Source organism: Rhinolophus sinicus, chromosome 8 (assembly GCF_057876585.1).
Source record: "Rhinolophus sinicus isolate RSI-liver-muscle chromosome 8, RSI-T2T, whole genome shotgun sequence".
In the NCBI taxonomy this organism is placed as follows: Eukaryota; Metazoa; Chordata; class Mammalia; order Chiroptera; family Rhinolophidae; genus Rhinolophus; species Rhinolophus sinicus.
This window is the reverse complement of record NC_142508.1, coordinates 37,591,398-37,655,354: the sequence shown is the minus strand read 5'-3', so window position 1 is coordinate 37,655,354 and position 63,957 is coordinate 37,591,398. Positions and strand designations below refer to the sequence as shown.

General features: G+C 47.6%; 3 protein-coding genes across 21 annotated transcripts in view; 2 read left to right on the top strand and 1 right to left on the bottom strand.

The window, feature by feature from the left end:
• The window catches only part of SIGLEC11 (sialic acid binding Ig like lectin 11), a 10,511-nt gene extending 4,906 nt beyond the window's left edge, over window positions 1-5,605 (top strand). For 4 of the 5 annotated variants that reach the window (XM_074316066.2, XM_074316065.2, XM_074316064.2 and 1 more), the window contains 2 exons: window positions 105-156; window positions 1,666-5,605. In XM_074316066.2, the coding sequence (XP_074172167.1) occupies window positions 105-156; window positions 1,666-1,833 (220 nt within the window). In that variant the 3' untranslated portion in view covers window positions 1,834-5,605. Of the gene's footprint in view, window positions 1-104; window positions 1,411-1,665 lie in introns of those variants that run through there. The other variant, XM_088800518.1, reaches the window with a different exon arrangement.
• A 7,590-nt stretch (window positions 5,606-13,195) lies between these two features.
• VRK3 (VRK serine/threonine kinase 3) lies at window positions 13,196-48,973 on the bottom strand. Of its 13 annotated transcripts, none has more exons than XM_074315552.2 (15): window positions 48,821-48,973; window positions 47,797-47,860; window positions 43,566-43,742; window positions 39,895-40,035; window positions 38,406-38,489; window positions 34,519-34,577; window positions 32,159-32,225; window positions 31,110-31,194; window positions 30,728-30,833; window positions 29,123-29,215; window positions 26,358-26,490; window positions 25,063-25,183; window positions 19,209-19,267; window positions 15,944-16,092; window positions 13,196-13,557 (listed from the first exon to the last, which is right to left on the bottom strand). In XM_074315552.2, the coding sequence occupies exons 3-14, from the start codon at window positions 43,702-43,704 to the stop codon at window positions 15,944-15,946; spliced, it is 1,236 nt and encodes a 411-aa protein (XP_074171653.1). In that variant the 5' UTR covers window positions 43,705-43,742; window positions 47,797-47,860; window positions 48,821-48,973; the 3' UTR covers window positions 13,196-13,557. The 13 variants fall into 13 exon arrangements, with proteins under 13 accessions (XP_074171653.1, XP_019597095.3, XP_019597094.3 ...); XM_019741536.3 differs by having other exon boundaries at window positions 38,406-38,600; window positions 43,566-43,754; window positions 48,821-48,971; XM_019741535.3 differs by having other exon boundaries at window positions 38,406-38,600; window positions 48,821-48,971.
• Window positions 48,974-49,140: 167 nt separating this feature from the next.
• Window positions 49,141-63,737, top strand: ZNF473 (zinc finger protein 473). 3 transcript variants are annotated; one of them, XM_088800477.1, is made up of 6 exons: window positions 49,141-49,604; window positions 51,703-51,872; window positions 53,204-53,408; window positions 55,510-55,627; window positions 58,100-58,189; window positions 59,473-63,737. In XM_088800477.1, exons 3-6 carry the CDS (start codon window positions 53,400-53,402, stop codon window positions 61,869-61,871), a joined length of 2,616 nt encoding a protein of 871 aa, XP_088656603.1. In that variant the 5' UTR covers window positions 49,141-49,604; window positions 51,703-51,872; window positions 53,204-53,399; the 3' UTR covers window positions 61,872-63,737. The 3 variants fall into 3 exon arrangements, with proteins under 3 accessions (XP_088656603.1, XP_019597089.3, XP_019597090.3); XM_019741530.3 differs by lacking the exon at window positions 51,703-51,872; XM_019741531.3 differs by lacking the exon at window positions 51,703-51,872 and having other exon boundaries at window positions 49,141-49,700.
• Window positions 63,738-63,957: the final 220 nt, after the last annotated feature.

Here is a 63,957-nt window from a genome sequence, read left to right as displayed (position 1 = left end):
CCTGGCCTTGGCCAGCCCTTCTAGCCTCTTTAGTAGGGGGACAGTAGTCACACTCCAAGCTCTGAGCCAGGCAGGCTGCTGAAAGGTCCTGGCCTCCGCTTCAGGGTGAAGACCTGCAGGAAGAAGGCACCCGCCACGCCAGGTCCCAGCTCCTGGGTGAGTGACGGGCCCTCTGTCCATTGGAGGTCCTGTTTGGGCACCTCCCCGGATGGCCACCGCCACATCCCTCTTGATGACTTAAGATGATCATTATGCCCCAAACAGGCTTCTGCTCTTGGGTTACCATCAACTCAGTCACCTAGGCCAGCGACCGGGAGTCACCCTCCCCTCTGCTCTCCGTCTCCTCTTGCAGAGCCAAGGCCACCATAGCCTGGCCATCTTACTGAATGTGCTCAGGTCCAACTGGACCCTCCCCACCCCCACCTCATCACTTCCTCCCCAACACAGGATGCCAGAAAGATATCCCCCAAATAATTGTCTGCTACACGTTCAGGTGTCCCCAAGACACACTTAGGTTCAGTAACTCCCCAGAAGGACTCACAGAACTCAGAGAAGGTGCTCTACTCATGGTTATAATTCATTACAGCAAAAGGACACGGATTAAAATCAGCCAAGGGAAGAGGCAAATGGTGCAGGGTCCAGGAGAGGCCAGGCACCAGCTTCCATGGTCTTTCCTGGTAGAGTCACCTACACAGGGCTTACTTGCCCCAGCAATGATGCGTGACAACATACCTGGGGGTATTACACACCAGGGAAGCTCACCCAAGCCTTGGTGTGTAGAATTTTGGTTGGGGGATCAGTCATGTAGACATGGCTGGCAGCCCATGCAGCTGAATTCAGTCTCCATCCCCTGCAGAGGTCAAGCTGATACCATGTAGCCCAAGTCCCCTACCATCGATCACAGACTACCTGGTGTGGCCCAAGGTCCCAGGTGAACAAAGACACTCTTGTCAGGATATTCCAAGGATTTACAGGTTCCATCCCAGGTGCTGGGGGCAAAGGGTCAAAGTTGTCTTTGGGCAAGGTTAAACCTTTACTGTAAAATATTCTTTGATTGTAGGGTTTGTAACATAATTTCACAATTGTATTTTCCTGAACCTATGAAATACTCAGTGGCCCCTGAGGGCAGTTCAGTTCTGAGCAAATTCCTGTCCTTCTCATACCATTCCTGTGCATCCTATTACAGTTTGCAATTAGATAGTAATATAATTGACTACTGCCTTAATTTCTGCTTCCCCTAACTGCAAGCTGGCGGGAGGTGAGGGACAGTGTCTGCTTTGTTCCCCAATGACCATCCAGGGCCTGGCACAGGTGAGCTGCTCCATAAGGCAGCAGAGACATGGGCATGAATCTTGGCCCTAACAGCAACTAATGTGTGATTTGGGAATATTTATTTAGCCTCAGTTTCTCCGCCTGACACATGAGGACAATAGTGTCTGCCTAGATTACTGTGACAGACCTGGGAGACTGGCAATTGATTACCAAGGGCCAGGCATTATTACTCTCAAATATTTTTTGAATGAATGAATGGGGGCTCAGCCAACGTTTGTGAAAGGAATAGATGAAAAAATAAGAGCTCAGTTGCCAGGTTTGTTTGTGGGCCCTTCTTGCTGTCTTCCAGCCTCCATTATCCTAACTTGAGTCCCTTCTTTCCCCTCCACTCAGGGTTACCAACATGAGTGTCCACGGAACAGCCCCCTCCCCCCTCCTCCCCCACCTGTGGCAGCCCCCACCTCCGGGGAGGAGCATGAGCTCCATTACGCCTTCCTCAGATTCCAGCCCCCCAGCACCACCAGCACCACCGAGTATGCAGAAATCAAGCTCTGCAAATGACGAAACCAACTCCGCTGACCCAGGGTTTCTCAGAAAAGGGAGACATCAGGGACATGTATACAGGAGTTCCACTGGTGTGGTGATGGGCAGAACGGGGCTCAAATTTCAGTCCTGTCACCAATTATCAGCATGAGTTTGAGCAAGTCACTTTACTTCTCAGTCTCCTCTCTGTCACATGGACACAATCAACTGAACTTACAGGACTGTTGTGGGGCGTCAAGGCGGCACTTAATGGAAAGCATCTAATGGGCTCATGCACAGAGCACCGCGCACGAGGTCATGTATCTTCCCAGGGCAGGCCACCTAGAATAAGGGCCTGGCCACCCTGGCCCAAATGGGGACCACTCTGCAGGGCTGTTCTAGCTCCGGCGCTTCCTGAAGGCCTGGATGAGGCTGTCACCGGGTGGCACTGCGGTTCAGTTCTCCCTCTGCCCCACCTGTCCCCTTCCCCTCCCCTCCATAGGGACCATCCGTGGGGCACGTACCTCTGCACACTGGTCTCTCTCAGGGCCTGCCTCCTGGAAACCCCATTGTATATTCTACCACACACACAAAATCCTTCACCAATTAGCTGAAATAAATGATAGCTTATCTAAATGATGTACCTCTTTCTTTAATTATATGTCCCTGATGCTTTGGTTCTCCTTAATGGTTTCTTCTTTTTGCAGAATTTGATTATAAAATTCCTTGCAGTTACAGTCTATGTTCCATTTACTTTGTAATATAGTTTTACAGTGGTCACTTCCAACTGATTTTGTTCTCTTTTCCATTGATTGCCCATTGAATATTTTCCATTAATGAGAAAACACACTCAGCATTTTCACAGTGAGCCAACAGAGTGAGCACGTATTGGTATAAAGTTATCAACTTTGTGCTGGTAACTGCTCTTCAAATTTGATGTGTGGAAGCACAGAACTCCATCCTTCACAGCACAATTTGCTTTGCCATTCTTCAGGACTGCATTGCGACTTTTGAAAATGGTGTCCACTGAACAAAATGAGAGCCTCATTGTCATTTTTTTTTTTTTATGGATATTTAATTTTTAAAATCATGATCTGATCCTTAGTATGACCCCAATTTTAGACAGTATACATTTCTGAGTAATGGAGGGAAGTATAAACACACACACTCTGGAGACAAAAATATTCATAGTGCTTATCTTTTTGCCATTGGACAGTGGTAATCTAAATTTTGTTTTTTGTTTTCCAAGTAAATTTTGGAATATTTATAATCAGAAACTATTCCTTTAAAACCACTGGCCTTCTCTTTTGCAGTCTTCATCAAAGATGGGAAGTTTCAGATCAGTGGTGTCTGAGCCCTAATTAAAATTAGGGCCCAGGGGTTGGACCTTTGGGTCCACATAGGATACTGTAACTTAAAAACAAACATTTAAAAATTGTCCTTGGGGGTGGCCGGTTAGCTCAGTTGGTTAGAGCGTGATGCTCCTAACACCAGGGTTGCCGGTTCGATCCCCACATAGGCCACTGTGAGCTGTGCCCTCCACAACTAGATTGAAACAACTACTTGACTTGGAGCTGATGGGTCCTGGAAAAACTCACTTAAAATAAATAAAATTTAAAAATATTGTCCTTAAACTACAATGTAAACTTGGTTGTATAAGACAGAAAAATTCAATGCTAATTTTAAATTTTTGTTAAATCACAATTCCTGGAGTTGGACAGAGAAAGGAAAGCTCCCCAGTGCTATGATTTTCTATGTTCTCATTAATCACATCTACTTTTCCAGAGATGAGATCACATCATAGGGTTCTGATGGATTTCTAAAGGATTTACTCCCCCCCACCCCCAATGTTTCATAGGAATATGTTCCCTTATTTAATAACACTTGCTAGCGGGAAATTCTTTGGGTCTAATCTTTCTTAAATGTGTTTTCTCATGACCTGTCCTCAGTAGTGATTAAAAGCTTTCCTCCCCTTTCATTCTGTGCTTCAAAATACAGCATCTAATACTTTCTATTCAAAAAGTAATCAGGTTCCAGAAAAATGTTTAATTCTGAGTTTTGCTTTCCTATGCTTTTAGGCTTTGGCTTTGTCTGTTGACAGAAGCCGTCTTTCCCCTGAAGGAGGCTACTGTGGGTTTCTATTTAATTGCATTTTTGTAGCACCAATCACAACACTGAAACGATGTTGTCGGGCATGAGACAATAGGACTAATAATAAGAGAAAGGAAAGGATTTGCAAGAGGATAATGGCATCCTCCTCAGCAAATTCTCTCTTTGTCCAGGGTTTTTGTTTTTCAGTTTCAGGTGTGCAAAACAATGTAATAGTTAGACATTTACACCCCTCACAAAGTGATAACCCTTTCCCCCAATCTACTACCCCTCTGACATCGTACATAACTGTTACAATTCCATTGACTCTATTCCCTATGCTGTATTCCACCTCCTGTGAAAATATATATATTGTAGTTGACATTCATTGCTATTCAGCCTCAGCCTCAGGTGTACAGTGCAGTGATCAGGCATCTACACCATCCCTGAGGTGGTCTCCCTAATAAGACAAGTTCCCATCTGACACCCTCCTCATTTTCATTTTTCATTCCCTTCTCCAACACAATACAAAATGATTGCACTTGCTCCCGTGCTGGTAGAGTATTTAGAAACATCTATGTAAAAGAATCATATTCTTAAAGGGATAAAATCTTTCTGAAAAGATCAGCATGGAAATGCTACAGAAATTACCCACCTCAAGTGAGAATCTCTCTTCCTGGTCTAAGTAACGTCTTTTTTTTTTTTTTTTTTTTTTTTTAAGATTTTTTTATTGGGGAAGAGGAACAGGACTTTATTGGGGGAACAGTGTGTACTTCCAGGCCTTTTTTCCAAGTTAAATTGTTGTCCTTTCAATCTTAGTTGTGGAGGGTGCTGTTCAGCTTCAAGTTGTCCTTTCAGTCTTAGTTGTGGAGGGCGCAGCTCAGCTCCAGGATCTGTTGCCGTTGTTAGTTGTAGGGGGCACAGCCCACCATCCCTTGTGGGACTCGAGGAATTGAACTGACAATCTTGTGGTTGAGAGCCCACTGGCCCATGTGGGAATCGAACCAGCAGCCTTCGGAGTTAGGAGCACGGAGCTCTAACCACCTGAGCCACCGGGCCAGCCCAGAAGTAATGTCTTTTTAAAGAATAACTTTGGGGGAGACAACCAAGATGGCACAGTAGGTAAACACTGTGTTTACCTTCTCTCACAACCACATCAAAATTACAACTAATCTACAAAACAACCATTATCGAGAATCACCTAAAATCAAGCTGAACTGAAGCCCTTTAACTAGGGACGTGCAGAAGAAGCCACCTCCAGACTGTAGGAGTGGCAGAGACGTGGAACAGGCTGATCCCACACCTGCATGTGACCATTAAAGATTGGGAGGGCTATTTCGGCTGTGGAGGTCAACCCGATCCCCCAGAGGAGTGAGAGATCCCAGCCTCACCTCAGCCCAGGGTTCCAGTGCTGGGGAGAGAAGTCCTCATAATTTTTGGTTGTGAAAAACAGCAGATTGTGACTGAGTGAGACTGAGGGCAGCTGCGCTTCCAGGAGCTCCTCTTAAAGGGACTGTGCGCGGACTTACCCACCAACGGAATTACTCGCTCTGAGCTCCAGTGCTGGGGCAGTGGCTGGAGAGGTGGCAGGGACATATGGTGGGGAACTGAGCTGTCTGGCTTGGGATGGGGCTGGAGAGTCGGCCTTCCCCTTGACGGGGGAGCTGGTGGAGGTTTCTTTCTTTTCTTTCTTTTCTTTCTCTCTCTCTCTCTCTCTCTCTCTCTCTCTCTCTCTCTCTCTCTCTCTCCCTCCCTCCCTCCCTCCCTCCCTTCCTTCCTCCTTTCCTTTACTTCTTTCTTCCTCGTTCTCTCTCTCCCGCTCTCTCCCTCTCTCTGTCTTTCTTTCTTCCCTTCCTCCTTTTCCTTCCTTCCTTCCTTCTTTCCTCCCTTCCTCCTTCCCCCACCCCCCTCTCTCTCTCAGAAATTTATTCTCTCACAGTTCTGAAGTCCAGAAGAAGTTTCACTGAGCTGAAGTCCAGGTACGGGCAGGGCCGTGCTCCCTTTGGAGGCTCCATGGAGGAATCTGTTTCTTGCCTCTTCCAACACCTTAGGGTATGGCTGCATCACTCCAAAGCCTGTCTGTCTTCACATTGCCTTCTCGGAGTGTGTGAGGCCATTGTTTCTTTGCTGAGCCTTCCTCCTTCCCTGCTTGCCAACGCAAGCGGCCACCATATCTGAGTCTCTGCCATTTGTTCACCATGCCCTGGTGATTCGAGACCCCCGCCCCGCCCAACTCTCAGGCACACCCAGGCTGCTACCAGTGGCTTTCTTGTACAGACCACCTGCCTTGGCTCAAGCTGCACTTTCCTAGGGTCTCTCAAAGGTTTGCGGAACCCAGACAAGCAGCATCTGATTTGAGCATGTCCCATACCTCATGCTGAGCAGCCCTAAGCGAGGCACAAATGGCAGCCCAGCCTTGGTTCATGGCTTGGCCTCTCTAGGTGCTTCCAAGCACAGCACAGGCGGCAGCCATCTGCGGATTTCTTTGTGGCTCCTGCCAGGTGGCCCCGGGTGGGGCACAGACTGTGGCTGAACTTGACCTACAGTGGATCCCCTCCAAGGTGGTCCTGGGCTGGCTTCCCCCAGTGGGCAGCTTCAAAACGAGCAAGAGCGTTACCTAGCCGCCTTCAAGTACGACACACCCAAGGGGCAGGGCAGACATCAGAGTCCTGTTGAGGCAAATCCTGCTCTGTAGGGTCAGCCCCTGCACAGCAACTCTTCCACTGTAGTCAAGGCCAGTCCTCACAACCAGTGAGCCCAAGGGTCAGTCCCTCCCACTGATATGCAATTATCAACCAAGGCTCAACTACAAGAGGAGGGCACACACAACCCACACAAGGGACACACCTGGAGTGTGTGGCTCAGGTGACCAGAAAGACTGCGCCACTGAAACCCACAGCACACCTACTACATAAGGCCACTCTACTAGGACCAGAAGACATAGCAGCCCTACCTAATACATAGAAACAAACAAACATAGGCAGCAAAATAGAGAGACTAAGAAACATGTCCCAAATAAAAGAACAGAACAAAGCTCCAGAAAAAGAACTAAGCAAAATGGAGCTAAGCAATCTATCAGATGCAGAGTTTCAAACACTGGTTATAAGGATGTTCACTGATCTCAGGGAGAACTTCAACAGAGAGATAGGAAGCATAAAAATGGAGATGGAAACCATGAAAAAGAACCAGTCAGAAATAAAGGATACAACAATGGAAATGAAGAATATATTACAGGGAGTCAACAGTGGATTAGATGAAGCAGAGGATCCAACCAGTGATGTAGAAGGTAGCAGAAAACCAGAACAGCAAAAAGAAAAAAGAATTTAAAAAATTGAGGAGAGTTTGAGGGGTCTTCAGGACAATATGAAGCATACCAACATTTGCATTATAGAGGTACTAGAAGGAGAACAGCGAAAGCAAAGAATTGAAAACCTATTTGAAGAAATAATGACAGACAACTTCCCTAACCCGGTGAAGGAAATGGACATACAAGCCCAGGAAGCACAGAGAGTCTCCAACAAAATAAATTCAAAGAGGTCAACACCAAGACACACATAATTAAAATGCCAAAGGTTAAAGACAAAGACATAATCTTAAAAGCAGCAAGAGAAAAGCAGTTAGTTACCTACAAGGGAGTCCTCATAAGACTGGCAGCTGATTTCTCAACAGAAACTTTGCAGGCCAGTAGGGAGTGGCAGGAAATATTCCAAGTGATGAAAAGCAACGACATACAACCAAGATTACTCTACCTAGCAAAGCTATCACTTGGAATTGAAGGAGAGATATGGAGCTTCCCAGACAACAAAGAGCTGAAGGAGTTCATCACCATCAAACCAGTATTTCTTTTCCTTTTCCTTTTTTTTATTGGGGAATACTGGGGAACAGTATGTTTTTCCAGGATGTCAAGTTGTTGTTTTTTCCATCTAGTTGTGGGGGGCACAGTTCAGCTCCAAGTCAAGTCATTGTTTTGAATCTAGTATGGAGGTTGCAGCTCACTGGCCCATGTGGGACTCAAATCAGCAACCTTGGTGTTATGAGCACTGCAATCTAACCACTGAACAAACCGGCCGCCCACCAGCAGCTCAGCTCCAAGCTCAAGCTGTTGCTTTCACTGGACCATGTGGGAATCGAACCGATGACCTTGGTGTTATGAGCACCACACTCCAACCACTGAGAAAACTGGCAGTTCACCGACTGCTCAGCTCCAAGCTCAAGCCATTGTTTTCAATCTAGTGGTGGAGGGCGCAGTTCACTGGCCCATGTGGGAATCAAATTGGCAACCTTGTTAAGAGCTCACACTCTAACCAACCAAGCCATCCAGCCACCCGTCTTTTCTTTTTAATTTAAAAATTTCTTTATTGTTAAATGAAGTTTAAAAGTAACATTGAGTAGTGTAAAATATTCAAATACAGAAATGTATCAAGTTGAAAGTCTCATGTAATCTACACTGTTCAAAGAAAGCCATTAATAGACTTTCTATGCATTATAAACACACACAAATCTTAAAATGTGTTCATACTACACAATTTTCTATCAATAGTTTGTCAAACCAGTATTTGAAGGAACCTTAGACTGACTTCTTTAAGATGGGAGGGGGGTTAAGGATGGGTGAAAGGGGAAGGGATTAAGAAGTACAAATGGGTTGTTGCACAGTAGTCATGGGGATGTAGGGTATAGCATAAGGAATATAGTCAATAATATTGTAATAACTAGATAAGGTGCCAGACAGGTACTAGATCTATCAGGGTGATAGATGGGAACGGGGTTGGGAGAAGGGTGAAAAAGGTGAAGGTATTAAGAAATGTAAATTTGTAGTTAATACAGTATGAGGAATATAATCAACAATGTTGTAAGGATCATGTAAGTGCCAGATGGGCACTGGACTTATCAGGGAGATCACTTCATACACTGTGTCCAATGCACTATACACATGAAGTTGAAGTAGAATAATATTGAACGTCAACTATAATGAAATATATAGGTTATATATTCATGGGATGTGGAGTACAACGTAGGGAAGATAGTCAATGGTATTGTATCAGCTATGTAAGTTGTCAGAAGGGTATTAGGTTGGGGGGTGGGTTATCACTTTATGAGAGGTTTAAATGTCTAACTATTACGTTGCTTTGTACACCTGAAACTAATAAAAAATAAATTTAAAAAAAGAATAGCTTGACACTTAAAGAGGTAAATTTTTCAATTCTTTAAAAGGTTCAAGAAATTTTTGTAAACAACAGAGCACTTAGTACTAATTTTTGTTCTTTAATTTTGCATAATCCTACTGCGAGACAGATATTGGAAATTGTAAGTAAGAAATAAAAAATAAGCTTCCCTCTGGATAATTTCAAAAGTCAAGAATTTTGGGGACATCTTCAGAACTAAAGTATAATTTCCATGCTTCAAACAAGTAAACAGGATTTTCTCAACTTCACTTGTTAAAAAGCCATTGGAGTTTTGAATGACAGAGAACTGAACAATACTGAATGGCAGCAAATCATAAAAATCCTTTAATCGCTCAGTTCAAACAGTGTGAAGGCTAAGTATGAAAACAATTTCCTTCAATGTCAATAGAAAAGACATGCTGTTTGAGCAGCATTATGGAGAAGACGGGCATGGCAGCTGACACCTTCCATAGAATCAGTCATGCTGTGTTTCCATTTTTGAATAAACACTGTCTACCCTTTTCGCAAACATCCATCATCATTTGTCTTTGTAGTAGCTCCATCGAAGCCAGTAAAAATTTTCCCCTTAACTTCCAAATCAGTGTTAAAAATAAGACAACATGGGCCAGCCCGGTGGCTCAGGTGGTTGGAGTGCCATGCTCCTAACACTGAGGTCACCGGTTCGGTTCCCACATGGGCCAGTGAGCTGCGCCCTCTACAGCTAAGATTGTGAACAATGGCTCTCCTTAGAGCTGGGCTGCCATGAACAGCTGGAGGACGGAGTGAGCTACCATTAACTGCTGCGGGCTGCCGTGGGCTACCATGAGCAGCAGGTGGCCAGCGTGACGACAGACAGCTAGCAAGAGCTGCCATGAGCTGGTGTGAGTGGCCCACTGACGACTGAGGGCCTCAGCTGGGGGAAGCGCAAGGCTCATATCACCAGCATGGGCCAGGGAGCTGTGTCCTACACAACTAGACTGAGCAACAACGGCTTGAACCAGAGTGGGGGGGGGGAGGTGGAAAAAGGGTGGGGGGAAGACAATAGGCCCCAAATGGAGTCGCTTATGCTAAGCCCCATGTCACCAAACTGATACTTAATGACAATCTCGGCTCTGTCAGAAATGGAATCTTGAACCAGTCAATCAGGAATCACTGCACCAGCACCAGTGAGGTCACCTGCCTGATAGCCCCCTGCCGTCTCCTAAAGGAAGATGACTTTGAGATAACCCAGCCACTTTGTTGCCTAGTACAACTTCCGTTTGGGTCCGCCCTTCTGCCTGTAAAAGTCTTTCATTATGCAAAACTCCTCAGAGCTCCTCTCTATCTGCTCAGTGGGATGCTGCCTGACTCATGATATGCTGAATAAAGCCAGTAAGATTTTTAAATTTATTTTCTTAACACCAGTAAGAGAGTCTCTGCAAACATGTGCTATTGTTTCTGAGGTCTCATTTGGTGGGGATTTACTTGCTATAACCTTAGAAGCAAGACTTTTTCACAAGAAACAAATATTCCACAAGCAAACGGAACGACTTGTCCTTCCCAGCTGCCTGCAGAGCCCCTCTGGGAGACGCACCACAACTGCATTCACTGAAGGCTCAGAGGGTCCTGCAGTAAAAATTATTTCACAAATCCACCACCAGCACCAGCACCACAAAGGTCTGCTTAACTTTGAGCCAGAGCTTCACTTTGCGGCAGAAGTGCCATGTAGGGAACAGAGACGGGCTCCAGCCACTGTCAGCCTCACATGGCATGTGAGTCATTCCCACCCTCTGGCTATGTTTGTCCATCAGCCTCCTCTGTGCATCATGATGCCTGCCGTGTTGCACATACTTGAGAAATGCCTGCTGAATATCTGTTGGATCAAAAGAAGGATGAATGTATGGAAAGGGTAAGTGATGGGAGAGTGAGTGGTAAATGAATGGATGAATGAATGGAAGGAGGGATGGACTGATGGATGAAAGGGTGGGTGGGAAGGTGGGTGGATGGGCAAATATAGGTGGTCCCCAACCTACGATCGTTCAACTTACAATTTTTTGACTCTATGATGGTGCAAAAGCAATACTTATTCACTAGAAACTGTACTTTGAATTTTAATCTTTTCCTGGGCTAGCGGTATATATATGATTCTCCTTACGATGCTGGGCAGCAGCTGTGAGTGCAGCCCCCAGCCAGCCACGTGGTCACAAGGGTAAACAACCAACACTTTACACTGTAGTATTAAATGCAGTTTTCTTTTTCTCTCTTTCTCTTTCTCTCTCTCTCCCCCCCTTCCTCTCTCTTTTCTTTCTCCTTCCTTCCTTCCTTCCTTCCTTCCTTCCTTCCTTCCTTCCTTCCTTCCCTCCTTCCTAAGTTCCTTCCCTCCCTCCCTCCCTCCCTCCCTCCCTCCCTCCCTCCCTGCTTCCTTCCTTCTTTCCTAAACCCAGAATCATAGACTTTCTTCTATGTTTTCTTCTAGAAGTTTCATAGTTTTGTATTTGAGTTAATTTTTGGTGTATCTGGCTGCATTTTTGGCTTACCATGGGTTGATTGGGATGTAACCCTTGGTAAGTCAAGGAGCATCTGTATGAGGTGTGATGAAAAAATATGGCGAATTTTTTTGGTTTGTTTTAAAGATTTGATTGGGGAAGGGGAACACTGTGTTATTCCAGGACTTTATTGGAGAACAGTGGGTTTTTCCCAGGACCCATCAGCTCCAAGTCAAATTGTTGTCCTTCAACCTTAGTTATGGAGGGTGCAGCTCAGCTCCACGTCCAGTTGCCATTTTCAATCTAGTTGCAGGGGGGCAGCCCACCATCCCATGTGGGAGTCAAACCGGCAACCCTGTTGCTCAGAGCTCTCGCTTTAACCAACTGAGCCATCCGGCTGCCCTTATGGTGAATTTTTTAATTAAAAAAATGTTATTACAGTAAAAGACACATTGCCATTAATCCCGCTCAAAATACTCCCCTTTGCTTTGAACACACATGTCCTATCATTCTTGCCACTTTCTGAAGCAGTTCTAGAAGTCCTCTTTCGTGAGTGTCTTTAGTTGTGCTGTCGTGGCTGCCTCGATGTCCTGAATCGATTCAAAACGTTTATCTTTCATGGTCATTTTTGACTTTGGGGAAAAGCCAGAAGTTGCACGGTGCCAGATCCAGTGAATAAGGTGGATGAGGACACACTGTAATGTTTTTATTTGACAGAAATTGCTGTACCAAAAGCAATGTGTGACACAGAGCTTTTCTGTCATGATCACAAAATATGGTGAATGTTGCTGCTATGTACCGTGTTTCCCCGAAAATAAGACCTAGCGGACAATCAGCTCTAATGTGTCTTTTGGCGCAAAAATTAATATAAGACCCAGTATTATATTAATTATATTATAAGACCCGGTCTTATATTACAGTAAAATAAGACCGGGTCTTATATTAATTTTTGCTCCAAAAGACGCATTAGAACTGACTGTCCAGCTAGGTCTTATTTTCGGGGAAACAGGGTACCTTCCAAAGGAAAGCAGGGATCTTCAATAGGGGAAGTGGTGTGTCAAACCCTAGTAAGAGTGTGTGACAAGTTTCAAGTTGTTTGGTGCAATCAGTCAGGTGTGAGCTACAGTTGAGAGAAGGTATATTTTAAAGTGTGCCATAAATCATCCTCCATCATGACAACGCTCCATGTCACACATCGCTTCTGGTACACGGCAATTTCTGTCAAATAAAAACATTACAGTGTGTCCTCATCCACCTTATTCACCGGATCTGGCACTGTGCAGCTTCCCCAAAGTCAAATGATTCAGGACATCGAGGCAGCCACGACAGCGCAACTAAAGACACTCACGAAAGAGGACTTCCAGAACTGCTTCAGAAAGTGGCAAGAATGATGGGATAAGTGTGTTTAAAATGAGGGGAAATATTTTGAGGGGGATTAATGGCAACGTGTCTTTTATTGTAATAATTTATTTTTTAATTTAAACATTCACCATATTGTTTGATCACATCTCATATATGGAAGGATGGATGGGTGGATAAATGGAAGAATAGGTGGGTGGTGTCTACATGAAAGTGTGAACAAATGAATGACAGAGTGAATGGTTAGATGGAAGATTGAAGGGATGAGTGGGTGGGGCAAAAAAGGGAGCTAAACTTTTCCAAAAAGAACTTTTGCAGACACTTGACTCTCCAAACACCAGTGAAACAATTTATTACCAAAGCATAGTGGTGCCAGTGGTAGGAAGGGTCCTCGCTGAGGGGCCAGCTCAACCCTGAGTCGGGGATCTTCTGTTCACAACCCCAGAGGCTGGTGGGAGACGATGGCTGAAAGGAAGTGACAGCAGAAAGGCGGTCATTACCTGGAGCCTAACTGCCCGGTTCCCTAGACGCTAATTGAGATTCTTGAGTAGTGTTGTGTAAAAGCAGCAGCAGGAATGCACATTTGAGGGATCCTTCCAGAAGTTTATCTGTGATTCTACAGCACGTCTGGAGTCACATTACTTCATTTTTTTTTTTTTTCCTCTATCTCGAACTGCACATTGAAAGTTCTGGAAGACAATAAAAATGGCTGTTGGTGTCTTTTTCAATCGGGGAGCTGCCTTTAGGCCTCTACTGTGTGACAGGCACTTTCTAGGATCTGGGAATACCACCATGAACAAAGGGAACAAGAAACCTTCGCTGGGCTTACAATTTTGAGGAGGAAGGTGGAGGCACTACAGATTAAACACATACTTCCCTCCAGTGGGGGACAGGGGCTGTAACAAGAGAGGTGCTAAGAGGAGGTGGGGCGGTGTCTCACAGTGGGGGAGGGGTGATCAGGGAAGGCCTTGTGATCTGAGAGCCAGTAGTCAGAAGGAGCCAGCCACACAAAAAGCGAAGGGGAAAAGCATTCCGAACCATGGGAATGGCAAGTGCAAGGGTCCTGAGGTGGGATCAAGCTTGGCAGTGTGGCTGGCACAGAGGGATTGAGGGGTGAGGGGCACAGGGGAGGTAAGCTAGGCAGGCCAAGGTGAGGAGTTGCCATAAAGCAAAGGACGAGATGATCTTCAGGTTACTCCAAGGTCACCCACTCCTTAGGTGGCATCTCCTTAAGTTCCCAACCAAGGGACAAACCCGCTGCTGAGTAAGTGGCCCCCAGAGAGTAAGCAGATCTGAAACTATAATGATCCTGACAGGGAGGTTAGGTTTTGAGTTTTAAAATTTCCAATGTACTGGGCAGACAGGAAGGTGCTGTAAGACAGGCCAGCACAGATGGGAAGACTGGTCGCCCACCTGATACGTTCGATGGAGTCTCCGAGTGCTAGGCCAGAGACGTGCAGGAAGACAGATGCCAGAGAAAGACATGACCCCACCCTCATGGAGATTACCACCAGCAACTACGACAAGTGACTGCATGGTTCCCCTCTTCTGGGGGATCCCAGGGAGAGCGCGGAGGCCGACACCTGGAGGAGGGGGACTAGAAGGGACATGGCCACTGCCTGGAGGGGCAGTGTGACGGAGGGCCTGGAGGTCTCGTGCATAGCTGGGCGACAGAGGAGCCATGTGCCGAGCTGCAGAGACTGGGGCAGGGGCAAGCTGGGGGGAGAAGTCACGCCTTCACTTTTGGAGAGTCCCACTGGTTACGGCCGAGAGCCCACTACCCTGAGGAAAGCACCAAACTCACACCCGGGCGGTTTTGGAGTGGTGTGTGGCCGGGCCTGAGCGCAGCGCTTACCCACGTTATGTTATGCTGGCAGCCCTGGATGGGAGTGAGGGGTGCAGGGCTGAAGCAGCACTATCATCAAGGTGCCACCCGGAAGAGGCCGCCGCAGAAGACAGGCGGGTGCTGCTCACGGTGCAGCTGGCCCTGGCCCCTTCAGCCTTGGAGTGACAGGCCCTGGGCCGATGATTCCGGGTGGGGCCGGCTTGTGTGCTGTCCCAAGCGGAGCAGCGTCGCTGTCCTCTACTCACCAGATGCCAGGGGCACCCTCTCCCCAGGCGTGCCAACCAAGCATGTGTGCCGACAGTGACAAGTGCCCCCTGGAGGCAACGTTGCCTCCATTCAAGAACCCCTGAGTTAGACAACACTGTGCTCTGATTCCAGCCAGCCCCATGAGAGAAATTACACCTTTGTGGACAGAGGAGCGCCTTGGGGAAGCCCCTCTTCAGAACACCCACCCGGCCTTGTCAAAACTGACTACCAAACGAATTTTGTTTAGTGAATTCCAAAAATTCCTCTCTGTTCTCACACAGTGCTAACGGGAGCATGAACAGGTACGGTCTAGTCGTCTCTTCCAGGATGATAACTCCATCCCCAGACACAGGCACACAGCAGATGCCTGGGCACGCAGGTGTGCAAGGCAACGTGGTTCGTAAAACAAAAACCCGGGAACCCCAGCAAATACCAGTCACTGGTTAAGAAGAGTCTCTTTCATTCAAGGGAATATGGCGCTGCTGCCATAAACAAGGCCGTTCGTGATGACCGGGAAGGGCTGCAAGATAAACCCCGACAGAGCAGGTGTGGCCGGGGGCACAGAGCCAGAGAGCTTTTATCTGTGGGGCTGGGGGAACCAACCCAAAGGACAGCGGAGACTACAGAGGGATGGGTGGAGGGACAGAGGGACGAAAGAAGGGACAGAGAAAGGCAGAGACAAATAACCTCTCACTGCTATTTTCCAGGCCCTGAATCCAGTCATGCCTAGTTTCCTCCTTGGAATTTTCTAGCTACAAGAGCCAATCAATCTCCCTCTTTCTAAAAGCCAATTTGAGTCAGGTTTCTGCTACGGGCGATTCCTGGGGGGTTGGAAAGTTCCAGAACCAGTGGGAAAATCCAGCATGTAACTGGGACGTTGGCCCCTGGAATAAACATCAAGTGGCATCTGGAAAGCAGGGCGGGGGGTGGGTGAGTGGTAAGGGAGGGGGCTAAGACTCACAGACTCTGCCCATGGAACGCACCTATGGTACCATCCGGAGGTCCATGGGGTCGTAGGCTGACACCCGCAGATCCTGCAACACGGCTTCCAGATCATTCCTCAGAAGGGCGTAGGGTGGCTTCTCATCGTACTTGAGGGCCATCACAACCTTCAGGTACTTCTGTAAGGTCTCTGTGGTCAAGACACCCCCAGCGTGGGGAAGGCCTGAGAGGGGCCCCGACCCAGAGCCTGGGGGGCTGTGCCCAGAGGTTCTCAACCATGGTGCCCATCTGCTCAGCGCTTCCTCTGTGCCTGGCAGTGCCACAGCACTTAGACTTTTTTTTTTTAATGTCACACATGCAACAGAACAGTATCTTGAACACCAGCAAACCCATCACCCAGTGTCAACAACTGTTAACGCAGCCAATTTTTCATCCAAACCTCTACCACTGTCCCCTTCTGTATTGTTTTAAAGCAAATTCCAGCTAATTATGTCATCTGACCTGTAAATATTTAGTGTTTATCTCTAAAATGGGGACCAGTAAACTTTTACTATAAAGTCCAAAGAGGAAATATTTTTGGCTTTGCGCGTCATGCCATTCGGTCTGTGTTACAAGGACAACTCAGCTGTTTTTGCACACAAGCCGTCACAGATGACAGGTAAGCGAATGGGCGTGGGCGTGTGCCCAGACAACTTTCCTTATGGACGCTGCACCTTGAACGTCAGGTAAATTTCACATGTCATGAAGTGTTCTTGTTTCGATTTTTTCCAAGCCATTTCAAAACGTAAAACAAGTCTTAGTTCACTGGTTTACAGACACAGGCCCCAGGGACAGTTTAACAGATAAAGGCTACTTTACAAGATAAAGGCTCTTTGTTTTTTTTCTCCGTAAATGAGCACAATACCATTATTACACTTTTAAAAAGTGCCAATTATGATACCAGTAGGAACAGTCAAACAGCCCCCACTTAGTGAATGTCTATGACAGGCCAGGGTCTGAGCTGAAAAGCTCATTTAATTAGGGCTGCAGCAGAAGCTGAGGCAGCGCCCCTGGGCCCAGCTGTGTGGAGGGTTCTGCATTGAATTCTTGGGGGCAACCCCGCAGGTGGGGGCTATTATTGGCTCCATTCTCTACAAGCTGAGGCTCAGGGGCCTCACTGGAGGCCCCCGGCTGGTACCTGCAGGTCAGACTGGAACTGGAGGCTGGGACGCCCACCCCACCCCCACGCCCCGCCCCCACCTAGCTCCACCATCACGAGCAGCGGAGCTCTTTCTTTAAGCGAGAACCCAAGGCTGGATGGGAGTGTGACCTGAGCAGCAGAGCCATGATTTGAAGCCAGCGGTCTCAGGTAACTAAAAAAAGTTTTGCCTCCTTCATAATTCCTCGGGGCACACCAATAAATAATGTTTATCCCTTGGGAAAAAAAGAGCCTTACAGAGCTGAAGGGGACAAACTATCCATTTCTGTCTCATCCTGCCTCCTACTTAGAGAGCAATGTAGAAACTCTACAGAAAGAACACTGAGAAAGACAAACAAAACAAACCAAAAACAGCCTAAATCTCCAATAACAGTGATTGGCTTTAAAAATGATGGCTTAGCCAAACCATGATACCGTGCGGCTGGTAAGAAAAACTGTGGTCGATGTATAAGAACAGAGAACAGCCCCAATAGTAATTAATGAAAAATGCGAGATGTCGACCCAAATGTATGTATGGTGAGCTATTTTCGTTTTTATTAATTAAAACAAAAATACTTTTATTAATAAAAACAAAAATAATTTTGTAAATAAAAAGCAATGGTTTTGTAAAACAAAACCTCGTGTGCATACAGGTATTTACCAATGACTGCTGTATATATAGAGGGAGCAGCGGATAGCAGAGACTATTTAGACTGCTTACAGCTCCTGCCATCCCTGCATGCGTGTCCCTTTGCAATGTCACTGTGTAAGCTGGCCTTGTGACTTGCTTAAATGTGGCAGAAGTGGTGTTCTGGGTCCTATGCTCGGCTACGTCCACACTTGCCCTCTTAGGAGGCTGCCACGTGAAGGAAATTGGTCTAGCCTGGTGGAAGATGCGTGACCTTGAAAAACAGAAATGAGCCATCCCAGCTGACGCCTCTGAGACCTTCCAGTGACAAGCCAGTGCCATTGCCAGATGAGAGGGACGAGAGCCACTTGAACCAGCCTCCCCAGTCGAGCTGCCAGATGCCAGCACTGGCATGAATGTACCCCGTAAGACCAGTCGATGAACCGCCTGCATGAACCCCGCCCGTATCGTTATCACAAAGAATCGCAAAGAAATAAAATGGCTGTTGTTTTAGGTCACTGTGTTTTGCAGGGGCTTGTTACAGGGCAATAGATAACTGATATGTACTCACCATACTATTAACAGCAATTACTTTGGAAGTATGACTGGGGAAGGGACAAGAAAGGAACAGGAACTTTCACTTTTTATGTTACACGTTTCAGTTCAGTTTAAATTATTTTATAAGCAAATATTCAAATCCCAGATAAAAAAAAGAGTAAAGAGTTTATAATATCAGAAAGTTGGCGATAAGCTAAATGTTTGTCAATGAAGAATTGGTGAAATAAATTAAGACATTCATATGATGGATTGTTGTATCTAGATAGACCAGCGTTTTTAAAACATTTAAAAAGATGGCCATAATTAGAAACACACCTTACCTTATAACCGGTTACCCATATATGTATATGTATGAGCATAAATATGTATCACTGCAACTAACCTCAGATTTCCTTAACTCCTGCAAGGCACTCATACTTTTTGTGTTCTTTTAAATTTTTAAGAATCCTGTTCTTAAATTGACTTCATGACTGACTAATGAATCACAACTGCAGTTTTAAAATACTGACATTATGTGTATTTTACCACAATTAAAAAAAAATACTAACAAAATTCTACAAACACCAACACAAAACATCTCCAAGATATACTCTTCTTCAATGAAAAAACTCAAGTTGGAGACCAATACACATAAGACTCCACTGAAAAAACCACTATGTGTATGTGGTTGTAGTTGTGTGTGTGTGCGTGCATGTGTGTGTACTGTTATTATTGTTCTGTGTGTGTGTGTGTGTGTGTGTGTGTGTGTACTGTTATTATTGTTCAGGAACACTGCTGAATTTGGGGGGAAGATTTTTGTTTTTCTACAATGAGCACATATACACGTGCAATTCGGAAAACTCAAGGAAAGAAAACAGAAGGATGTAAAGAGAAGCAACCCCACGTGGGCCCAAAACCACTGGTCCTGCTACAGCCCCCCCTACCCTTCCCCTTCAGGACATACCTGAGGGACTCATCCAGCGACTGCACTTTCCCACGAGAGTCTCCGGGTTGTCAAGAAACCTGACAGGACAGAGGTATATGAGAAAGGTCTTTTTGGGAAGGGAGAGCAACCTTTAAACAGGATGTCTCACAGCTGCATAGTAGATCCTTGTTATTTACGGTGGTTACTATGCCCTATAGAGTCACCTCGACACTGAATCAGCCAATTCTGAACCTGTTTTTAGGGGAAGCATAGCGTTAGGTTCGTGTAAGCCTCTGGTCACATTTTGTCAATTAATCTGTACATCATCTTGTTTTATGTATGTTTAGGTTTAAAGACACCATATTTAATATAATGTGGATTTATTCACATTGAACTCAAGGCCAACAGGACTCTAGCTCATGCCTGAAGGAAGCTCATCTAACACACATATTTTCTCCATAAGCCACAGCACAGCCTCCTTGCACTTAGGGACACTACAGCACTTCAGCACTATGTTTGGGGCCACTTTAAACAGCAAAATCAACAATGGAAAGCACAAAAATGTGGGAAATGTGGCATTAGGTAGACCGCAAAAAGGACCCTGGTTTACAGTGTGAGAGCTGAACCAAGAAGGCAGAGGGTTGCCTCGTTTAGCCTCCGCTGGGATCGCGGGCACCAGGCAACTCAAAATGTATTCCACTCTGCATGTCTGAGAATGACCACAAAAGCACTGTGGATATTGATTTTTGGGTTACAAATACATTTTATGAGTGGGCGAATTCACAAATAGGAAATCTGTGAGTAAAGCTATGTTATCCACACACATATTTGTACACACACACACACACACACACACACACCCCTCTTGGACTACTCAAGAAAAATGGAAATCTGTCCACTTCCTTTGCTCCATCCTTAGAGTCCCGCCCACTGCACCTTCACTGGCCTGGGCCACTGGGCTGGCTCCTCACTGTCCACCCAGTCATTGGGCACTGCTCTTTCCTTCCCCCACAGCCCAGAAGTCCCCAAGCCCCACCCTCCTGATCCCCAACCCTCTCTGCCCCATCTTCCCTCTGTCCATAGCTCTGGGCCCAGCTCAGGACTCATCCTCCCTCCTTGGACCCCAGCCTCCTGTGCATCCCCCTTATGGCCCCAGAGTCTTTCTACACCCAGAGCTGCCCCTGCCCCTCTCTGCTCACAGCCCTCCTGGGGCCCCCCACACCCTGGGGGAAAGCCCCTGGTACGCAAGGCTGCGGGTCCCTCTGGCCTTATCTCCCTGACTTCCTCTCTCGCATCTAATGCTCCAGCCACACCAGACTTTTTCTAGTCCCCCAACCCAGTCACGCATCCACCTGCATCGCCCAGCCTCTGCATATCCTGTCACCTCTGTCCTGGATGGCTTTTCCCAACCTTGATACCTGCCAGGTGGCTGCTCTCCCTTCTGGACACAGCTCGTGGGCTGGTCTCCTGGAAGCTTCCCCTCTGGCCAAAGAGAATCGATCTCTCCTGAGTACCTGTGCACCCCTGCAGAGGTCCACGAAGCCCTACACCACTGGCAAGATACGCGTCCGGAAGGGCTGGGTCCAATCCCTTTCTAGCGGCAGCCTCAGGACATGTATGGTGCATGAATGAGTGAGAGTGGGAGTAAGGCCCTAAAGGGCTATGCCATCCTCAGGACGCTGTAAACTTCGCAAGCAATTCTTCGCCCACAGGCTGTCGCTGTGGTGTCTGTGGGATCTCCCTGCCTCTGGCAGCCTTAAGAGCAGAGACTGAATGCAATTTCTCTCTCTGCTTTCCCAGCTGGGGGCCTTGCACACCTGAAAGCCTTGGGGCATCACACCGTGTTTCTTTTAGTCATTCCATTTTGTCATGAATTAGTGAGTCAATATTTGTTGAATGAATGTAAAAAGGCCATGCACACCAGTGAGACATCTAAACAGATTAGAGCTCCAGAAAACCTGCATGTGCCAACATCGCCCCCTCATGGTCCTTTTGGTTACTGCCTTGAGTCACCGGACAAGTCTGGGCAGGTCCCCCCCCCCCCCCTCGGAATAACAGCAATAGCACCACTCAACATCTCTCCCTGGGGCATCTTCACGTGCCGGCCCTTCCTCTGTGGCCCTGGTTGGGATCTGGGGTTCTGGAATGAACTATTACTCATACTGAAGTCATCAATATTAAAATGATTGCAGCACCTATTTTATTTACTCTGTACCAACTTGGTGACTGGAGTCTCTTAAAGAAGCAGCTCACGTTCATCAATTATCTCGTTAAGTGGACCGTGGGAGAGATGTGAAAAGGGAGATATGACTGTTCTTAGGAGTCAGGGTAAGCAGGAGGAGGGAGGATTCAGTCCAGCGGAGCCGCAGCAGGCGCTTTCACCAATGACAAGAGGTGCCTTCAGCTGACTCACATCTGTGTCCTCGGCATTTTCCAGCACAGGCCCTGGCACGTAGATGCCCTCGGAAAACAGGTTCTAAGTGAATAAGTGAATGAAGGGCTCACATATGTGCTATCCTGTTTGCCTAAAATCTTGCCTGCCATGGAAATGACTCTGCTCTCTACACATCAGGTAGATGCCTGCTCTCTACAGGCATCTCTTGAGTAAAGGCTCACAAGAGGCCAGGTCCCGTGCCTCCCCTCTGCTCCCACAATGCCCCAGGCACTGCCTCCACCCTTACATGCAGTGCCTGCTTCCTGCCTGTGTTTCCTCCCAACCTGGTAACCCCACCAAGGCTGGGGCACGTCTGCATGACCTGTGTGTCCAAACAGAAGCCCAGGCCTGACAATGAAGGCTCACACATTCATTCCTTATTCATTCATTCCACAACTATTTCCTAAGCACCCACAATGCACCAAGCACTGTGCTGTGAACATGGTGAAGAGCTGACACGGCTCCTGCCCTCAGAGAAGCGTGGCTCCAGGTGGCACTGTGGAAGATCTGCTACCTGCTATCCAGTGTCACTTCTCCCCTTCAGTGGCAGAATCCCCAGAGTCAGCAGCCACAGGCTGGAGACACTTCCCAGTCCCACTGCAGCTCGGGGTGGCCACATAACCAAAAGACACACATCATTTGCAGTCCTGCCCTTTAAAAGCAATGGGCAACAGTGGCAACAGAGCGTGCACCCAGAGGGCACATGCATGTGGAAGGGGGCTGAGGCACCCACCACCCTTGGTCTCCTACCTTGTGGGAAATAAACCTCTACCTCATTTGAGCCAGTGTTTTGGGGTCTCCTTGTAAGAGCAGCTCAGACTTGTCCCTAACACAACAGAAGCGAGTCTAGGTCACAAACTTCAGTCACACTCAACACTTTAGCTACTGGACTGTATGCTCTTACTGCCTGTGTCACTAATTCTGTGAGTTGCTGTTTTCACTTGGCTTCATTTCAAAGGTGGAAACTAGACAATAAATGCAAAAATAAATTCCAACGAAACAGGGCTCATGTTCTGGTGGGTTTTGAGGCTGGCTTCTGACACGGAGGCTGCCAAAGGCCTCCCTCTCTGTCTCTCCCTTCTTCTGCAGCGATGTTAGTGACGTATCGGCACCAAAGTGAGACCTCCTCCTTGCCTCAATGCCACTCTGGAGGCAATTTACCTGTCACCTCTGCCAGGAGACCTGCCCTGGCCATTAAATCTAAAAGAGCAGTGCAATCTCACACCCTCACGGTTGGTTGGTTGGTTGCACTGGCAGATCCCTAGAGCTCTGACCCAACAGCCCCCACCAGTTTGCCCTCTGGCATGCTGTGTTGCACTCTTTCTCTCTTTACTGTCTCCCCTACTAGGTGTGAGTTCCCTGAGGGCAAGGATATGTCTTAGTTATTCCTGTATCCCAGGGCCTAGAAAGAAGCCTGGAGCACAGTAGGTGGTCCATACATATTTGTCGAGTGGAGGAAGGCTGTATCCAAGTGCCAGCAATCCATCCATGATAAGCCTCCCACACTTGGGAGACACTGGCTTTCAGGTGAAAGGGCCCCTCTGCAGTTGAATGCCTGAGTATTGAGTGGAAGCGCCCTTACTTAGTAGCTGTGTGACCTGGGCTGATTACATAAGCAATCTGTGCCTTAGATGGCAAGAGCATTTATTCCAGAATTGTTCTGAGGATGACACAGGGAAGCACTGGATGCAATGCTCAGCACAGACAAGCATATGACAAACATTAGCCTTGAAAATGTCATCATAAGCAGGCCAATGTGACAGGAGCAAATCTCTTCCTCTGAGCATGAACAAGCAGGAGACCTAACGCAGTGAGGGCGAGGGAAGAGGTTCCAGGGGAGTGATGATTAAGCTGGAACCTGGAGATTCAGGACATGGTACCACTTATGCCACTCAAACAGATACCCAACAACACGACATATATTTCAAGGGCACAGATACATCTAAACATATTGAGGAGAATTATTCAGAGGTAGTGAATTAGCAATGTAGCTAAAAGTTCAAAACTATAGCATTGAGTGAAAGAAAGCAAGAAACAATGAAATTTAGAGCAGAGTCCATTTATGCAAATTAAATACACTCATCATATATAGTTCAAGGACACAGACATAGCTGTACAAACTTATTTAAAAGCAGCATTCAGAAGCAGCAAACTCGATGCACATGTAACGATGCGGTTACAGTTGAAGAACAGTGTTGAGCGAGAAAAGACAGACACAGATGAGACGTAGAAAATACAATTTAAGCAAGTCAAATACACACAGTCCTACTACCAGTATTCAAATGTAAGGATACACACACATTTAAGCAAACATATCAGTATAACATATATTAAGTATGTTTGAGTGGGTGCCCACGGTTGAGAGAAGGAAAATGGGGGATATAAAAAGGGGCAAAATAAGAGAGAGGCTCAAGATGAACCAGTGACACAACATGTTAAGGAGTACAATGGACCCAGTGCTGGTCACTGCAGTTTTCCTTTTTTCCACTCTGTACACTTTCCCTGGAAAATCTCATCCTTTCCCAGGGCTTCTGCTGACAACTCCTGAGATACTGCTGAGGTTTGAATCTCTGTTTAGATTTCATTCCTGCCCCTCAGACATAGATAGACACCCATCTCCTGGACAGCCGCTCCTGGGTGACACGTAGGCAACTCTCGTCTGTCCAAGTCTATCTCCGATCTTGAGCCCCAACCTCTAGACCTGCAGGGCTTCCTGGCGTCCTGATGCGCACTGTCCTTGGTACTGAAATGCAAACGCCTACGCTCACCTCTCTTTGTCCCAGGTTGTCCTCTGTCCGTGGTGCTGAACACACTCGCAGCGCTTCCCTTTGCGCTGTTATCCTCTGTCCTTGGTGCTGAACTTTCCGCCCCAGCACTTCCCTTTGCATAGTCTCCTCCCCCGCTGTCCTTGGTGCTGAACGTCTAAACCAGAACTAGCAGGATCTGGTGATTTTACACACAGAGGTGGGGGAGGGGAATAACACCCGTGGCTGGTGTTGCCCTATGCTGAGGCAGGGCCCAGACCTACCTGATTAGGTTGCCCACATGCCTGTGAAGGAATGAACAAGTCATGGTGTCCTGTGCACAGTGAGCATTTTCTATAGGCCAGGCTCTGTGCTGAGTGCTGTGTGCTTGACTCCCTTGAATCTTTCCACTCTCCCTGCAGTGGGTGCTAATAAAATCCCATCTCATTGAGGACACTGAGGCTTACAAAAGTGAAACTGCATCCCCAACAACCTCCAGTGGTAGGGCCGGAGTCTGACCCCAGGCAGCATGGCTCCAGAGCCCACGCTCCTGTTTACTGGAATGGATGGGAGAACACACATCTGAGAACTGCAGAAGCCTTGGCTCTGCCAGACGCTGCCTCCCCCTCTTTTCTGTCCCGTTGGGTCCTGAGATTCTGCCCCACCTGCAGGGGCACTGGGGCCAGGGCTGGGCTCTGCTGACCCTCACACTCACTTCTGTTTCAGCTTCATGATATCCTCGGTGTTAGGAAGACAGTTTGTCCACGGCAGCGTCCCATAAAGCCACTTCAGCAAACAGTAGCCTAGGGTCTGGAGGTCACTGCGACGGGAGGGCCCTGGGGAAGGAGGGAAATAGTGGCAACTCAGTCTGGATGCTCCACTCACTGAAACGTCCACCCCCTTCCTTTCTCTCTCTTACTGACTCAACCATGCACTCACACGCTCAGCCACCCAAACGTATGAGCTCTCGTCCATTCATTCACTCATCCACCTTTGCACTCTGCCATGACTCTCTCAACTACTTTCATTCATTCTCTTAGGCATCCTTTCATCCCCACATTCACTAGCTTACTCCCTCATCTACCTGTCTTTCATTCATGCACTCATTCATTCAATGAGCCCTCAGAGCCTGTACAGCAGGCCCCATCCCATTCTCAAATTCTAGAGAAGAGTTTGGCTGCGTCCCAGCCCTTCACAGTCTAGTGAAGAGATGGTTATATTGTGGGATTACCTGAGCTACAGAGGACACAGAACAGGGCACGAGGGAGCCCTGAAGGGTGGGCACTGAATACAGCCTTGGTAAGGGAGCAAAGGAGTCCATTGGGTTTTATTTTTCTTGTGCTTCCTAAATGCCATAATTTAGACAACAATTTGTAGAAATATTCAACAAACACTAAGAGTTGACTGTGTCAGACCTTCTGCCACCTGACCTGGAGGCACAGGCACCATCCATTCCCTGGGTGAGCTCAGCCTGGTGGGAGGATGCAGGCAGGCACATGGGTGGCCATAGCAAGAGATCTGGGAAAGAAGGGGGTGAGACCTCCTCAAGGAATCTTCTGGGCTCTCCTCACTCCGTACACTTTCCTTGGATAATCTCATTCCTCTCCCAGGCTTCAGCTGACAACTCCTGATACCCTGCCGACATCTGAGTCTCCATCTGGACTTCACTCCTGTGTTCCCAATGTGGATGGCCAACTGCTTCCTCGACAGTGTCTCCTAGATGACTCTTGGGCAACTCTCATGTTCCCAGTATACACCAGATTTTGAATCTGAACCTCTGGACCTGCAGAGCTTCCTTGTATCCGACTGCCTTCTGTCCTTGGTGCTGAACCACTACCTACAATTCTCGAGTGCTTGGGGGCGCTATCCAAGGTTCTGAACCCATGTCATGGGTCCCTCAGCGTGACTCCAGTGTCTGGCCATCTCTGTCTGTGGCTGTGAAAACCTAGAGCTGACCTAAGTATGAGAAGCGTGTCTCCATGGTCCCGAACCCTTTCTGTGGCTTCTTACCGCATCCCTTGTGCACATCCAGGCTAATGAACTCGAGGTCTCCCTCATGTGGGCTCTTGCTACCTTCCACGTAGGCCACATGTCTGCCACCTGGGGAATAGCGGAAGGCGAAGCCATAGCCTGCCAGGGTCACCTGTGTGTACATTGAGAGAAGTCGTACAGTTTGGATGTTAGGAGCTCGGGCCCTGGAATCAGAAATTTCTTTTTATTGCCCCCCCTTCATCCCCCTGCCCCATTCTGGTTCAAGCTGTTGTTTCTCAGTCTGGTTGTGTAGGACACAGCTCCCTGGCCCATGCTGGTATTATGAGCCTTGCGCTCCCCCCGGCTGAGGCAGTCGGTCGCTAGTCATTGGTCGGCTGCTCACAGCACCTCACGGCAGCTCTCACCGGCTGCCGGCCGCTCACGCTGGCCATCAGCCACTCAGCAGCACACGGTAGCCCATGGCAGCTCGCAGCAGCCCACGCCAACCTCTGGCTACTCACAGCAGCCCAGCTCCAGGGAGAGCTGTTGTTCATAATCTTAGCTGTAGAGGGCACAGCTCACTAGCCCATGTGGGAATCGAACCAGCGACCTTGGCATTAGGAGCAGGGCGCTCCAACCACCTGAGCCACCGGGCTGGCTCCCAGAGATTTCAATTGTGGGTGAAATATGAAACAACCAAATGCCAAACAGTACAGAAGGGTATGAAGTGAAAAGCACCGCAACCAACCATCCCTATTGCTACCCAACTCCATAAATTCACTGCCCAGAAATAACCTAATAAGAGTAGTAAATAATAATACACTAACAATAAATCAAACAATAGTTTCTTATACATTGTTTCAAATCATTTTCTTTAAATAATTAGTAAACACATGTGGACGAGGGGGCTCTAGTTTCCACAGAGGGATCACAGTATACTTCCTGTTGGGCACCCAGCTTTTTGCACTTTAATAGTGGTTCAAGGCATGAACTCTAGAGTTAGACAGACCAGGTTCAAATGCCAGTTTGGCTGTACAACCTTGGGTAAGTTATGAAACTTTTCGTGCTTTCATTTCTCCATTTGTAAAAACAAATACAATGATAGTCCCCACATTGCAGGGTTGTGATGAGGCTTAACTGAGTTGAAAACAAAAGTAAAGTACTTATCCACCAGACACACACAGTGAGCCACATCTGCTTTTTAATGGCTGTATCGTATTCTGCCATCTGCTTTTGTCTATGTGAGACCTACATCCTTTTCTTCTGGTCACAATTTGTGATATTTAATTTTATGAGTCAACTTCACTGGGCCACAGGGTGCCCAGACATTTGGCCAAACATTATTTTGGGTGTGTCTGTGAGCATGTTACTGGATAAGATTAACATTTAGAAATAAATCATATTCTAAGTGAAGCAGACTGCCCTCCCTCATGTGGGAGGGCCTCATCCGATCAGTTAAAGGCCTGAACAGAGTAAAAAGGCCGAGTGAGAGGGAACACCTTCTGCGTGAATGCAAGTGCTGGAACATTGGTCTTTTCCTGCCTTGGGTTTGAACTGAAACATTGGCTCTTCCTGGGTCTCAAGCCTGCCAGCTTTCAGACTGGAACTCACAGTCAACTTTCCTGGTTCTTAGGATTCTGACTAGAGGAACTACACCACCAACTTTCCTGGGTCTCCAGCTTGCGAACTGCGGAGCCTGAGACTCTCAGCTTCCAATTCCTTCTAATAAATCTTTCTGTATAAACACACACACACACACACACACACACACACACACACACACACACTGTTGGTTCTGTTTTTCTAGAGATCTCTGACTAATACAGTGCTAGGATTTTTCTGTGGGATCACCCCTCTCCAACGCTCAGTCCACATGACTGAAGTGGGGCTCACCTGATCCATTTCCACTGCGTTGCTGAGGGGATTTAAGCTTGATTTGCCGGTGGTGATTTTGTCACAATGAGGGAAGAGAGTCTGCCTGACAATGAGCAATGTACAAACAAGAGCCCAGACATGGAAGAGCCAGTTTCCGAATGACAGGAGTTCCTAGATTCAGCCATATCTAAACTCAGTTAAGTTTTTTCTACTCCATAGACCAATAAACTGAATCCCTTCCTTTTTTAAACTTTTTTTTTTTTTCTTAAGGCATGTTAAATTGGATTTCTGTCACTTTCAACTGAAAGAGTAATTAAAAATTACTTTACAACACTATTTAATTATACCCTACTGGGAATATATACTTGAGGTCTTCCTAATTTATTATTACAATCAGTGTTGTCAGGAACATTTTGTACATATATCTTTGAACAGTCCTATGAATATAAGGGTCGGATATATTCCTAAGGAACTGATGGATCAAAAAAACATGCATTTAAAATTTGACTGCTGTATCCAAGTTACCTTCTAAAAAGGCTACCCAATTCACACTTCCAACAGAATATAAAGAACTCCTATTTCCTAACATCCTTATCACCAATATATATTATCATTCTTTTTAATTTTGTCCACCCACAGGGTGAAAAATAGTATGTTTTAATTTTCATTTTTGTGATTATTAGGGAGGTTGATCATCTTTTCATGTATTTAACTAACCTGTGGATTTCTTTTTCTATGAACTGCTTTTCCTATCCTTTGTCCATTTTTCTACTAATTCCTTACTCTCTTATTTATTCAGAGGAGCTCTTTATATATGATGGATAGCAATTCTTTGTCTGTAATAAGCATTGTAAAATAAATGGAAGTTTTGAGACAGATGAGGTCCTGAGCCCAGAAAACCCCGAGGCTGGGGAGGACCTGGCTATTACCTGGCTCAGGTCCTCTGGATTCACAAAGATATTCTCAGCTGTCACATTTCCATGAACATACTCATTCTCGTGAAGGAACTCCAGGGCATCCAGCTGGGGGAAGACATAAGCATCTCCATGAGTGGCACACCTAACACGAAAAGGCACCGAGGCAAAGCCTGGCAAATGAATCCCCGTTGTCAGGCCTGGGGTCCTAGGTACTGCTTGTGACTGAGGGCAGGGGATGGGTGGGGTGGTTTAAACCTGACTAATTCTGGGTGGAACGTTAGGAAACCCTAAGCATGTCTTCTAATTAGGCTTTACAAAATTCAGCATTAAAGCTAATAGTTGTTTTTCTATCTATCTCATATCTATTTCTTAGTTGATTGCAAACTCAGGAGGAGAAGAAGTTGAGTACTTACTGTCTCCTGAAAAAACAACAAAAAACCCAACACTCATGTACATCAAAGAATTCTTATTTCTCCTAGAGAGCAGAAATAAATTTGGTTAAGCCATTTGTATTTTTATCTCTAGCTCTGACTTTTCCACTGAGCTCCAAGCTCAGATATTGAACTGCCCAGGAGTTAGTTAAATCCTGATGACACCCCGAAGCCCCCTGGGAGCCCAAGGCTTAACTGTCCACCAAGTTCTGCTTGTCCCACAGCCTGGCCCCTCCTCAGACCTTGTCCTCTCATGCTGACCTCACCTGGCCTTCATCTCACCGCCTCCAGCCCCTCCCCACACGGTCCTTCTGCATCTAGAGCTGACCCTGTGCCTCCCCTGCTCCCAATCTTCCCATGGCTCCCCAGTGCCCTCAGCACAGAGTCCCAGCTCCCCAGCTTGGTGTTCAAGACTCTGTGTGACCTGGTCACCGCTGACATCTATACCAACCTCATCTCTTACCCTTTCCTCCTTTATAAGTCACACTGCAGACACTGAGTATAAAGATCTTTGGGATTTAACTAATATGGCAGGCCCTTGCCACTTTCATAGCCTCTGCAATTTAAATTGGGTCCTTTATTCTCCATCATACAGGGGATATTTCCATTCAGAGCAGTTTTCACAATTTGTGCAACTGTTGAATACCATCGTCTCCCACTAGGCGTCAAAACCATGTCCGTGCTGCTCCCCACTGCACTCCCAGCCCCTGGGACAGGGTCTGACACCCAGCAGGGGCCTGATAAATAGTATTGAAAGGATGGATGAAGGAATGAACGAAGGAACCAATGCCTTATGCTCTCTCACCGATACAAGCCTTTGCCCAAGCTATATCCTTGACCTGGAATGTTTTCCCCACATATCCCCATTCTCACACCACTCAGCACCTTGCTATTTCCTATTCTTGGCTTAGAAAACATTTCCACTGGGAAGTCTAATCAAACCCCTCAGTTTGAGGCTGGGGCCCCTCCCTGGAACGTCCATGGCTTCCTGAACAGCCCTCATGGTAATGCTTATTGCTTTGGTTCTAACGGGTTCACCTGTGTGAGTGTGTTAGCCCCTCTCACCCGCCCCCCACTGTCCAGCAGAGGGAGGCGTGGGCCGCGTATGGCAATGAACAAACACTGATAAACCAGAACCCGGGGCGCCATCCCCTGGACAGGAGCCAGTAGTGCCCAGGTAACGTACCAGCCGGCAGGCCATCTGGAACACTGACTGCATGGACATTTTATGCTTCGGGTGGTCATCCAGGGTGGACTGAAGGCTCCTCCCCAGCATGGGGAGCACCAAGAACCTGGAAGACATGAGTATCCCAGGAGGTAGGAGAGATGACTATGGGAGGGGGCGAAATACAGGCCACCAAGGACGGACTGTGGCTGGATGGCTACGAGGTCCTGGGCCTGGGCAAGATGAAGGGTTCTGATTGGTGGGGAATCAACCTGATGCCAAGCAATGGAAAGGAGGAAGCAACTAACTGGCCAATGGCTCCAGGGTCCAAGCCAGGCCCAGGCACATGACAGGGAGAGAGAGAAAGGGGCCAGCGACGTGGGAGGCAAGTGAGGCGACTCACCTATACCTGTCCTGGTGAACACCAAAACCGACGCAGGTGGGGATGGCCAGTAGGGGGCTTGCGTGCAGCCTCTTCCACTTGTTCACTGTGGGAAGCAGGAGCCGAGAGGTTAGAGCCCTCCTGGTCCCAGGCCCCCGGGGACAACAGCCTGTTCTCAGACCAGAAGCAGAGTGTGCCTAAGCCCAGACCAGACCGTGAGTCTCCTGGGCGGAGACACCACTTCTGTGGGTGGGTGACAATGAGGGTGGCAACAGGTAGGCCTGGTTGACCCCTGAATATCTCATCTCTGTCTGCAGGTGACAAGGGGTGAACATGGGAGAAAGAATATAGAAATCTAGAGTGAGTGGAAGGCATAAGAACAACAGAATAACTTCTGAATTCACACATACAGCTAATAGGATCAGGAAATGTCTAAACTGGTCATGATGTCACTTGATATCTACCCATCTTCCAGGATCTCAGTTGGATGGTACAGATCCAATGTTGTGTGATAAAGATTTAACAACTGACTGTTCAGGGGAAAAGAGCGCTGATGTGCAGTGTTTGCAAACTTCTGTGGTGTGAATACTTCCCACCATGGCCAAGTTCAAGCTACTGATGTATCACGGAACGCGGTGAAGAAGAGAGTGCAGCAGCATGCCATTACGTACTGCTTTTCACCATCCGGATACAGGGGAGGTAATAGCCTCAAGAATATAGATAATAGAAATGCAGGCAAATAATTAGGAAGCGATAAATTTCGAATATTTATTACCCACGTTCTTAATATAATTTGTTTGATAGCAAGTTAATGTAATTAATTTTAATAATAGCTATGTTTAACAACTGACTTGCAGTATTTCTGAAAATTTAATACTTGGCTCTCAAGAGCTGGTAAGAGCTGGCCTCAGCCCACATGTCATCTGCCCTTTGAGGCTCAAGGAGTGACCTGAGCAAATCTGGGCCTTTAATTTACTCCCCACCCTTCCCACACCGTCAGGGAGAAGCTAGCTGTTTTGAGCAGGCTGGTACCCGAGTCTCTCTCCCTTAACCACGTCCCTGCAGAATACCTTGCAAAGGTTTGGCAGCCCGCTGGAAGAAGTTCTGCTCATTGAACAAGCGCCCATCCTTGGCATCCTAGTGGGGGACGCAGGGAGAGAAGTCTGTCACACGGGAATCTCTTAGACAAGGGCTCCCAGGTCATCAGTGGCCACGTGTTACCCCAGGGCAATGCCAGCCATAACCCAGGTTCCCCATCAGATCCTGCACATCAGAACCAAATTCCCCAGGATGCTGCACGTATCAGAGACTTTGAGCTATCCCTCATTGCCCAGGTTCCTTTCCTTTTTTTGTGATAGGATCCACAAGTTTTCCCTAGACATGTGGCCTTCAGCTAAAAACTACATTTCTCACTCTCCCTTGCAGTGAGGAATGACCACATGACAAGTTCTGGCCAATGGGGATGTGAGCAGAAGAGATGTGGGCAACTTCCGGGTTATGTCCTTAAAAGGCTGGAGCAAGCTTTCCCCTTCCTTTTCTCCTATTCCTGTTGGCGGGAATAAAGATGTGATGGTGGGAGCTCAAGCAGCCATCTCAGCACATGAGATGAAGGTTATGGGCTGAGGATTTTGGTGCAATAAGAGAGAAAGAGGGGCCAGCCCAGTGGCTCAGGCGGTTAGAGCTCCATGCTCCTAACGCCGAAGGCTGCTGGTTCAATTCCCACATGGGCCAGTGGGCTCTCAACCACAAGGTTGCCAGTTCAATTCCTGGAGTCCCGCAAGGGATGGTGGGCAGCGCCCCCTGCAACTAAGATTGAACACAGCACCTTGAGCTGAGCTGCCGCTGAGCTCCCAAATGGCTCGGTTGGTTGGAGCGTGGGCTCTCAACCACAAGGTTGCCAGTTCGATTCCTCAAGTCCTGCAAGGGATGGTGGGCAGTGCCCCCTGCAACTAAGGTTGAACACGGCACCTTGAGCTGAGCTCCCAGATGGCTCAGTTGGTTGGAGCGCATCCTCTCAACCACAAGGTTGCCGGTTGGACTCCCGCAAGGGATAATGGGCTGTGCCCCCTGCAACTAGCAACGGCAACTGGACCTGGAGCTGGGCTGCGCCCTCCACAACTAAGACTGAAAGGACAACAACTTGAAGCTGAACGGCACCCTCCACAACTAAGATTGAAACGACAACAACTTGACCTGGAAAACTTGGAAAAAAGGCCTGGAAGTACACACTGTTCCCCAATAAAGTCCTGTTCCCCTTCCCCAATAAAATCTTGGGGGGAAAAAAAAAGAGAGAGAAAGAAAGTGGGCTCCTTGGTAATGAAACCATCATATCAGCCCCAGACCAATGTCCCAAACTTTCAAGTGAAAAAACAATAAAATATTATTTTTGCTTAGGCCACAGTTAATTTGGGGTCATTTATTTTTTCTAGCAGTAAAGCCAAATATTTTAAGTAAACACAACTAGTACAGCTGGGTTAAGAGCACAGGGTCAAAGAGAAGTAGGTTCAAATCCTAGCTCTGCCATTCATTCATTCTTTCTACAAAGCTATTTTGTGCCGAGTATTGTTCTGGGCGCTGGAGATACAGCAGTGAACAAAGCAACTTACATGCTGGGTGCCCCTCAGCAAGTGACAAGTCCCTATTTCCTCATCTGTTACATGGGAAACAAAACTACCCCACAGGCTTGTTAGTGAACCTCTCAGCTCAGGGTCAGTTAGAGAGCAGGCTCTCCACAAGTAGGTGCTGTTACTACTCATTTGTGAGCCTGGCTTCGCAGTCCTGGCTCTGAACCACTCACATAGCCTCCACCTAGGACCAGGGAGGCTCATAATCCCCAGCAGTCAGGGATGAGGTGAGGCCACCAACCGTGACGATGCCCTTTAATTAGGCACTTCCTCTGTGCTGAAGGACGCAACTCACCTGCCTGGTTGCCCTCACTTTCTCGGTTTACTTTTTCCCTTTGGCCCCCTTCATGTGCATGCTTCTGTGTTCTAAAGTTGGGCACAATTTCACTGACTCCTCAGCATAGGAACCTAGCAGTGATATATTACAGTAGGTGCTCAATAAATACATGCTATGAGTCAGGCAGGTAGTGGGCAAGTGGGCCACCGGACGTGGGTATTATTGGCTCCATCTCACAGATGAGGAATGTCCGCCCTGACAGGGGAGGCGCTTGCACAGATAGCACAGCCAGGAAGCATCAGAGCCAGGGCTTAGTGCGGACCTACCTGCAGCTTCTGAGGGACCCTGTGTGATGAAGAACCTGAGGCCCAGAGGGAGACATGCCCCACCCAAGGTCCCACTGCTCCTTGCAGGCCCAGGCCGTGTTCTCCCACCGTCCCAGCCCACAGAGGGGTTTGGAGGAAGATGGGTATTTGCCAAAGCCCCAGGCCCTCTCCTTAGTGCTTCCGCCCAACCCAGGGCCACTCACTAGTTTAAGTGAGAATCTTTGTTTCCGGGAACTTGCTGCGCAGGCAGAGACAGGCTCAGCTGTGGACAAACAAAATCAGCGAGTTTATAAATCTACAGGGGAAGTGAGAGTCATTATCCTCAAACTTTTCAGTAAATTCTTGGCTTTCAAGACCTGCTCCTATTCTCAAATAGGTTCCTTTTTTCTCCCTCTTTCTCTCTCTGTTAATATCCAGTTATGCAAAAAGAGTTATTAAACACAGAGACCTGAGACGCTCTCCTTGGAAAGGCCTCCTTGCAAGGCTAGCCCTTGGCTGGCATCTGTGAACCTGAATTTCAGGAGGGTTCCAGCATTCCTTAACCAGTAAGAGGGGCTCCCTGTGCCCAAACTGTTATGCTGAACACCTGCTTTCCTTCTCGGAGTCTGGAACATTGGTATGTTCCAAAGAGAGGGTGCCCACGTGACCAGCCCCAGTAAAAACCCTGGGTGTGGATCTCTAACAAGCATCCCATGTGTTGTCACACCTCCTTGAGCATCCTGCGTGACCCCATGGGGAGAGGACTCTGGAAGCGGCGCTGACGTCCCCCACCCTACGTGCCATGCACCTTTGCTGACTGCGCTGTGTCCTTTCGCTGTGATGTCATGGCGTGAGTACAGCTATGTGCTGAGGCCCTCCTAGTACATCACTAAGCCTGGGGGTGCTTCTGGGACCCCAACACCCCCTATCTGCATCTGTCTACATATATGGGTAAGCATCGTGTGACGGACGCAGGTCACTCTTCTAGAAGGACTGTTGTCTCCTAGCAACAAGACGGACTGCCCTGCCCGTCACAGGCAGCCTTCAGTTCCTAAGGCTCCCTCAGCTGCATGAGGGGTGGCCCATATCCAACATCCAATGGCTGATAGAGGGGGATATAAAGGCCTGGCCGTGGACCCAACATGGAATCATGCTGAAGGACACTTCTGCTCCAGAGCCCCCCCAGGGGGCAAGCTGAGGCTGCACTGAGGCCTCTGCGACAAGCCCCGCCCCCTTCCACGCCCCTCCCCGGGTACTGATCCCTGGGGCTCTTCCGCATACACACCCTGCATGCTTGTCTCACGCTGGCTCATCACAAACCTGCAACATCTCTGGCCCTGTGTTAAGTGTGGGCTTGACACACATCGTTGCCTTTAACGCTCACGACAGCCCTAGGAAGCAGGTCTACTACTATATTATTATTATCATTGCTGTTGCTGTCATTGTTGTTAGCTCCACCTCACAGACGAGATGAGAGAGCTGAAGCTTAGAGAGGCCACGTGACATGGAGGCTTCGTGCCAGGCTGAACTGGGTTCAAGCCCAGCAACGCCATCAACTGTGATTTTGTGCAAAGTGCTAAACCTCTCTGGGCCTCCACGGCCACATCTGCAAAACAGAAGTAATGAAGCCCATCCCTGAGGTTGGATGCAAGGATTTGGACGAGCTGGTAGGTATAATACCACCACCAGTTGCGTGCGGATCACAGCCAGCTTCATCACGTGCCACTCAATGAGCCTGCTCACAGCCCTAGGGCCCAGCACCACGCCTGGTACACGGGCAGCGCTCAATATGTGGCAGCTTTTAAAACAGCATCATTGAATATATGGTGCTGGAAGGAGAACTGACTCTGGGTGATGAACACACAATGGGATTTATAGATGATGTAATACAGAATTGTACACCTGAAATCTATGTAATTTTACTAACAATTGTCACCCCAATAAATTTAATAAAATAAAAACACACACACACACACAAAAACAGCATCACTAGAATGAGGACCCGCAGCCAGTAAGTGGCTGTGCTGCCTGGACTGGCGCCAGAGCCCATGAACTGAACCACCGCCGGCCAGCCCAGCAAGCTCTCTGCGTCATCCCTCCTTTTGTCTCTTCTTTCCCACCCTTCCTTAATCATCCTGCTTGGAGGATCCCTGGAGCTAGATCTCTGGCTAGTTATTAACGTCTCTGGGATTCATTTTCCTCATCTATAAAAGGGGGATAATGATAGTGCTGATGTCATAAGGCTAATTAAACGAGTTATGAAATACAGTTGGCCCGCTGTACTCGCAGGTTCTACCTCTGTGGATTCAAGCAAGCCAAGGTTGAAAACATTTGGGGAAAAGTTACGTTGTTGCTGACGTGTATTATGTAGTGAGGCCTACAATGGTTGCATCTGCACCCAACATGTACAGACATTTTTTTCCTGTCATTATTCCCTAAACAATACAGCATAACAACTATTTACATAGCATTTACATGGTATCAGGTATTATAAGTAACCTAGAGATAATTTAAAGTATAGGGGAGGATGTGCGTAGATCATCTGTGAATACTATGCCATTTTATTATATAGGGGACTTGAACATCGGAGGATTTGGGTAATGGAACAAATTCCCCGCGGATACTGAGGGATGACTTTATAAAGCAAACATACGTCTATGTAAAAATTTCTCCACAAATGTTCACAGCAGCATTATTCATCATAGCCAAAAGTGGAAACAACCCAAATGTCCACCAACTGATACAAGTATGAACCACATGTGATAGATACACGCCTGGAGTATTACTCAGCCATCAAACAGAATGAAGTACTGGCACGTGCTATGACATGGATGGACCTTGAAAGCACCACGCGACAAGGGAAAGAAGCCAGCCACAAAGGCCACTCCATTTATCTGAAACATCCAGACTGGGCAAACGCACAGAGACAGAAGTAGACTGGTGGTTGCCTGGGGATGGGAAGAGGGGAATGAGTGACTGTTAAAAGGTACGGCGTTTCCCTTTGGGGTGGTGGGAAGGTTCTAGAATTAGATCGTGGTGGTGCATAACATTGTGGACGTATGAAAACCCTCCGAATTATAGACTTCAAAATGGTGGATTTCATGTTATATGAATTTTATCTCAATTAAAAGATTACAGGGGAGGCCAGATGGCTTAGTTGGTTAGAGCTCTGAACAACAAGGCTGCTGGTTCGGTTCCCACGTGGGCCAGTGAGCTACACCCTCCACAACTAGATTGAAGACAATGAGCTGCTGCTGAGTCCCCGGTGGGGCGGCCAGATGGCTCAGGTGATAAGAGCGTGAGCTCCCAACAACAAGGTTGCTGGTTCAATTCCCACATGGGATGGTGGGCTGCTCCCCTGCAACTAAGATTGAAAACGGCAACTGGGCTTGGAGCTGCGCTGCGCCCTCCATAACTAGACTGAAAGACAATGACTTGGAGCTGATGGGCCCCAGGAAAGAAAAACATACTGTTCCCCAATAAAAATTTTAAAAAAATAAAGATTACAAAAAACCCCCACAAAACTACATAAAGCACTTAGAATAGGGCCTGGCCTTGAGTAAGCATTCACTAAATGTTATGTTGATTAATACTAATACTTCCAGCAGCTATTATTTTCCTTATTGTAATAAGGTATCTGACTCCGTTTTCATGTTTGACTACCAACAGCTTGTAAGCCTGGCTGGCCTTGCCTCTCCCTCCTGCCCCACATCTGTGCGAGTTGATAAGCAAGGCTGGGGCTCCTTTGGGGCCAGCGGGACAGTCAAACCAAGTGAGACCTCCAGCCCCACCCCTTAATGACAACAAAAACCCAGCCGCTTTTCCTTGCTTCCTCAGGATATTTCAGACCTGCTCTCCTCAGAGACAACTAAGCAAGCAATAAACCTTTCATACCCTCTTGATGTGTGTGATATCACCAATCCCAGTATTCAAACCAAACTGGGGGCGGGGGGCGCGGGGGAGGCAGGTTGTTCATCCTGTCTCTGCAGGTGAGAAAGAATTATCATCCTTATCTGGCCACACTGGGCCTGTGCCCCCCACATGACAACAGTAGGTAGAGCTGAAGGGTGCTGCCCAGTCCAGCACCCGTCCACCTGTGCGCAGACCGTACCTTCATAGAGAATGCCCTGGTCGTTCCTGGTCTGGAGGGATCCCAGCTTCCAGTGCTGCCCATTCTTGTCTGTCAGCACCGTCCCTGTGGGCAAAGCCTGGAGTAAGGTGGTCACCCGGCTCCGCTTCAGTGTCTGAGGGCTTACCCTGGTCGCCTGTGGACTGCTTTTGGGGGTTGGGGGTCTGCTCCGGGACCCTGTACAAGGATAGTCAGAATAAAGAGCTCAACAAATGCTTCCTGGGACCTTCCACGGGTCAGGTCCTTGTGTGATAAAGCTGGCGACCCAGACATGAGTCAGATATGGGCCCTTCCCTTAGGAGCCTCTAATTTGGTGGGGGGAGTCTGACTTGGACACAGCCGGTCAGAACTGAGTCTGAGACAGAGCAGTACAGAGGGATATGAGAAAGAAACTGACTGTGCCTAGAGAAGTCAGGGGAGACTTCCTGGAGGAGGGGATATTTGAGGTTGGTCTTGTTGGGTGAGCAGAAGTTTGCCGGAGGAAAAAAAGACACTATCGACATTCAACCAAAAACATCCTAAAACAGGACCTGGCCTTGTGCTGAGTATGAAAAGGGCCCAGAAATTTGTTAGACGAAGACCCTGCCATTGAGGGGCTCCCAAACTAGCAAAAGAATGGCGTGGCATGTTAAGGAGACAGACATGGACACAGGAAGAGATATATATTCTATTCCTCCCACCCACCATCCATTCAAGGCACAGAACGGCAAGAGGCAGAGGCCTGGAGGATAACAAGGGACAAAGATGAGACACTGAGGACAGTGACGTCAGATCCAAGGGCTCGGTGGGAAGGAAATGGACACACAGGCCTCAAGCCGCCCATGCTCACTGGCTGGCATGCAGCACACACCGATGAGTCTACCTGGTACCTGTCGACGAAGGACTCTCAGTCCAGCCTGTGAGGCAGAAAGGGACAAGGAGCCTGGAAGGCACACGTGCTCAAATGAGGGTGGCACTGGCACTGTGGGGGCCCAGACAAAGAGGACAAAGAGAGGCTGTGGAGGGAGATCTAGCCCAAAGTGCTCAGGAAAGGCTTCCTAGAGACCCGACCCTCTGAGTGTTGGAAAAGTGGCAGCACACTAGGCAAAGACGGAGGTGAACGCGCCCTGGGCCAAGGGGACAGACTTAGCAAAGACCAGAAGACCCTCAAAAGTATTTCAAAAAGTGAGATTTCTGTGCAGAAAGTTGTGGTGAGAGCTAAATCAGGAACCAAACCATATAGTCTCAGATACTGGACTGAAGAGGTCGGACTGGGGGGGTGATGAGAAGAGTAGGGCCGTGAGCAGGGCACAGTGTGGGGCAGCTCTGGCTGTGAAGAGATGGACAGGAAGGGGCGCCTGGAGGCTGAGAGGTGGGGGGATGAGGGTCTAGGCCGGTGTAAGTGATGCCTGAGCAGGGGACTGATGCCCCAAGCATTGTCAGATGACCTGCCTTTTCACCACCTATGGTCAGGTCAGATTGATCCTCTTACCTTTGGGTTTCTTACAGGGACTCGGGGTATCTTTAGACCCAGAAGCATCTGAGAAGAGGGATGACGGGGAAGAAGTGACACAGCTGGACCATTTCACTTTCTTCGGACTGCTTCCAGAACTGCTGCTCTCTCTCCTTGAGTCTAGAGAAAGGAAGATCAAATGTAGACTGGAGTTATAAAGGCCCTTTCCAGGAACAACTAAACCAGAAACCGGAGGTCATATTCAATCACTCTCTACCCTTCCCTTGACCCTCACAGCCAAGTCTTGCTTCTTCTATCACCTAAATATCCAAGCAAACTATTCCTTTGTTTTAGTTATTCTTTTTTCCAGGGACCTTAGCCTTTCTTTTATATCTTCTATCCCTTTGTCACTGTGTGTTCTCTTCTAGGTAATTTCTTCAGATCTATCTTCCAGTTCACTTTTTGCTCTTCAGCTGTGTCTAGTCCACAGTTTAAACCATCCAATGAGTTTCTGATTGCCATGATGCTTGGTTTTATCATCATAGGCGTTGCTTGGTTCCTTTTCAAATCTGCCAGGTCAATTCTAACTTTTGTTCCTTCATTGCATGTTTAATTTCTTCCTTTATTTCTTTAAACAAATTAAGGTGTTTAGTACGTAGTCTCATCTGTTAATTGCACTGGTCTCTGGTCAGCGCAAGTCCAACTCTGTAGTTTGCTGTTTCTCCTAACAATGGTTTATTTCTTGGTGTCTTTGTTGATTGACTGGGAGCTAACGTGCCCATGGGAATTCTTTAAGGTCTGTCTTTAAAGGGTGTTTCCCCAAAAGATTTGCATCAGTTGGGGAGGTGCACCCATACCTCATCACTTTAAACTAACTTTTCCATTTGGTTTTTTTGGGGCCACAGTTCAGTAAGAATGCTGGCCCCAAACTGGTGAGGATGTGAGTTCTTGGTTAGAAATTCACAGAGAAGACATTCTCCTTTTTCAACCACAACCAAAGCTGAGACAAATATTTGACTCCAGCAATTTTATCTGTGGAACAATTTTTTTGTTCTGGTTTACTCGGTGAGGAGTCCCAGATTTTAGAGAGGAGGTTTCCAATCTCACCTCCTATGATGATCAGGCCCTAAGCTTTGTCTCCTATATGCCATTAAAACCCAGGCTAAAGGCCACCAATGACCAACAAACAGCCCAGGACCAACACCATCTACAGCACTTGCTCAGCCCCGTGAGGCTGTGTTTCCTTATTGTTTCTTACTTCTATGGAATTCCCTTACTATTCTACCACTCGGCCGTATGTTTTAAAAAAAGGTATTCTTAACATTTTATCCAGCATTTTGTGATATGTTGGACCATAAGGGGCTTTTACCTATCATCTAGTCTGCCACACTGCTGAAAACAGAAGTCGTCTTTCATTTGACACTTGCTCAGCCAGCACGTTTGGGCCGTGTACTACTAGAATAGCCTAACTGCATTCCATGCCTTTAACCTGCCTTCCAAACATAGTGGCTAGATGGGTGTTTTCAAAATGCATATCATGCTGTGTCCCCCACTTGGTAGAAACCATTCCACTGCTCCCTGTTGCATCAGTGATTATTAGACTCCTTACCCATGATCTACAAGGCCCTGCGTGTCTGCCCCCAGTCAAGCTGTCCTTTTTTATTTCTCCAACATGCATGGCTCCTCCCATCTCACGGCCTTCTCCCATAGGATGCTCCAATGCCTAGAACTCTTGTTCCGACCCCCTCGCCTTGCCCCCACTTTTCACTTAGCTAACTTACCATCCCTAGGTCGCGGCTCAAACATTACCTACCTAGGGAGGCCTCCTTTTATGTCCCCAGAAACAAACCTCCCTTATGTGTTCTGTGGTCCATCCACTTCTCTTCTGCTATCAGACACTCTACTGATAATTGTTTGTTCAATATCAATTTCCCCTACTGGCCTCCAAAAACTCTGGGAGACTGGAAACCAGGTCCGTTTCATCTGTTACCACCTCCCTGGGGACAAACACATCACCTAAACACACAGTAGGTGGTCCTGTTTGTTGCCTGAGGACTGAGTGAATGAATAATGAACCAGCCCTAGGCTGGCATTAGGGAAGGCGGGGGTTAAGTACTCAGGCTAACACAAATAAGTGGGCATTTGCCCAGAATGGAGACATGACGTTGGAGATGGAGAAGCCATCTTGAAAATTTAAGGCAATAAGCATGGAAACAAAAAGCATACGCTGAGGATGGCTGAGCAGAAAGACGGGAGGACACCTTATGGTATCATGGGAACACCATTCCTATACTGCACTGTTCCTTCCAGACTTTCTGTTAGTGAGAAATATAAACCCATTCATTTGTTTAAAATCTTGAAGCAGCGTTTTCTGTTACTTGCAGTGAAACACAATCCCAAACGATGAAATGAATGTTGCTGAACTTTCTGCTATGTATGCCAGCTTCCTTCTGTGACCTTCAGAGAAGTAAATCCATTTTGATTTATCAGTGTAGGATCAATGCTTGGGCTTTCAATCGGCAAGGACCCATGGCTGATGTTTCATTCATACAGTCAGCCAATCAATAAGATTTCTCATCACCCAACCCTGTGCCCAGAACGGTCGTGGGTGCTGTGCAAACAGCAGGTTACAAACTACAATAAGTTTCTGTCCTTATGGAACCTAAAAATGAGCAACATAAATAAAATACTGTATTTAATACGGTTGATACTTAGAAGTACCAAAAGTCAGTATAAAGCAGGGGCAGAGGATAGGGAGTGTCATATGTAGGGATGATAGATTTTAATTAGAGATGTCAGGGAAGACCTTTCTGAGAAGGCAACAACTGAATAAAGACCTGAAGGAAAAGAGAGAGTGGATCATGCAGGTGAGGGAAGAATCACCCAGACGGAACAGCAAGCGCGATGGCTCAGAGGCCCAGGCGCGTCTGAGGTGTGGAGGAATGGGGGAGGCCAGGGTGACTGGAGCTGCGTAAGCAGCAGCAAGAGGATTAGGAGATGAGCTCTGGGAGACGATGGGGACCGGACCATGTCGGGCCTAACCTGGGAAGGTGGTGAGCAGAGGACTGACGGGGTCTGGCTTTAGTTTAACAAGATCTGTCGGGCTGCCATGTGAAGAAAATGACACGAAAGAGAGAAGCAGCGAGGAGACCAAGGGAAGAAGGATTCTGTAACACTATCAGTGACAGGAGAAGGTGGGATGGACCAGGATGGTGTCAGAGGAAGTGGTGTGACTTGGCACTGACTTTAAACGGAGAGCTGACAAGATTCGCTGGAGGCTGAAGCTGTGGGGTAGAGAGATAGAGGACTTAGGATGACTCCATGGTCTGGTCTGAGAAACTGGGTGAACAGAATTGCTGTTTAGTGTGATGGGGAAATCTATGGAAGGGGCAGGTGGGGGGGCAGTCACATCAGGAGCTCAGTTCTGAGCACAGGGAGACGCGTGTGAGACCTTCAGAAGGTGGCAAGCAGGCAGTATGATACATATGAATCTGGATTGCAGGGGAGGAGTTCAGGCTGGAGACAGAAATGAGTGAGTTGTCAACTTTAAAACCATGAGACCAGTAAGATGCCAAGAAACTGAGTAGAGAGAGAGTCTGCATCAATGCAGGGTCAGACAGGCTGCAAAGGTGTTTGTGCTCCCTTCCCAAATGCCTGCACACCTGCACCTCACCCTCCTCCAGGGAAAAGCTCAACGCTCTGGTCCTTACCTCGGAAAGATGATATCAGCGATCCGAGAAGGCTCTGGGGCTCCTCATGCTCCCCAGTAGGCAAATGCTTTCCGCAGTAGGGACAGAATTTGAATGCTGTTTGAATACTTTTCCCACAGTCTGGACAGGAGGTGATCATGCTAGAAAACAGCAGTGGCCAGAGAAGGGAGCAGGAAGCTGAAAGAGAAACTTAATTCACTGCCGATGAGTAGTTATCCAAGTTCCCCATACTGACAAGACTGCAAAGGGAGAAAAGTGATCACCCCTGGAATACACTCTCTGAGGAAGTGGCCCCTTTTAAAATGAGTTCCTGCCCACTGCCTCCAGCCTGTAGCCACCTGTCTCTCCCTAATGGCACAGGGCAGGTACAAAGCGGAACAAAGGTACCAGGCAGAAACTGCAGATCTCACAAAAGATACAAGAATGCCTTGAGGTCAGTGAAAATTATGCAGGAGCACTGCTCCAAGCACAGAAGCACTGAGAGTCTTCAACAGTATTTGTGATGTTCACTTCTTGAACATCAGGTGATGCTCACCAAATAGCCACATGCTCCCCTATACTTCCCAGGGTCCTTTGCAGTTAGATTGGGGCCACATGACTAGTTCTGGCCAATAGGGTGTCAGTGGAAGTCATCTCTTAGCTGAGGTAGGTAAGAGCCAGAGTACCTCCTCCTTCCTGCCCTCCCCTACAGGGATGGCCCTGGAAGCCATACCCCAGATGGCACAGCTACGAGATGAAGGGGGGCTGCCTGGTCCACACTGCAATTTCATGATTGACACATAAACTTATGTTGCACCAAGCCATCAAGATTCTAGGGTTTATTTGTTACTGCAACACAACCTATCCTGACCATGACTAAGTGAGACACCGGGTGTCCACTGCATTATCCTCTCAGCCTTGTGTATCTCTGGAATATTTCCTAACACTTTAAATATCAAAACAAAATAACACACATTGCCTATGACAAATGAAAACATGTCAGGTGTATTCGTTTGCTCGGGCTGTCATAACTGAATACCCCAGACTGGGTGGCTTAACAATATGAATTTATTTTCTCACAATTTTGGAGGCTAGCAGTCTGAGATCAAGGCATCAGCCAGTATGGTTTCTTCTGAGGTCTCTCTCCTTGGCTTGCAGATGGCTGCCTTCTCACTGTGTCCTCACATGGTCGTCGTTCTGTCTGTGTCCTAATCTTCTCTTCTCATCAGGACACAGTCATATTGGATTAGGGCCCTGTCTTAGTATGTTTGGGCTGCTATAATAAAATATCACAGATGGGGCCAGCCCAATGGCTCAGGTGGTTGGAGCGCTGTGCTCCTAACGCTGAGGCCGCCGGTTCGATTCCCACATAGGCCAGTAAGCTGCCCCTCTACAGCTAAGATTGTGAACAACAGCTCTCCCTGGAGCTGGACTGCCATGAACAGCCAGAGGTTGGCGTGAGCTGCCGCGGGCTGCTGTGTGCTGCAGCCGGTGGCTAGTGTGAGTGGCCGGCAGCCATCGTGAGCAGCTGGCAGCCCAGTGGGAGCTGCCCTGAGCTGCTGTGAGTGGCCGACCGACAACTGGCGACCGACTGCATCAGCTGGGGGAGCGCAAGGCTCCTAATACCAGCATGGGCCAGGGAGCTGTGTCCTACACAACTAGACTGAGAAACGACGGCTTGAACTGGAGTGTGGGGGGGAGGCGGGAGAAAGGGGGAGAAAAAAAAAATCACAGACTTGGTGGCTTAGAAACAACAGAAACTTAATTCTCACAGTCCTGGAGACTGGGAAGTCCAAGATCAACATGCAACCATGGTTGGGTTCTAGTGAAGGCCGTCTTCTGGGTTGCAGACCCACAACTTCTCGCTGTGTCCACACATAGTGGAAGCCGGTTGGCTCAGTTGGTTAGAGTGCAGTGGGGTCTCTTTTATAAGGGCATTAATCTCACTCATGAGGCTCCAACCGCAGTAGTACTTAATGACTTCCCAAAGGCCCCACCTCCAAAGTCCCCATCACATTGGGCATTGGGGGTTCAACATGAATTTTGGAGTGACCCAAATATTCAGACCATAGCTGGCCCACCCTAAGAACCCCATTTTAACTTAATTATTTCTTTAAAGGCCCTATCTCCAAATATAGTCACATTCTGAGGTCCTTGGCGTTAGGGTTTCCACACATACAAATTTTTATGGGACACAGTTCAGCCCGTAAGAGCAAAATTAAACTAGTTAATAAGAAGAGCAAATCAGTAAGAATGACAGTGCAATAGGCACTTCAAATGAATATATTTTGAACATAAAAAATATTACCTTATTTGTTCTTTATTCTAAGATTTAGTATGTAGTACCAATTATAAGCGGGACTATCAAAACAGAAGTCAAAATAAAATTGTGTCTGTGGCTTCATTTCGCCTTCAAGAGAAAGTTCTTCTCTTTTTACTTTTATTTTGACAAACACAAATTGTATATATTTAAAGTGTATGTGATGTTTTGATATATGTACACATTGTGAAATGATCGCCATAATCAAACTAATTAATATACCCATCACCTCCCATAGTTACCATTTTTTTGTGTGTGGTGAGAACATTTGAGATCTACTCTCTTAGCAATTTTCAAGTATACAATATATTCTTTACTACAGTTGCCATGCTATATATTAGGTCCAGAACTTATTCATCTCTTAACTGAAAATGTGTACCCTTTCATCAGCATCTCCCCCTTTCCTCCATAGCCTCTGGTAAGCACTATTCTACTCTCTATTACTATAAATTTGACTTTTTAAAATTACTTACTTTTAATTTTTTTTTATTGGGGAATATTGGGGAACAGTGTGTTTTTCCAGGACCCATAAGCTCCAAGTCAAGTCGTCATTTTCAATCTAGTTGTGGAGGGCACAGCTCACTGGCCCATGTAGGAATCGAACCAGTGATGTTGGTGTTATGAGCACTGCGCTCTAACCAACTGAGCCAACCGGCTGCCCAAAATTTGACTTTCTTTTTAGATTCTACATATAACTGAGATCATATGATATTTGTCTTTCTATGTCTGGCTTAGTCGAATCAAACGCTTTTCCTTTAGTCAGTGTAAAGGTTGGTCTCTGTAGCAACTGCAAAACTGTGGAGTCCTTAAAATCACAGGCTCTGGTCCCAAAATGCCTGGATTTAAATTCCAGACCTGCTATATGCTCGGCACCTTACTTAACCTCTCTCTGCCTCAGTTTGCCTGACAATGAAATGGTGCTTCTTACACTACCTATCTGACAGAGTGGTTGTTGAGGCCAAGTGCTGAGAACAGGGCCTGGCCCATGGAAAGCCTTTTATGTTAGTAGTTATTACCATATCATGCCCTGTATCCCATTTATTATATTCTATTTGTTAATATATCTATTTTTCCTTTTATTTTTCCATATTGTAAGTTCTGAGCCTCTCAGGCCCTTCCATTTCCTCCTGGTGCCGCCTTATGGAATTTTAGTGCCCACCCTTGAAAAACACAGGCTGTCCAAACAGCTAGTGAAAGAAATCTCAGCCAGAGAGAAAAGCGTTCCTCTTCCCCTTGGTCTGCAGAAGAGCAGAAACCACACTGTGGTGTAAAACTGTCCTTCTGTTATTTCCCACGAAGGCGTTGTATAAGACATCAGACTGCAAAGACTGCTGCCAGGTATCCCTCAGCCTCTAAGAAGTCTGTAATTCAGACTGGGTGTGTAACTTAACCATTTGTTGTCCTGGTTATAACAATGAAATGGATACCTTTGTCTTCTCAAAGGTATAAACACTGGTGAGTAGTTTTGTTAAGCTAGAGGAGTCACCATCACATCTTCCTTCTCCCTCAGGACATGACAAATCTGCAGCCCTTGTGTTGATGGAGACACAAGATCAAAATTGCCTGGAGGATGGCTACCCTGGAGAGTTGTTGAAGACTTTGTATTAATGAGAAATTTGTATTTGGGTTTAGTCACTAAAGTTTAGGGGTTGTTGTTACTGCAGCAGTCTGTCTGACAAATATACTGAGAATCTGCTAGATTACTTTGTAAACAAAAATCTGAAAATCCATGGCAGTTTTAAGTGGCGTCACTTTAAGTGGAATTTCCCCAGGTGCTAAGTGTCCTTGGATAAAGATGGCCTCCAGGGTGGGGCAAGGGCCTAAGCGAGTGACGATACAGTCCTCCTGGGACTGAACAGCAGCAACACAGAAGAGATGGAGCAGTAGCAGGCTGGTGATGGGGAATAGGGCTTAAGGGGCATGTGTCTGTACCTTTATGGGGTCACGGTCTGGCACTCAAGATTCACTGGGCTAGAAACTCCATCTTAACAGTGTCCTGTAAGTGAATAAACATGGAGAGGCTGTCTCAGGCTCACTTCTCATGTAAGTAAAAGACAATGGTTAATGTTTATTGAGCACTGGCTATGTAGCCATCATGTGCTAATTTCATTCATTTATTCAATGATTATTTACTGCACCCCTAATAGGTGCCAACCACTGGGGATACAGCAACAAAGGAAACAAACAAAGCTCTTCATCTGATAAAGCTCAAATTCAGGGGTGGGGCAAGACTAGATAATAAACAAATGAGCAAGTCGCTATTTAATAGGTTAGAGATAGTGCTATAGTAAGTGCTCAATAATTATGGGTGGAAGAAAGAGGGGAGTCACAGTGCTGAAGTCACTTGTCCAAGGTCACAAGGTTTGTTCAGGACTAAAACCCAAGGCTCCAACACTTAGGCTAGTCTTTATGATTCATTCATCCACTTTATTTACTCAACAAATATTTACTGAATATCTGCTACGTGTTAAGTATTTTGTCTTTCCTGGAAGTTCTAAGACATAGCACAATAAAAGAGCTAAAGGCTAGTCTCCATCTCAGGGCAGGAGGGTCAGTTGTTTAGGAGACCATGACCCGCCTCCTACGCGCCCTAAGGAGAAACCAGTGATGACGTAGAGCTAAGGCGGGGCGTCTGTTAAATTCCCCGTTAGCTCCGCCTGTCTCAGGCGTAGCCACGCCCACCACCAAAAGCCAAAAGTGGCTTGGGACCGCAAGGACAGGCCAACTACCTCCGCGACCAGAAGCTCCTCTCCTGCCAACCCCCGGCCCGGGGGGCTCCGCCTCCCACAAAGGGTTGTGATGACGTCACAGGCACCACGACCGGACTGAGGATAGTGTATCAGGAGGCCGTCCCATGCTAAACCTCGCTTTCCCCTACCTCTGGATTTGGTAATTGGGGTGGAGTCCAAGTATGCGCCGCCAGACCCTCGGATCCACCCGCCGGGGTAGGACTCACCTCAGTTGCCACGAAGAAACTTCCGCTGAGGCGGAAGGCGCTGCGCGCGCATCCTCCGCCCTGAGGCGGGCCTGCCCCGGCGCAGGCGCTGCCAACCTCCCGACTGCCCCTGGGATGTGTCTATTGGAACTAACTCCATTTCCCAGACGCCTCCGCGGCAGGCCAGACCTCTGACTCGAAGCTGGGGGAGGGGTCATTTCCTCATGGCCCACCCCCATCCCGCCCCCTTTGGCACGCTGGTTCTACTGCGCATGTGCCAATATGGAGCCAATCGTAAGGAGGAATGAACTATTAAGCAGAAGTCATATTGTTTCTCTAGCCTCAACTATGTCCGTTATTTCCACGCGTATTCTCAGGAATACGATTTCCTCCTCCACGCATTTCTACAGTTCTCTGGTTGTCTCTCTGAGAAATGGAAAGGCTTCCCCATCATCCAGAATAGGCAGGAAAGGATGATTATGTTATTCTTCAACATGGGAAAACCTGGACTACAATACCCAATTGCTTCCCGGTCCCGATTCTGTTTCTACTCTGGTTCCCGGAGTGCTCAGCAGGACCTTTAAGGACGAGGAAGAGGGTGGAGACAGGAACACAGCGAAGGCGGCCGCACAGCCCTCTGGGAAACGGAGTCCTGGCGTTGGGGCGGAGGGTTCTGCGTAGGGAGCTTCTGAGATTCACGCGGCACCGGAAGTGGCTGCGAGGAGGCGCCCGTGAGAGGAACAGGGTCTCCCGCTTTCCCGGAGTTGGGGTCGCGTCTGTTAATTCGGCGGACAGCAATCTCAAGGTGAGGAGACGCCGGTGTTGGGACCGCTGAGGACTCTGGAGGCTTGGGGGCTCGATTCTTCCTGAGGGGTAACAGAATGCTCCTGGGGCGACTACGGTAAGGGGCGCGTCCCCTTGGGCGGTGGGTCTAGGTGGACTCTTGAACCCTTGTTCACAACCTGTTACAGGCCAGGCTCTTGTTAAAGTGGTTTCCAATCGTCATTGGCAGCCTTGAGAGGAACGATTCTATTTTATTTTGGGGTGAGGAAACCGAGGCAGAAAGGGGGGAGGGGTGGATTACCTGAAGTCGTTGGCAGAGCTGGGCAGGATCTTGAGGGATGAATGAATTGGAGTTCTTCAGAAGGTCAAAAGATTGAACATTTATTTAAATACTTTCAGTGTGCCACGAGCCGTACTGTCCTCGCATTTTTCTCCTGTAACCTCCCCAGCAGCAGTGAGAGCTCAGTGTAGCTCCCAGGTCTTACCGGATACTCTTAGCACCAGGATCACCTCGGCAATCAGACTTTAGGAAGTTAGTAGGGTGCATATTTCATAATTGGGCAACACCCCCAGCGGGATCTGGGGCAATTCTTGGAAAATGAATGTTTCTGCCGGGAAAGGGGTGAATAATCACGCCTGTGTCACTTAGGTTTAAGTTTTGCTGCCAGTTTATGAATAAAGTTCTGGTTTCCAGAGTTTTGGGTTTTTAGAATTACAGATAAGGGACTGTGGGTCTGTTGTATTTGCCCCATTTTGTACATACGGAGAGGGTGAATGATTTGGCCATCATCCCATACTAGGAAGAGGCAAGACACCAGGGCCCAAGGTTTTTCAGCCCCATAATTGTTTGGCTCAAGTCACTCTTACAGGCTGGGTGACCTTGAGCAGCACATCAGCGTTCCGTTTCTTCCCTCCCAGGGCTGAGAGTGTATGAGATATGGACAGAACGTGATTTGGAAACTAGACAGAGATCTCAAACTCAGATGTCTATGAGGGCCAGGCAGATAAAGGAGAGAACCCACATGGGTGAGGGCTGTGGGGTGTCAGGGAGCACTTGCCCCATCTAAGGGGGATGGTAGCTTTAAATGAACTCCAACTAATTAGCTCCACAGGAATGCAGACCCAGTGTGGCCAAACCATAGGATATTTCAGAAGCTGGAAATCGAATTTTTAGGTGATATTTCCCAGTTTTCAAGTGTGGAACTACTTAAAATAATTTTCTTTCAAAACTTCCTATCTGCCAACGTTGTAGGACAAATAAAACATCTGTGCACTGAATTATATTCGCAAGCCAAGGCTTACCTCTGTCACGTGAGGAAAATCATTGTGAGTAAACGTTAGCACTTTCTGGTATACCACATTGCCTTATCTGCAATCACAAAATCTAGAAAACTCTGAAGACCATTTCTTTCATAAATTTGGTACCAAAACCTGACCAGAACTGCAGTGATTTATAACCTTTAATCATCCTACCTCGAGTGAATATTTATACCCGTCACTCTAGAAATACTGAAGTGTTCAATAACAAAATGCTGCCTTTTCCACACTGTACTGGGATGTTAATGACATATATTGTATAAATGTATATATCACCTTTTTAAAATCTGAAAATTTCAAAGCACATTTGGCCCCAGAGGCTTAAGAATTGTGGACCTGTGTCATTAAGTCATCCTGCTGCTTTGTGATATGGCGTATTTTCAATGCTGTAAAAGAAAGAGGAGGAGCACACTACAGAGGGATTAATTTATTTAGCAATATGCAATAGCAAAAGACAAAAGCACTTAAAAGAATGTGCTAGTGACAGAAAGTAAAGGTGGTTAAGACTGAACTATATGCATTGATAACAATGTCACGTCAAAGGAGTATACATACAAGTTTAAGAGATCCTAACATATGTATACTATTGATCAAAAATCACTTGGCTAAATACACAAATAACATCAGTAAGGAGTATTCAAAAGCAGTAATAAGCTCTATAGGCTAGCAACGAGTATAGTAGATGCCAAAAGCTCACCACACCTTAGGAAAAACAACAGTGGAAAGAACAGGAATGAAAACCTTGCGAGGTCTGCAGCTGGGAAAGCTGAGGCATCTCCCAATGTTGCCTGCTAATTCCCAAGAGTGTTGCTGCTGTTGTTTCTGTTGCTGCTGTTGTTGCTGGACTTTTGGGCGTCTCCTGATGTGTAAGCTGCAAGCTGCATACAAGTTTTCAAACTGCTAACCAGTTCTCAAGAAGGCTAACCGTGGGGAACAACACTGGAGAGGCCGGGAACCAGCCAGACCTCACCAGGTTCGTGGCTGGAAGTCAGGACATCCCCTGGTGTTGTAAGCTGCATGTTGTATACGAGTTTCCAAAATGTTAGAATGATAAAGAATCACCAATGACAAAATGACAAAATTACACTGCCAACTGAGGTCTGTCTTATATTTTTTTTCAGATGTACCTTTAGAGCCAGTCTCCTTGTTCCTGCCTTCCCCTCAGAGAATGGCCAGTTCTGGGAGGGTCTGGCAGTTACTGTGATAAAAATATTGCTTATCCAGGTGAAGGGACAGTTTATTCAGACAAACAGTACTTACTGTTCTCGCCTGGGACCATCGGCCCAAGGCCTTCCAAAGCCTGGTAACAAGCCTGTTACGTCAGTCTGATATAACTTAGTTACTTTTTCTACCTCATCTGCTGATGCAGGCAAAACACAGAAAGCAACATCGTCCCATATCTCTCCAGCAGAGAAAGAGACAAGGGAGAAATTCTCTTAACCCTAAGCTAACCAGTACCTCACATGCAGTCTGTCACGGGAGGGAACTCCACATGCAGTCTCTCATATGGGGGAACAAAAAGCTGACAGACAAAAGCTAACTACTACCTCACATGCAGTCTCTCATGTGAGGGAGCTCCACGTGCAGTCCCTCATGTGTGGGAACAATGGGACAAAAAGCTAACAGGCAAAAGCTCACATCAGCCAATGAAGGCAAATTTTCCTAACACCTTTCCCACAAATGCTCCATAGATACATGCTCCTTAGGAAATGTACAGTGACTACAAATGTGTAAAAGCCGCAGGGTATAATGTTTTGCATGTTATGGGTCATGAAAAGCTCAGTGGGCAGTGACTACAATTTTTCTTAATGAGGTAAAATAAAACCAACTAGAATAGAAAACATCCCAGTACATTCTACTTTGTAAGATGAAGTATTGTTTCATGAAGCTTTTGTTTCTGTATTTCAGTGAGCAGTCGTGAAATGTATTTTCTTCGTTACCGTGGGTCATGCTTAAAAAAAAGTTGAAGAACTCTTGCTGTTGTAGAAATAGCAACAGTTTGGAGGCCGAGTCACCTGGACTCAAGTCCCAGAGCTGATAGTCTGAAATCCCAGAAGCATCATTTCGGGGATTCAGTTAGAGACACATGTGATCTGTCAACAGATATTTAAAAACTACCTACTGTCTCCAGGCACTGTGCTGTGCTAGCACACAGCAGAGAGCGAGACAGAAGGTCCCAAATGTGTATTACTGGCTGTGATAAGTGCTAACAATTGTTGTGAAGTTGTTTGTAGGCTCTGAAACAGTGGAAATGTGGGGCCAGGGTAGTTTCAATAAACACAATTGTCGTTGTGATTCCTGTAGGTAGACTCATGTTCTGACTCATCCCACTTCTGGACATTTTGGGGGCTCATCCAGCATGGCCAGGAAACCAGCCCCAGAAGGAAGGAAGACTTTCTCCCAGTTCCCTTGTCCTTCCTGCAGCCCTGCCCGCCGGGAACGTGGAGGTGAAGGAGGGGGAACGTAAATGAGGACTCTGGCTGCTGGGCCTTAGTTGGCTATGACTGAGGTGAGTCTAGGGTCCCTCCATCCTAATGGATCATCCCCAAGGGCTGCACGGATGGCCTGGACTGTCCTAGGGTGGCCCCCAGCAGTCCTTGCTGTCCTGCTCAGGAATCATTGCTTACAGGAGAAAATCCAGGGTCCGTGGCCCTTTCCTGCATGATCCGGGTCCTGCCCCCATCCACAGCATTCTCTCCCTTTCCACACAAGTGATGTACCCATCTTGGCCTGGTGGGAAAGTGTTACACTGTACTTTGCTCAGGCTCCTCCTGCTACAATACCCTGCCCTTCATCTCTGGCTGGGAAGGCTTACACCGCCTTCAAGACCCAGCTCAGTCCCTCCACCTTCCTGACAATCAGCTCGTCCCCGCTCTGGTCTCCCATAGCACCGCCTGCTGCCTTCACTGGAACAAAGCCACTGGATGTGGTTGTCCCTGCCCTTGTCTGTCAGCCCTGCCACACTAGAGACAACTGCCGTCTGGTTGAGTCCTTCCTGTGTGCCCGGAACCATACAGGAGCTTCCCAGCAGCATCTCAGTCACTTGGCAGAGCAGCCCTATGAGATGGGGCAGGAATCAGGGCTCAGAAAGGGCATGCACCTTACTTGCCAATGGTCACCCACGGAGAAAGGTAGTAGGGCCAAGCTCAGACCCAAACTAAAGACTCAGGTTTCGTTCTTATTGAAGTGTGTCCGTGCACACGTGTGTTGATGAGGGTCTGGAAGGAATAGAGCAGACAGCCACGGGTTCACCTGGAGATGGGGTGCTGGAGGAAGGCTGTCACTTTTACTGTCAGTACTGCTCCAGTATTTGAATTTTTATTCAAAACACCTATTCACTGGGAAGTTTTAAAATTAAGAAAGATGGCATCACTGAAAGTTGAGCAAGCAGACAGGTACCCCAGGCAGTTATGCAGCCCAAAGTGGACCCAGCAACACCTATGAGGGCTCTTGGAGAAGGACGTGATGTCCCCTCAAGGTCACAAAGGCAGGACTCAACCCAGGTGTGCCCAGAGTTGTACAGAATCTAATCAGGCTGCTGCTCTCCCGACTAGTTTCCAGGAGATCAGTGGGCAGAGGAGCAGCCAAATGACAGACACCGAGAGGGCGCAGTTCGCCATGTCCAGAATGTGGCACCTACATCAGGAACAATGGATGAAAGGGTGGAGGTATACGGCTATCGGATCCCTTCTGAGGCACATCACTCCAGTAGAGGGCGTGGGCCTCCGTGGATTCTGAATCACACAAGCCAACTATAGAAACACCCAGTGTAGTCCAAATCATAGAGCGAGAAAGCAGAATGGTGGGTGACGGGCCTGGGGAGCGGGGAATGGGGAGTTAGTGTTTAATGCAGACAGTTTGAGTTTTGCAAGACAAAGAGAATTCTAGAGATGGATGGTAGTGATAGTAGCACAACAGCATGAATGTGCTTAATGCCACGGGTCTATACACTAAAAATTGGTTGAGATGGTAAATTGTATATGTATTTTACCACAATAAAAAAAAATTGGGGGAGAAAACACCATTGAGATGTCTAACAAGTCTGAATACAGACTTTGAATATGGTGTGTGTATTCAGTGATAGTAAGTGATTCTGCTGTTAATACTGAAGTATTCACAGGTGAAATCAGATGCCATCTGGGATTAACTTTGAAATATTTTAGCCCCTACAAAAAATAAATAAAAGTGGTGAAAGAGGCTTAATGAACAAAACATAAATGCTAATAGGATGGGGGTTGAAGTTGGATGATGGATACCTGGCGGTATATTGCATGTATGTTTCTACTTGGGTATGTGTTTGAAAGTTTACATAATAAAAACTTAAAATCTTGAACAAACACTGAAAAAAAGCAAAAGAAATAAATGGATTTTAGGATCAGGCAGATCTGGGTTGAATCCTGCCTTTGTGATCTTGACGGGACATCACGTCCTTCTCCAAGACTCTGTCCTTCCTACAAGTATGGGGATGCCCCGTCTCTTAGGTCTGAAGGCTCTAATGAGATGGTCTGTGCCAAAGGGCTGGCACGTTGAGGGCGGGGGCACACTGAGTGAGCCATCGTTCCCCTCCCTAACCCTCGCCCCAGAGTCACTGACAATGTGTTGTGTTTTAGCAATTCAAGGACGTGGCCATGGACTTCACCTTGCAGGACTGGGAGCATCTGGGGCTGGACCAGGGGAACGTGTTCTGGGACACGGCACTGGACAACTACCAGAACCTCTTCTTGCTGAGTGAGTCTGCACCCCGGCCCTGCTCAGGGATCGCCTGTCACCCATAGGGTAAACTCCCAGCTCCTGAACACCTCAGAATCAGCGTGATCTAGTCCACTGGCGCACAGCTGGCTGATTCTGCCCCCTAGGGGACATTGGCAATGCCTGGTGACCTTTCTGATTGTCACCACCTGGGGGGTGGGGTGCTCCTTGCATCTAGTGGGTAGAGCCCAGGGTTGCTGCCACATGTCCTAGACTCAAGAGCAGCCCCTAAACCGAGGATTAGCTGACCCCAAATGTCAGTAGTGTCAAAGTGGAGAAGCTCTGATCTGGCCCCTGCCTGCCGCTCCAGCCTCAGCAGCATTTTCCTCTTGGTCATTCTAGAGTGATTCCTCATGCTGACATTTTGGGGTCTTCACATGTCCTCTCCCCTCTGCCTGGAAGAGTCTTGTCCCTTCCTTGCCTCGGGGCTTCCCTAAGACTCAAATCGCAACCCCATTAGCACTCCCTCCTCTCTCTCCTGCTTAGCTTGTCACCGTTACCTCACTTTCTAACAGCTGCTTTTATGACCTGTCTCCTGCCAGATGGGAGCTTCCTGAGGGTATCTGTGCTGTGCACTGGTGTACCCCGCGTTTGCAACAAACAGTACCTGCTATGGGGACTCAATATAACAGTTCCTAAATTAATAAATGAATAAGTAACAGGAGATGCTGTGTCAGGAGCCAGGTCCTGTGCTGGGTGAGCTCTTAGAACTCTCTCCTTCAATCCTTTAGTCGCCCCTGAAGCAGTTTGGCTGTCCCTGTTTTGCTGGGTATTCTTAAGCAGGTTCAAAGAGGAGAAGTCATCTTCACAGCTATGCTGGGGTCCAGGACCACCTCCAGGTTTGGTGCTTTACTAGGAGGCCTTTTACTTGCGGCCTCAGCATATGGCTGTACTCACACCATGCGCCATCCCAGCGAAAGGACACAAAGCACAGTCAGCAAAGGGGAGTTGTGTGGGGTGAAGGCCAGGGGAGTCCAGTGCAGCTTCTAGAGTCCTCTCCCTGTGGAATCACGAGGATACAATTCCCCTAGGACCGAGGTATGACAACACGTGAAATATTGTCTGCCTGGGAAGTTAGCTCCTTAGAGACTGAGCACCCAGGATTTTTACTGGGTGCTGGTCACACAGTCGCCCTCTGTCTGGAGCATACCAACTTTCTAGACTCCGAGAAGGAAAGCTGGTGTTCAGCAGAATGGTTTAGGCCAGATAGGAGCTTAGGCACAGGGAGCTCCTCTTACTGGTCAGGGACTGCTGGGCACCATCCTGAAATCCAGGTTCCCAGGCGGGCCTTTCCAAGGAGAGCAGTCAGCCTGCTGTTAACGCTTTTCGCCAGGCTGGGACCGCCAACATAGAACAGTCAGCAGACGGCACAGCCGTGACTCCAGCTGGGATTGTGCGTCTCCAGGGCCACAGCACCCCAGCTCCGCTTCAGTGTCCCCCATCCCAGCTGACTCATTTCCCTTTCTCTAGCTCCTCCATTCTTTTCCAAAAACAGAAGAATTTATTCCAAAATGTGAAAAATACAAGATTACACACTGGAAACTATCAGTTGATGTAATTTTGTCACATTGGGACAGATTTTCTCCAAACTGTACTCAGTGTTAGCTACAGAAGTAGCTTAGAGGAGGTCCAATCTCAGTGTCTTTTCTATTTTTAAACTCCAGCACACAGTAAAAATGCATTTCCCTTGACTCCTGTGCACACATCTGTATGTATAAACGAAGAGTGTATTTGTTTCCTGTGACTGCTTCTACAAATGGCACGGATGTACTGGCTTAAAACCACACACATTTATTCTCTTACAGTCAGAAGTTTGAAAGGGGTCTGACTGGGCTAAAATCAAAGTGTTGGTAGGGCTGTTTCATTCTGGAGGCTTCAGGAGGAGTCTGTTTCCTTGCTCCTTTTTAGTTTCTAGAAGCTGCCTGCATTGCTTGGCTTCATCTTTAAAGCCGGCAATGGCCTTTCCTCCACCATAGCACATATCCCTGGATTATGACTCTGCTCCCTCCCTTGAGGAAGTCTGCGGAAGGCAGGATACCCTGGGTTCTGGGACCCTGACATCTTCCATCACAGGGCCTGGCTCATGAAGTTCTCGGGCAATGTGTGGTCCACAGGTGAATGAGTGAATGGTCAATGGCTGAGTAAGTACGGGCCTCTCCGTCTGGCAGACTCTGCTCATCCCTTGCGCTTTTGTACGTCCTTTGTATCCCCAGCCCCAGCTGTCACAGCTCTGATCCTGATCACCTGGATTGTGACTGTGGGTCCCTCTCTTCCACTGGACCGGGTACTCTGCAGGGCAGGTGTCCCTGGAGTTGCGCAGTGCAGCATCTGGCCCCCAGGAGTGTATGCTGGACAAAGCATCGAATAATCAGGAGAGCCAAAAGGTTCCCACTGAGCAGCTGGATGGCCCTCCATGTCCTGGTTGATGACAGTGCCGTTCTCTCCCTGCAGACCCCCCTAGATCCAATCTGACCTCCCATCCAGATGGTGGGGAAGAGCTGGAAGCCTTGGTGAGAGGAAGTCCAGAAGTGACAGGCCCTGGTGAGTGGGTGAGGAGGGGCCACCAGCATCTGGGGGAATGGTGGCGGGGTCCTGGGGTGTGGCCTGTGTGTGCCCTCTGTCCTCAGAAACTCCATCCATATCCAGTGTGTCTACCCAGCCACCAGGACCCGTGGCTTTTGGGCTTCACTCTGCCACACGCTGGCTTCTGTCCCCTCGTCCCAACAGGCATCAGGACCCTCTTTGTGCATGCCCACCTTGTCTTTGTCTACTTGAGCGTTCAGCATGTGACTGTCCTGATGCCTTTCCTCTGTCCCCTCCTGGTCCTTCCAGGCACAGCAGGGGGACCTTCCATCCCTGAAGTTGGTCTCTCCATCTTCCTGCCTTGTGCCCCCCTGAGCATCCAAGTGGACATGGTGGTCTACCTGTTTTACCTCCCTTTGTATAGGACTAGCCCTCCTTTCTGGCCCATGGAGCACAGCAGATGGTCACATCTGTTAGTAACTCAAGCCTTGGGCCTAAATGCTGCCAAGAGCATTCACTCTGCCACAGTCCCCCAGAGGGATCAGGTTAAGCAGTGAGGATTCCTGATGTGACACTGGTCAAGAGGTCCCTACTGGGAAAGCAGAGACAGGGTCCTTGCCCGGGGCACAGGAGGCTTTATTTGTGGTTCGATCATTAACACGAGGAGAAGGGCCCCTGAACCAGAGACCATGTAGTGATGGCTACACAGCTCAGTCAGCCTCCACCCCACCTGGTCAGCATGCAGCTCCATTCACCTCTCAGAAGTTCGTTAGCATGAGCCCTCTGCAGCCTTATTCAGCACACCGCTATTTTCATGTAGGTGACTAACCCAGGCATAGACTCCTGCAGGCTTGGATTTCTGTTTCTGCCACCTCAACCTATAGACTCTTCCCAAGCATGTAGAGCCACGAATTGACTAACAAGCAAATGTATCCTCCATGGTGATAGTCATATGGCATTGTTATCATTTATATCTCATTCCCCCTTGAACAGTGCACTTCTAGGAAGTAGGTCTTAGCTGATGAGGGTGATGGTGGAGAGTATCTGCCAAGAAGTCTCCCCTTCCTTGTTGAGGCCCTCCAGTTGCCCACTCCCATCTTAATGCTGCTGGTCATGGGCTCGCTGTTTCCTGTGATGCCAGTTCTACCTGGATCACCACTTTGGCCTCCTCTCCTTTGTCCCCATGATTGACAGGCTTGACTCAGGACCCATTTCCCGTTCTCCCTCCTGTCTGTGTCCTCACCCTGCAGCTCTTTTCACCCTGGGGAACAGGACACATTTGCACTTTCCTTCTCTTGCAGACATGGCTCAGGCCAAGAACTCTCCTCTGCTGCAGGATTTTTTGGGAGAAGGACTCCCCCAGGAGATTATGGAGACATTTTCCAAGGATGGCCTCTGGAACTCCAACTTGGGAGAAGCCTACATGGGTGAGAGCTGGTTAGACAGTTTGGTAGGAGATCCAGAAAGTTTTCTGAGATCTGACATTGTTACCAACATGGCAAGTTCCACAGAGTACAAGAGTCATGAACGCAAGAGGGGCCTCAGTCCTCAGTCCCTCCTCTTCACAGGAGAGGATTCTGTGATCCATGATCTTCCTGAAGAAAGCCTGATGCCAAATAAGTCTCAGGAATGTAGGAATGACCTTGGCAGCCACTCAGACCAAAGTCAGCAGGATATTGTCCAGGGAGGGGAGAAACCATATAAATGTAGTGAATGTGAGAAGCACTTCAGCCGCAGTTGCCGTCTTATCCAGCACTGGATTATTCATATGAGAGAGAAACCCACTGTGACTGAAGAGTATGAGAATAGTTTTGACCAGAGTTCGTGCTTTTTTGTGTATCCAACAACTCACACAGGCTACAAATCCTATATGTGTAACAAATGTGGGAAAATATTTAGTCAAAATATGCACCTTCTGTGGCATCAGAAAATTCACACTGGAGAGAAACTACATAAGAGTCAAGACAATGACTGTCCATCAGGTCATGGTTCACAGCCTGTAGAGCAGCAGAAAACCCACACAGGTGGTAAATCCTACAAGTGTAACGAGTGTGGCAAGAGTTTCAGCCGAACCTTTCGTCTTACTCAGCATCAGAAGACCCACACTCGGAAGCGCTATGAATGTGCCAAATGCAAGGTGACTTTCAACTTTCGCAAATACCTCCTCCAACATCAAAAAATTCATGCTGCAAAAACTACCTTTGAGTGTCAGGAATGTGGAAAGGCCTTTCAGCAGAACTCAGCACTCATCAAACACCAGTCTGTTCACACTGGAGAAACAACGTACAAGTGTGGTGAGTGTGGCAAATCCTTCAGCCATATCTTGACCCTAAAGAGCCACAAGAGGGTTCACAGCCGAGAGAAGTCTTACAAATGCAATGAATGTGGGAAAGCCTTCTACCGGAACACTCACCTTAATGAACATCAGAGGATTCACACGGGTTACAGGCCCCACAAATGTCACAAATGTGTCAAGAGCTTCAGCCGGCCCTCCCACCTGATTCGACACCAGTCCGTTCATGCCACAGAAAAGCCCTACAGCTGTGCCGAATGCAAAAAAACTTTCAGCCATCATGAACACCTTGTTCTACACCAGAAAACTCATACTGTGGAAACCCGCTACGAATGTCAAGAGTGTGGTGAACGCTTCATTTGCAACTTGACCCTAACATGCCACCAGAGCGTTCACACCCGAGAAAAACAAGGACTTGACAAGAGAGGGAAGATCTTGAATCAGAACTTAGACCAGAAAGAGCATCCAGGGATCAGCGAGAAGCACTTTAAGTGTAACAAATGCGAGAAAACCTTCAGCTGCAGCAAATACCTGACTCGGCACGAGAGGATTCACATCCGGGAGAAGCCCTTTGAATGTAACCAGTGTGGCAAAGCTTTTGGCCAAAGTACACAGCTTATTCGCCACCAGATGATCCACTCTGGAGTGAGGCCATATAAATGTGGGGCCTGTGGGAAGGCCTTCAACCGCAGCACCTCCCTCACCAAACATCAGTGCATCCACAAGAGTGAGCACCCCTTTAAGTGTAATGAATGTGGAAAGACTTTCAGCCAAAGTGCACATCTCTCAGAACATCAGTTGATGCACACTGCCGAGGAACCCTTTAAATGTAACCAGTGTGACAGAGTCTTTGTGCACAGTAACTACCTTATCCAGCACCAGAGAACTCATGCCGAAAAGAAGTCCTTTGAGTGTAAGGAATGCGGAAAGACATTTCACCACAGCTGGCACCTTTCTAAACATCAGAGAGTTCACACAGGTGAACAACCCTATAAATGTGGTGATTGTGGGAAAACCTTCAGTTTGAGTGCTCCATTCATTCGACACCGCAGAGTTCATACTGGAGAAAAGCCTTACATTTGTCAGGAATGCGGGAAAGCCTTCAGCCAAAGCTCGTGCCTTTCTGTTCACCGGAGAGTTCACACTGGGGAGAAGCCTTACATGTGTGCTGAATGTGGGAAAGCCTTTTCCCAGAAAGCAAATCTGAGGCAGCATGAGAGAATTCACACTGGGGAGAAGCCTTACATCTGTGACGTGTGTGGGAAAGCCTTTGGCCTCAATGCCCATCTCAGTCAGCACCAGAGAATTCACACCCAAGAGAAACCATATCAGTGTCAACACTGTCAGAAAGCCTTTCCCTGCTACTTAGGTCTACAACGACATCAGCAAGTTCACACTAAAAAGTAAGAAATAAAACACTACATCTGGCCACTGGGTGGCAGCAGGGTCCCCGACATCTGAGAACATCATCTGAGGCCTAAAGTTGAAACTATTACATTGTAGGCCATCCCCATATCCTCAGCAAAATAGATAAATATCTTTATTAATAAAAATTAGAAAATTTGCACACAATTTTCATTAAAACAATGAAAACCTAGTGTCCAAATTCATAGGTGGACTCGAACCAGTCTACTGAGTTAAATCCCAGCTCTGTCATCCACTACCTAAGTGATCTAAGGAGAGTCATGGAACCTCTCAGGCCTCAATGTCCTCATGCATAAAACAGGCACAATAACAGTTACCTACCTCAGAGGGCTGTTGTGAGGGTAAGTAGATGTAAAGCACTTAGAACTGAGTGCCCAGCACGTAGTAAGTACTCATCAAGCATGGGCTACACATACACATCAGCTACAACAGACATATATTCTTTTATGTTAAAAGGAAGAGAATTAGCAACCCTCTATTTACTGTACTTAATGTTCTTAACATTATACGTGGCTTTTTTAGTTTTTCTCCAAAATACCCTTGGCTTAATTCAGTTCCCCAAACCTTAATCTTTTTTTAACAAGAAGTCTAGCCTTTCCCTTCCCTCCTCTCTGCTCTGTCCTAGTATTTTCTTAACTAACCCACAGAAAGCCAAGAAGACCACGTAAACTAACATCAAATGGCTAAAACTTGCCACTCCTAACATCCCAAACCTGTGACTCAAAAGGACCCCCTCCCACATACATACACATGCCACCATTTCCCATGATCTCCTTCCCCATTTAAAGTTGTTGGTTGTATAGTATGAGACCCAGTTTGTCATGGGAGTTAACGATACTGGAAACAGCTGGATTCAGTTAGGAAAGCTGCACTGGATGTTGCCACACGGCTAATATGATCTATACAGAGTAGCTTGGTGAACATTGTGATGTATGGTAACAACTGCTGGAATGTTCCTTATTCACCGTTTGTCCAAGCTGGCCACTCACCAGGTGCTTTGCTAGGTGCCAGGATAGAAGCTTCTGAAATCCAAGGGAAATGAATGGCCCCATTTTCATAGAGGAGTGCTGTTTGTGGACAAGCGACATCTTAAAATGCCACATTCCCTCACGTCACAGCAAGTTCTGGGGTCACCAATTGTTGGAAGCCCAGTGAGGAAACAGTGCTTCCTGTTGGAGCCCTTGAATCAACCACTCACCTTGGCCAGGTCTGTTCTACAGCTTAGACTCACCTCATGGAACCACACACCCTGTTCCCTCTTGATGGCACCTCTTCAGCTCTGGGCTTTTGTGTCCCACTCACTAAGCAACTCAGTCCCCTGTTTGCTGAAGCACAAACAATCTTAGGAAGACAGGACACACACTTCACATGTCTCATATTTTTGGTGCTAAAAAAGTTTAGGAGTATGTGCCCTGTGCTCTTGGGCTTTTTAAATCTTGCACCTTGAGTTTAGCTGGTTGATTTTATGTTGAAACTAGGAACTTAATGGCTGACCATTGGGCCCACAGCACAGTGGGGAGAGTACTGGTTTTCTAATGGTTGAAAGGTTCAACTCCCTGCCCTTGGCCCCTGCCCTTGGAAATCAGTCTAGTCTGGGCAACAGGGCTGTTACATACTAAAGGGGCGTACAAAGGATCGCAGGGTGGGACAGAGGTGGGAACTCAAATTGAGAAGTGTGTTCAATGAGAATTTTGATACCAAACATACAGGTCAGAGGCTCTGTAGAAAATCAGCCACTAGATGCGGGGAGCAGTCTTTGTAATTAATGACCTGTGTCACTGTGGGCCAGTGTAGAAACACCCTTCATGTATGTATGTTGGTTCTCTGATTAAAGTTTTGAGTCTAAAAGTGTTGCTTCCTTCTCTCAGCCTGGTGCCACACACCTGGCTGGATGCTGGGCATAGAGTCCCTGCCTGCCAAGTGCTCACATTCTAGTGGGGGGGAGGGCTTATAATGTTGAAAAACATCCCCCAAGAGGGCAGTTAAGTCTGTTTTCCCAAAGTGGGCAGGGCATGGACCACAGAAGAACCACACAAAGCCTGTCCTCAAATACATCACCAAACCACTT

Coding starts and splice junctions, on each gene's coding strand:
- VRK3 (XM_019741536.3), bottom strand. CDS start 43,704: ATGATCACCTCCTGTCCAGACTGTGGGAAAAGTATTCAAACAGCATTC. Junction 34,578..38,405: donor CCAGGGCATTCTCTATGAAG/GTACGGTCTGCG, acceptor GTTTGTCCACAG/CTGAGCCTGTCTCTGCCTGC. Junction 31,195..32,158: donor GGCTGCCAAACCTTTGCAAG/GTATTCTGCAGG, acceptor TGCTTCCCACAG/TGAACAAGTGGAAGAGGCTG.
- ZNF473 (XM_019741530.3), top strand. Junction 55,628..58,099: donor CCAGAACCTCTTCTTGCTGA/GTGAGTCTGCAC, acceptor CTCTCCCTGCAG/ACCCCCCTAGATCCAATCTG. Junction 58,190..59,472: donor TCCAGAAGTGACAGGCCCTG/GTGAGTGGGTGA, acceptor CTTCTCTTGCAG/ACATGGCTCAGGCCAAGAAC.